At 35.2% G+C, this 72,089-nt stretch overlaps 1 protein-coding gene across 1 annotated transcript; it reads right to left on the reverse strand.

Moving 5' to 3' along the window:
- Positions 1-20,818: 20,818 nt before the first annotated feature.
- On the reverse strand, positions 20,819-58,165 carry LOC120625386 (uncharacterized protein DDB_G0281497-like). Its single transcript, XM_039892426.1, has 6 exons — positions 56,566-58,165; positions 41,909-41,976; positions 29,473-29,631; positions 28,577-28,741; positions 22,276-22,377; positions 20,819-21,614 (listed from the first exon to the last, which is right to left on the reverse strand). Exons 1-6 carry the CDS (start codon positions 58,163-58,165, stop codon positions 21,429-21,431), a joined length of 2,280 nt encoding a protein of 759 aa, XP_039748360.1. The 3' UTR covers positions 20,819-21,428.
- Between the last annotated feature and the right edge of the window lie 13,924 nt (positions 58,166-72,089).

Raw genomic sequence — 72,089 nt, forward strand, 5'->3', positions numbered from 1 at the left:
GCACGTGTACATTGCGTCGCGATCGTAAAATTGTTTCGTCTTAAAACTAGTTTACTGTAAGATTATTTTTCGTTATTGTATGCGAGGTAAGGAAATTGTTGGGTTTAAATTTGATATTGTTGTAAATTATATTTTATTATGAGCGATACATGACAATTGTGATTTTGACGATGTTAAAATTTGGTTTTAACTATAACTCGAAACTAACTAACTATATTTTGACAAATAGTCAAGATATTTTTTTAATTAAATAGTAACAATACTTTCGTTGGTATGCATTCTATCACTGGTATATTGTAACGGAAGCGCCACGAAAAATGCTTTAATTTTATTAACTGGAGTATATATTAATCATTTTATCTAAGCTGTAATGGAATTCGGTCATTTTAATTGTTTATAATATGATGCACAATATATTTATGTTTTAATTAAACTTTGAAGAATTATTTTATTTTGTGATATTTTAATGTAATACACATATTACACACATGAAATATCACTAAATAAAATTAGATTTTATTTATATCAAAAGTTTATATTTATCTATAGTTCATTTCTTGATGTAAAAGGATGTGAAAGGATACAAGAAGATTAAGGGGTACTAAAAAATTTAAGAAATATACGATTTAAAGAATAAATATTTATATGTATACATTACAATGTTTGTCAAACCTAACTCATTAATAATAACTGTGTTCGCGTGAAGAGGTATTTGAAGTACTTTTGATACCATAGTAGTCTGTGAACCCATTTAACGTATTGAATGTAAACCGCTGATGTTTTGGTTGTCACCGCGTATTTTTATGACTTAGGAAAAAGTTTTTTATTATTATTATTGATATCGTAATATTATTAACCTCCCTTAACCTTCTTTGCACCCCCTTTTCAACTACATTGTTAAGTGTTGTTATTCTTATTTTTTTTTTTACTAAAACGCAATGAAAACCTTGTTGCATATAAAGAAAGGTAGCTAGTAAGAAGAAATGGACTATAGATGAATAACGTTGCGAGAAAGGAGAGTGATTATATTTTACAAAAAAAAACTTGTATTTATCCATGAACATATTTTTAATTGAATACATTTTATTTTTTATATGCTCTAAGATCTTATGTTGCAATTTATATGTACTTTCCACCTTATAATGAAAATTCACTCGAATAACTTATTATTATGTTATACTTTTATTTTAATTTGTTAAATAATTCTTTAAAATAAAATGAAATAAATTATGTAAACTATTCATATGCACTTAATTTTAAATTATTACTTTTTAAAATTGTATGTTGATTTAGTTTCGTTTGCAATGGATTTTTTTCTTGAAATGAGAATAAAATAAATTTTACTTTGTTAGTATTATGTATGTGAAAGTGTCTCTTTGTTTGTTTGTTACCTACCACGCTCTTGCCGATACGTTTTGTGATGCCATGAAGCCATAAGCTATTTTTATCCCGAAAAATATCTTAATATATAGATATATATAACAGTAAGATCTGAAAAAACCATAAAGTCAATACAATTTTCGTATGTAGATATGGCTAGATCCATTTCGATGATTTTCGGTATAATGGTAGACGAAAGAACTAGAAGACGTATTATAATACGTTTTATCTTGGTATAATGTCTCAAGATATTTAAAGATGAATATAAAAAATGCGTATGACCTTGCATGTAAGTTTACATTCTGTACATTTCAATATGACTATGTGGCGCGATATATATGCAATGTGCGGTTACCGGTATTGCGGCTGGCCGCAAGGTTAATCGCAGGCAAATAGTTTAAAACTTATTAGGACTGCGGTTCCGCTACTTGCAAACCGCTCCAGTTGCTTGGAAGTTGCGGATAATCGCACGGTTTTACATAATGCGTTCAGATGCGTGCGAATGCGTGCTGCTTGTTTTAATCAGATGTGCGTTTGCTATTGCGGCTTAGCTGATTGCAGAAGTTGCAATCACAAACGCAATATATGATGCGTTGTGCGCAACCGTATGTAGCGTCACTTGCGGCTACCTGAATAAAAAAATGCGTTTTCCGCATTACGCGCGGAAAAAAACGCAGCTGGTATTCAATAAAGACATTTTTTTAAAACAAATAAAACTATGTAGTAATATGGAGATATGAATTCATTCCAATACTCGTATTTTTTATTGGTTACTGTTGAAAATTGTATTTTTATACATTTATTTTAGTGATATAAAATACTTGCCATTATTTTTTATTAATATTTTACTATTATTATATAAGTTTTTAAGGAAAGGGACTTTGATTTTTTTTTTATGTGTTCCGAGATGGTATTTATCATTATTTGGTATTCGTGCTTTTAATGTGGTTTCTGTTTCGTATTAAGTTACCTAACTCTACGTGCTGTAAAGTACCGTCGTTATGATCGTAGCTGAAGCCTCCTACGAGAGAAGATTGGGAATTATAAATTCTCAAATTGGCCCTCAAACCTGGGACCTCCGTAGACTCATAAAACTGTACCACCACCATTGTGCCAGGGTGGTCAGTCAGTATATATATCCGAATTATTTACATATTCATAATATAGACCTCTCACAGGCACTAAATAAATTTTCATACACAATTATGTGTTACCACTTCTGTGAGGCGACGGTGATACCTACATTCTTGAACTTAAAATAAAAGCTAGGAGGTTTTCAAACCCTGGTCTCAGAGGTCGGGACAAACTTAGCCGGGGTTTTTTTTGTTATCGTCATCTAACAGTCAGTTAATATTTAGCTATGGAGTTAGAGGTCTCAACAAAGACTGTCAGTCCATAAGTATTACACTACGTAGATGGTCATAAAAACAACAAAGCAGTCATTACAACTATTTTCTATTATACTAGACAATATGCGAGCGAGCCGGGGATATAAAGAATTGTAACGACGGTATTGTGTCACATGTTTGCTCTAAAGGTGGGATTCTTCCTGTCCTCTTAATAAAAGCACTACTTCTAGACCTTTCAATATAGATTTGTATGCAATCTGTGACTAATTTTTTTTTAATTGAAGCTGTAATTTGCCGCGTTATCAAAATCAGGGTACCAAGTGTGAAATTCCCTTCCTATGTTTAGCACACGAAAGAGTGCCTTCTACTGGCATTTCTGTTCCCAATATATATATATTTTTATCGCACTACAAGTAAGCCCTTGACTGCAATCTCACTTGGTGGTGAGTGATGATGCAGTCTAAGATGGTAGCGGGTTAACCTGTTAGGGACCTGCACCGGAACACAGACCAGACCAGAGAAAATTCGGAAATGTTAAATTCCCAAATTGCCCCTGCCCGGAATCGGACCCGGGACCTCCTACTTAAATTCACAGCGCTCACCGTTGCGCAAGGGAGGTCGTAAAATTGCCAGTCCTACCATATAAATCGTAGTAGTAGTTAACTTTTGCGCGATCGAATATGTAAACGTGGGTAGAAAATCTCACACTGAGGACTCAGGTGAGAATTAAACAAAAGTTGCGAGAGTGAAACAAAATGTTTTTATTATGACTATTTTATTTAATTGAAAGTGTTATTTATTTGAAATGTAGTTTTTATTCTTAATATTTGGCGTCTTCTTATATATATAATTATACATTTTTTTTATTCTTTCCCGTAGGGAAAAGGCAAAGATGAATTACCATAGAGCCACCTCTTTAGTGTTTATTATTCATATTTTATTTGATTATAAATGGGCATAAAGCCACGTCTTTAGTTGACGTCTTGTTATGTTTAACTCGGTCCAATTTACGAAAAAAAAAAAACCTTTGTGATTAACGTCAATGAAGTATAACTTCATAAGACGTTAATCACGTGAGTTGGGTTTCATGTTTTTAAGAGAATAAATAATTAATTTGTTTTATTAAAGAATTTTTTTTTTTTTATATATTAATTTATCTCGAACGATAGCACAATAATTCAGAATTAATTAATAATTAATGTGACGAAAATTAACTTTCATTGTAGTATATAATAGCTATAGATTTTAGACAGTATGTGCGGCACAAAAGCTGAGGGTACACTTGGCCGCTTCAAACCGTATAAATATGTCGAAACTAATTTGACAGAAAGCACGTTTGTTGCAAGCAGGATTTTTGTTTTCATAAACATAAGGTAAATCTGTCAATTTGTATGGATAGCAGCCAACTGGTAAATTTTGGGTGATTAGCGGTGTATATTGGATAGTAACCGATAAATATATTGTTATTTTTCTAACCGGTTAATCAAATTACGGAATAATGTTCAATTTGAAAAATAGATTTGTGCCGCTTTAAAAAAAAAAAGAAGAACGAAATCGACTAAGAAACGGTTTGTAAGCTTCATTTAACTGGTTACAATAACAGAACCGAAACTCTAACTTCTATGATGGGCTGATGTACAAGTAATCCCAACTGAAGTCGCAACATGGCGGGTTGTGCGGGTAAAAATTTTTGTACATACGCCTCGTTATCAGAATGGACTTCTTGTTTTGTGGTTGGTACTAGGTATTTCTGGAAAACTTACACTCAAAGCTAAGCATTCGGATTGGATTTACCTTTCTGTTGTGGCCGCAGCAGTTATTAATTTGGAACAAGCAATATTGTATCTTACTGTTGTGCTATTAAGGTCACTTGTAGTTTGTGTCGCACACGCGTTAGTTGTAAATTTTTCATCTGCACCTGTAAAAATCCTTATACACGAGGTCATAAAGGTTATATATTAAAAAATAATAATTGTAGCACGAGTGCGTAGTAAATAATGTTTAATAAGTAATTTGTACACAAATAATAAGCTTTTATAAGAAAAAAAAAGTGTTGATAGTTTTTTGGGAAGTTGTTTTTTCTCACGGTTAAATGTTAAGGGTTATTTTTATGTGTATTGTGCCATAATCGAGGTCTAGAGGCCGTTTAGTTGCGCAACTGTTGCGCCACTTTGTGAGCAACTTTTAGTTGACGTTTTTGATATACTAAATATTATCCTAGCGGGCCTCCTAGATTTGTTTTGTTTCTTGCTTCATAGTTCATGTAACAAAACAGTAAAATTGTAACAGCAAATCAATTGTTGAATTATAAAAAAAAAAATGCACCACCATTCATAAACTATACTGCCCCAAGTCAAAATGTATGTGACATATTTGCGGGACGCATGTAAATGTACGTGTTTACAGGAAATAAATATACTCATAGGTGTATATGAACTGAAGCAAGAAACAAACGCTTTAAGAATTTTGATATCACATTTTTATTTATTGACTATCTACTTGAATCGTAGTAAGCTCAGAGTAAAGATTAAGCTAAAGAGCATAATACGTTTAATTGATTATAAATAAGTATTGCCACGTTCAAATATTAAAATATATTTAGCTAACGATTTCAATTAAGTAGTGTAACACTGGTAAACACATATAACTCATATTCGGCTCGGTGTACAACCGAAATGACCAAACTAAACAAAATTGGCAGGTGTTAGCATTACAAAATGTTGGCGGCCGATTAGTGCAGTGGAAAATGTTTGTGTGATGCACATGAATGTTTTTCAGTGTCTGGGTGATTATATGTTTATTATAAGTATTATTTAGGTAATGTTTCTTGCAGAAAATGACAACATTATGTAGTAATATTTTTAAATCCGATTACTTGTCTTACCCATGATTACCGTTTGCACCCGTGATTACTGGTAATTTATTGCTCAACGCCGTATGTTTACTCTGAGGTAGTGAGGTTGTTTTGTAGCAAAAAGACGCTTATTTTACGTGTTAGCGGATACGTGGATGCATGTTATATTACTTAAACATTAAGGGAATAAAATTATTTAAATTTGATTTTGTATTATTTTATTTGATCACTATCCTTGAAGATGATGGGGTGGGGTTCCAAGCATCTCTCCGGAGTTTTGCGTTTTAAATTTAAGCAATTTAATGTCACTTGCTTTGTCGGTAAAGGGAAACATCGTCAGGAAACCTGCATGGAATTCTCCGTAATGTTCTCAAATGCCTGTGAAGTCTACCAATTGGCATTTAGCCGGCATTTGGCCAGCGTGTTGGACTAAGGTCCAACCTTTTCTTATAGGACTTATGTGTGGTATGAGGTGGGTTATGGGAGTTTGGCACAGCATATCTCATTCCAATTTCAAGACCAAGAATATTAATGGGAATAATTGAGGAATCAATCAGATGGTCAACGTGATGCTAAGTGGAAAGCCATCTCCTATACCAGAGCAACACTTCACAGAAGATCGACGGAACACGTCCTATAAAGTGTCGCCCTGTGTCCACCAACTTGTGGCATAGGTGTTTAGCCTCATGGGCCTGCAATTACTTCGGATTTTCGCGATGTGTAGAGCTGGTAACTTTGACTTTGCAAAGTCATAAATATCTTTATTCAAGTAGGCGGTGGCACTTTTGATGCGTACATAAGAATTACACGGTAGTGAGATGATGGCGATAACCTGTTTCGTTAACTTAAAACAAGCTACGAGGGTGCCAAACGCGTCCTGGTCTAAGAAGAAGCCCACAACAAACTTAGCCGGGTTTTTTTTGTTATCACCATCTCACAATGTCATTTAAAATGATTAGAAGAGCAACCTGGTTAGAGCAATAATTTACACCGAAGCTTTTTTATCGATTACGTAGTCCTTTATACTATAATAGGACTTTTCTATAAGCTTACGTTTGTACTACAAACTTTGAACTTTTAAGAGACATCTGCAAGATATAAATGGGTAGTCTGGGTCTGGGTCTGGATGCTAATGTGCAATTTCCTTTTAACGAATTATGAATTTTATGTAACCTAGTATATTGTACTGTAAGTTTATTCTTACTTCTAATGTTTAAATGATTGCACTCACATTTTTTCTTAAATTTAGAAATGTTTTTATGAACGTACATAAAGTTTTCAAACATGTACTGACTATACACTGTCATTATATTAAAATCTTTAAATAATTGATCTCTCAATGAATCTCTCGGACCCATTTTGTAGACCGAACGAACAGCCCTTTTCTGCAGCAGGAAAATAGTGCTAATATCAGCAGCATTACTCCAAAGTACAATCTTTACAATAAAAAGTTTTATTAAAATAAATTTAGATTTGACAGTTATGGTGCAAAATCGACGAAATCTTTCATCCTCTATGCCGAAGGAACCCTGTTTTTTTTTCGGGATAAAAATTAGCTCAATATGTACCCGGAGTGTAAGCTATAAGAATACCAAATTACAATTAAATTTGCTCAGCATTTTCTGCGAGATGGGCAGACGGACATAGATATACAAAAATGAAATAATCTTTTTGGTTATAGTGTTTGGGTTGGTATGGATATTAAAGCTTGACTTGACCCCCCTTGCGCATTGGTAGTAGTATAAGTGGGAGACCTCGGATATGATACCCGGTTAAGTACGATGCCACGTTTGACTGCCATACCTACTTCTAACAGGGTAGCCCGCTACCTTCTTAAGGTGCACTCACACCAAACGAACACAGAGCAAGAGATAGAAAAGAGCATTTTTTGTTGATCTTTGAAGCTCCAGGAGACGAGCTTTCGTTTACACGAAAATAACAACGATCAAGAATAACAACCAAGTACTAGAATTCCTGGGCAAATGCAAACGCTCAGCCGAACGAATCCTCATTGCTAGAACGCTTTAAAGACACCGCTCCGGGGTGCGAGCACATAAGAGCAAGCAAAAACGATCTAGGCAACTGTTTGCACGCTTTTATCCTGCTTACATCAAGCAAGCGAGCATTCTTAGAATATCCCATAGAATCTTGCGAACGTAGACAGAATAAAGCTTTACGTCTATTTAAACAAAAGGAATTTATAATAGAGTTGAGATAGAATGAGCATTCGTTCGTTTGATGTAAATCGGCCTTTAGACTGCATCGTTACTTGCTATACTTTGAAACCGTACTGTCACTAGAAGCTGCTCTCTCAATACCATGTCAATCGTATTTAAGTTTCACGCTATCGGGAAAATCTCGCAGTTGTCACTTTTAAGCCTAGCTGTGTTATTTTATTTATTTCTGTATCTCGTTTAAATTGAGTGTTATATATTGATATAAGTACCTATCTATGTTATATATTTACATATTTTTATAGATATACTTATAAATTTTATTGTATATGATTTTTAGTAGATTATATTAATTATGGGTAATGTTATATAATTTTTTTTATATCTTATTTTTTATAGTTATCATAATATTATAGTTATATATTATATTTATATATTTTTGTAATGTTTTTTTCTCATTTATTGCACCACCTACCTCTTTTCTATGTTTTTTCCTTTTGCGTCATTGGTTGCCTGGAAGAAATCGCTATGTAGTGATAAGGCCACCACACTGTATTCTCTTGCTCTATGTGTAAATCTCTGTAACTACTTTTTTCTTTGCTATACTAAGATGAGTTCTCCTTCGCATATAACAGTAAGGTCAATCCGTCGCAGTGACGTCACAGCCTGTCCTGTAACGCCGCACAATTTCCCTCGCGAAATGAAATTCGCATCTCATAATGAGCTCTAGACTTTAACTGGCATTGTTCGCCTCCGTATAGAAGTACTGGATGAGACAGTTTGTGAATTTGTTTTAGTATGGGCTTATGTAATATATTTGGGTTTTAATAATCTTAGTTATTATAAACGTTATATAGTTTTGGCAGTCTACATTTAATTTTTGCCTTCACCATCATCAATATCCTTTACATTTACGGTTCACTGCTTGAATAAAGGCCTATCTGAACGGCAGGGTTTGCTCATAATTACCACGCTGGGTAGACGAGTAGGTAGATGTTAGTACCAAGTACTGGTAGTACGAGGATCAGAACCTTTGTATTGGCACGACACATCATAGACTTAAAACTGTTCATCAATTATTCACATCAACCCATTACAGGCCCCCAACATTGCACGGGTTTTCCAGATTGAGAAGGGGTTAAGGCCGTCAACCAACGCGCTGGCCCAGAGCGGATTGTTGGACTACACACACCTTTGAGAACATTATGTAAGACTCTCAGGCATGCAAGTTTCCTCCACCGTTAAAGCAAGTGATAATATTTAAATTACTTAAAACGCACATAACAAAGAAAAATTAGAGGTGCGAGGTGCTGGGATTCAAACTCGGCCCCCCGAAAGTGAAGTCGAGCTCATACACAATGCACTATCACCGCTTTAAAACTATTAATAATTATGTAATAATTAAGCAAGTATTAGATTTCAAGTTACACCGCATATGAGTGTACACAATTATTCATTGTAAAGTCAACATCGCCTGAGGATGTTCCGGTTTCGGAGCGAATCGTGCGTAGAGGGTACATTGCCGAGGATGTGTTTGGTGTTGAGTATACGGATTGAAGTAATTATAAATTACACCCTACAGATTCTCCTGCTGTTCGCGGAGTAGGTATAGCAAATTAAGCTTAATTTTCATAATATATTCTGTTCTATTCTATACCTACCTTAGATCAATTGTATTATTTATGAAAGTTTTGTATACTTTTTTTAAAGTACTTATTCAAAATAATTTTTCTTACTTATCGAAAGATTGAAACAATCCTCTTAATAGTTTATACGGTGAAGTATGATTCTAAATTATTAAAGATAAAAAGACAATAACTCAACTCTTTTTTTTATTTATTGTATATACTGGTTTTTTTTTCTATTTCTATGGTAGGTTACCTAAATTATCACTCATTGCTGAATCTTGAACTTATGTTCGAAAATTTTCAAATGGGTGTACTGTAATTATTAAATGGTTCCACATTCAAAAAGCCACATCCAGTATAACTGATTGGCTGTAAATTCAAAAGCGTAGGATACACAGCGCCGGAAATGACAGGTTGATGGCTGACTTCGCTGCTTCCTTTCTGGCGGGACCGATCTGCTGAGATGGAACGGAACGGTCTCGGGAAATGCGTTTTTTCTAGACTAGACTATAACTATCTTAAATCTTGTTACGATAGTTGTCTAGAAAACTTAGCGAATTACTCATGTAAAATTAACCATCTTTAAAGAATACGTACTAATCAGGTATATACTTACTTTACAGAATTGCAACGTTGCTGCTTAGCGGCAGAAATATGCATCGTGATAGTACTTCCCCGGACAATCTCTGTCACTAAAAGCTCTAAAACTACTAAAACTTACCCACCAAATACATAACAAATTAGAAATTAGGCAGCCGATTTTAGGCGCAGTAGGCAGCGACCCTGCTTTCTGAGTCCAAGGCCGTTGGTTCGATTCCCACAGCTGGGAAATGTTATTGTGATGAACATGAATGTTTTACAGTGTCTGGATGTTTATCTGTATATTATAAGTATTTATGTATATTATATTCATAAAAATATTCATCGGCTATCTTAGTACCCATAACACAAGCTACGCTTACTTTGGGGCTAGATGGCGATGTGTGTATTGTCGTAGTATAATTATTTATTATTTACTAGCTTCCCTCCGCGACTTCGTCTGCGTGGACTTCAGATTTGGCTCTAAAGCTTTGCTTGTTAACAATTTTTAATCTTACCACGGGACTGTTTGAGAGATCCATATATATAGGTAGCATGCATACCAAATTTCAATGTTGTCTGCCCGAGGCTTAGCTTGTAAACAGTTTTCAACGTCAATTGCTATATGCATGCCAAATTTCATCCAAATCCGTTCAGCTGTTTTTGCGTAATGTTACCGGTTGCTCCCCTTGGCTGACACCTACGCTACGCAAAAACATGTTGTGACGTCACTACAAGATTCATTAATATATAATTGCTTTAATAGTTCTATTTTGCTTTATATCATTCGTAATATTACTTGTGTAATTATTTAATGTTTTCCAAATATAATAATAACAATATATTTTGTGAAATAACTTACCGGAAACTAATATCGTAAAATATTATTATTGGTTCGTTTTGTTGTCAACATTGTAAACGGTACCTGAGCCGTATAAAAGTAGAAGCATTACCTTCTCAAGCATTCATTCTGTATCAAGTAGTTGTAGGGGGAAACTCTGCTCGATTATATTTCAAATGTAAAAAGTGAAAAATATAATTATTCCAAGTCCTATCCCCACGTTCTCCAACAGTAATTTAGTAACAAACATCCACACTATCACATTTATCATATTAGTAGGATTATATTTGTCTATTTCATTTTTGCATATTTAATTATTTTAATATTATTAAATAGGTACGATGTCAGGGAAGTGTTCGTTATCTTTTCAATTTAATTCTATTAAAGTAGGTACGCCGCAAGAGTAACGTAGTATTTTCCCGAGTGTAAAGGCTTTGGTTTCGAGGATAAAACTCCTGTTTCATGGCACGCCGTTATTTCTTATGTGCCATTGTCTTGTTGGACGGTGTTATTCAACACGCACCTAATAATTATGGTATGAAGCAGTCTCGTAATACTTAACTAGTTGTACGCTACTATAACTTATCTCATGTATCTTCTATATAAAACTTACTAGCAGTGGTTTGAAAGGTCAAGCCAATTAATCCAATTATACCTTTGTGTGTTCGTAATTATTAATATTAATATTATTTATCGTTGTATTACTCGAAGCGGTTATAGCGCATTGGGTAGGAAGTCGACTTCACTTTCGGGGGGCCGAGTTCGAATCCCAGCGCACCTCTAACTTTTCTTAGTTACGGTAATTAAAATATAACTTGCTTCAACTATGACGGAAAACATCGTGTGGAAACCTGCATGCCTGAGAGTTCTCTATAATGATATCAAAGGCGATGATGGTGATTGATGGACTCCACACAGTCCATCAATCCGCGCTCAACGTGGTGGAATACGGCCTTAACCAATTCTCATTGTGGGAGGAGACCCGTGCCCTGTAGTGGGCTGGCAATGGGTTGATTTGATGATGATGATGATGATGTATTGATACGTGAAGCAAAAACTAAGTACCTACCCCCTTTTACGAAAATCGCGCGGACGGAGCATGATATTCTCCACTTATAGTTTATACACAGAAGGAGTGCAGAATGCTAATATTTTTTTTTTATTATGCATAATAAAAAAAGATTTAAAACACTACCAGGTCTTTGACACACACACGTATATAAACTCTTTATTAATAATTCTTTCCTTGCATTTTAATTTGTTTGAAATAAGCAAAAATCTGTGATAATAGATGTGTTGATGAGATGTTCAAACTTATTATTAAAATTAATTATGGTCGAAGTATGACAAGTGAAGTATGAAGATTTTGCCCGCGAATATGTCCGCATTTGTTTCGGTTATTTTAAAATCTCTGTTCTGAATTTTGAAGTCAGTTTTTAACTGTCCGGTTTCTCGGCATGAAAATATGTGACTCTAGCACGCAAGCTATCTCCATGCAAAACTTTTCGAAGATCGAATTAGCTACATGCATCCCAGGGGAATTGTATCTGGGATAAAGTACTCATTCACACATTTAAAAAGATGTGTAAATTTTTTTTATTTCACTACACGTTTTTAACTGGTGGTAAGTAATTGCAGTCGAAGATGGTAGCGAAAAATAGCGTAAAATTAATGAAATTTTATTATATTCAGCCGACTATTTTGATTATTTTGATTTTGTTTATTTTGATCTTTTTTTTTTAGTTATTACATAAATGAATTTGTTTAAATTAAGATTTGCATGTCATATATTATGACTTAACATGTATACCTACAATGTTTTATGCAAATAAAAGAATTTGAATTTGAAACATACCCCTGACTTCTGCGCTGCATCCTACCGGAATATTTTCAACGGCAGGGTGTTTATTTATTTAGTCGCATTTTCTAAGAATAAGCGGTTTAAATTATTGATTAAATATACAAATTAATAAGTTACAAGACAATGTCCAGATTCTCCATGTACCAGTCCCAGCAGATAGAGCAGGTAGGACGGTAAGAGACGACCCCGGCCAAGTACTCCCACCAGAACTGCAGGGAGCTCCTGATTTTTAGCTCTTATTTATAAGACCACAAATGTTTCAGACTATCAGTCACTCAGTACTCTTGGTATAAGATTTGTACGCTCGCAATCGTGGAGTCCTTTTCAAGTTTCGAAACACTGTGACTTTAAAGCAATATGGACTTTCATACATTGTTTTAGAGTCGCAAATTCTGTAACCCTGTTTTTTATTTATCTAACAATATTTACATCCATGCTTTCTGTAACAGTGTGGACGAATTTGAGCTTTAAAAAAAGGAACCAAAACTCAATTTTAATGTGACGAAGTATCGATAGACGAAACCAACCATCTTTCAGGAGGGTACAAAATGTCATTAAGAGAACTGATTGACTGACAGTGTAAAACAGGTGTCCGAGAGTAAGAGCAGAAAAGCAACGTAAGCAATATACCTACCTACTGCGAATATTTGTCTGGTTGGATGGAGGCTTTGGCCGTATCTGGTTACCACTCTACAAATAAAGACGTGCTGCAAAGCAATTTAGCGTTCCGGTAAGATGACGCGTCGAAACCGTTCGGGGTTATGGATTTACTATAACGATCATGCCCTCTAGCAGGTTAGCCCGTTACCATCTTAGACTGCATCATTACTAATCACCAGGATGAGATAGCAGATAAGGGCTAACTTGTAGTAAAAAAAGTAATAAACAGTTTTGTCTCGCTATTACATAAAGCCGCGCAGTAAAATGTTATCTCGTTTATCGGCCGGCATCGGGTTCTCTTACATTCAGTAACACAATCCAGATAGCGTAATTTTTACACTTCAGATTTCTTTATAATATTAAGATATAAGTTCCTATTATTATATTAGACAATAGATCTCGGCGCGTATACCTTCTCGTGTACCTTCTTTTCGTGTCTATATCAAGTCCCCAACTTATGTTATAAATGCCAAAGTTGCTGCGTAAAAGAAAGGCAAATAGAAGCACATAGTCAAAATATATATTTGTATTATTTTGTATGATATTTATTATATTTTATGTTTCGGGATAAAAAAGTATCGAAATCTTTGAGTGTCTGGTGGGAGGCTGTAGCAGTGGCTATTTACCATCTTAGCGATGATAGCCCAGTGGTAGGACTTCGACTTCACTTTCGGAGGGGCAGATGTCGAATCCTAGCACGAACTTCTTGCTTTTGGAAGTTATGTGCGTTTTAAGCAATCAATTCAAATTCAAAATTTCTTTATTCATGCAGGCCTATCACTGGCACTCATGAAGAGTTCATACATATATTTTTACATAATTGTAAGGGGATGGTAATAACTTCGTTCGAACATACAGAAGCCTCATTCAGCCATTATTGTATGCAGTGCATTGTGTCCAAAAACAGTGTAAACGTCACGCGCACGTCTCACTTCACATCCGCATAATGTTGCTGGTTCACAAGCTTTTCCCATTTTCTCATTTTATGGTAAACTTTTAGAACCTAATGTTCTAAAAATTTAGAACAGAACTACTGTACTAAGTTGAATGGTTTTTGATGCTTCAATATTACTCATGTACTTACACGGTTTCTGCATGTTCCTAATTCTGTGAGAGCCGGTAATTTTTGGAGAGTTGATATGATTTTATACAAAGACGTACCGCCAAGCGATTTAGCACTTCGATACATATTCGATACGTAGAAACCGCGGGTATTTTTAATATTGTAAAACTGTCATACTTTCAACATTAAAGTCTGTTACCATCTTAGACTGTATCATCACTTACCATCGGGTGAGATTGCAGTCAAGGGCTAACTTGTAGTGGATAACAAAAAAAAAGTTATAAATTTGTGGGATAGTCAACAGTTTTAACTAGATAGTCACGGAGTATCTCTACGTGATCAAATAAGAAAAGAGGAGATCCGCAGAAGAGCAAGATTCATGCCATAGTTCAGAGAACCGATGGACGTTGGCGCCCCAAGGCGCTGGAATGGAATGTGCGACACAACACCGGTAAAGGCAGCGTTGGTCGGCCCCTAACGAGCGGGACAGACAACATCAGCGAGTTGCTGGGAGCCACTGGAAACAAGCGGCCTAGGAACGTGGAATTTTGAAGACCTACGTTCAGCAGTGGACGTCAATCGGCTGCAGTGATGAAGATGAGTAATCAGTCAGACCTGTGTCACTGTCCCTGAAATATGACGTTCTACGAGACCGACAAAGTCGCATCACGGGGTTAGTTTTTAACATTTGGAAACCAAACCCTAAATACCCTTTAATTAAAAAAACCTGAAAAAGCAATGGAATATGTAATGGAGGCCAACAAAGCATGTTTCAAAACAGAAAAGAAGGAACCTTGTCGAAATTAAAGTCGCATAACGCGTGTAAGAATAGGGTTCCCAAAAAAATTATTTATCATTATACCTACATCTTTTGGCGCGTTAGGGAAAATTAATGAGAGTAAATTTTTAAGATGCGCGCGCACACCGTCACTAAAAACCGACACCCTGAAGTTAGCTATGAACATTTTAGTTTTTCAAAAAAGGTTTGGCAGTGTACACTTTCAATTGTCAAAGTCTGCGGGCTCATTCCGGTGATTTAATTGATTCAAGACAAAAATCTCAAATTTTAATGTTAAGTGTAACTTGGTTTTCCGACAATGAGATAACTAGATAATGCGTTATAATAAAACTTTCAATGTATTAAATACCTTTTTTCCATTGTCAATGTCGTTTTTTCTACAAACGTGGAATAAGGTAAATGATAAAATGTTCAAGCTGTTTTATCGATTACGTACTTCTTTATACTATAATAGGTATAAGCTAATAAGCTTACGTTTAATACAAACTTTTTAAGAGACATCTTCAAGATGTCAATGTATAAACACAAACAAGATAATATTGTCTCCAATGTTCATTGCAATAAAGAAATATACCCACCCAAATCCAACCCAAAACATGTAAACGAGAAAGAATCATTAAAACCACGTGAATTTTAATTATGTTGTTCTACCCACGACGTCTTCCACGCAAAATTTCTGTAAGCGCAACGTGGTAAAATTCCAAAGAAAACACCTGTACAAACAGATATACCAAAATTATTTAAGCATGTTTTGGTTATACCTTCGTTCAAGTTATGAATGTATAAATAAATGCTTTTATCTTATACAACAGAACAGAATTATAACAGAAAAAAAGAATACATCTAGCAAGTTTAATACAGGGAACTTGGTGGCCTTATCGCTAAGTACATAGCGATATCTTCCGGCGATACGAAAACCACGCTGGCCAAGTGCGGCTAGTACCTAGCCGCTAGGTGGACTTTACACACCTTTGAGAGCATGATGGAGAACTCTCATGCATGCAGGTTTTCCAAAAGTAAGAGGTGCTAAGATACTTACGCATCGCCTGAATCAATACCTAATGATTTAGTGCTGTGTATAGAAAAATAAAATGTGTGCGTGTAACCTTTCCGCGCGAAAAACTTTTATTATTATTTATTGATAAAAGAGTAAAATGTTCCTGGACTCCGTCATTTCATTTAATATTCACTATTTAATGTTATATTCTATTTAAAATTCATTAATATCACTTTCGCGTTTTATAAATATTTTCATTTGTTTAAATAGAATAATTAAGAGTAGAAAATCGAAGGTTAGATTAGCACATGCCAATATAACCTTGTCATTGAATATTATAGAATGTCGCATAGTCAGAATATTTATTAATAATTTATTTATTACAAAAGTAATAAATAAACAAGTATATTTAAAGATTTTCAAAGAACATTTTAAAACTTTGCAATTAACAATTGATACGTTTGAAAATATCTGAAATAAGTAATCCTAATAGATTATGATATTTGCCACTAGCTGGCGTATAAGTCAAGAAGCGTGGAGTATATGACATATACTTACGGGCTACGGCGTTACTATTTTTAAATAGAGGAAACTACACAGACGTATGATGTAGGCATTACTTCCGTCAGAAAAAAAATCTGCCTGAAAAACCTAGTCGCGCCTAAAGAAGTTTTACTTCAAAAACGTTTCACCAACTAGGTGATAACTATTGGTTAGTGCTAATTTTATGTGTAACATAATAATTACAGCCATTATTATTTTAGACTTTTATATTGTCATATTATGTTGTGGACGGTACTGAGTCACACTGTGACGTCATTGTGGCTTGAAGCTCCTGCTGTTAGATAATTTAACCGGATCTTTGATGAATGAATATGAATTGAATTTGAGCGTGGCTTACACTGACATCTCGTAAGTATGAACACTTGAAGGACACTGTCACTTCTTTTTTTATCTAATTAATATTTAAGCTCAGTTTAAAATTTTTGAATTTTCTCTGGTCTGATTGCGGGGGGGTTTATAACGATGCGTGGGAGGTACTACGGTCGTGGCCGTTTACCACTCTGCCGACTTAGACGTGCCACCAAGCGATGTAGCGTTTCGTTACGATGTCGCGTAGACACCAATTCAGGATGTGGCTTATATCTGCGATACCCCTAAGAGACTCTAGATTATTGACCAGGGTAGACATAAAGCTTGTAAATTGCATAAAATGGAAAAATCCTCTTCCTATTCGAGTTACATGAAATGTTAAAGGTAGGCAGTGCGTTTGTGCATATATGAAAGGCACGCCACTGCTAAGAGCATAGCCCGCTACCATCTTAGACTGCTTCATCACTAACCATCAGGTGAGATTACAGTAAAGGGACCACTTATAGTAGTAAAAAACAATCAGTAGGTATATTGTTAGTTCCAGAGACATTCGTATGTCACAAGTGGCGCTTCAAATTTGGACAGAATTTAATCTGTCAATTGTATGTGGACAGGGAGTACAGTGTGTTGATAATAGAGATCAGTAGCGGCATGACTAAAAAAGCGCAACACATCAGTTTAATATTTTATTTACGATTAATAATAATAACTTTAAATCAGTTTATATACAATCAGTATTTACAATATTAAAACACAACGATAACATCAACGTTCAATACAATTTTATAATAACACTTAAAATATTAAAGAACACAAAAACAACACGATGTCACATCATATTATAAAAGATAAGAAAAAGATTACACTTGTACATTACATAATATTTATTTATTTATTTATACAATATTACATAGATAAACTTTTTATTGCGCACAATTAAGTTAAGAAACCCTTCGTAGAAGAAAAATGGAATGATGTGGGGTAAATAAAATAAATTATATACATATACGTACCTACTAATGGATTTTCGAGAGTATGAGTATCGTACAGGAAGACTTAAAAGGTACCCATTATTCAAAAACTTCATTTTTTCCAAAATACAAGTACAAGTAGGTAAATATTTTACATTTAAAATATTTTTTCAAAATATAAATAGCAGGTACATTTGCATGAAATGAAAAGAAGCTCTTACTATTTAAACCTGCATAATACTTGAAAGTTGTCCAATTCGGAAGAGCAAAATAAATTTGCAAAATTATTACACATAAATTAACTATAATGTTGGTGACAGGTGAAGATTATAATAAATATAATGGTAATATTTGAGTAAGGCAAACCGCACAAATGAACAAGAATTATATTAATGATATAGATTAATGAATGACGACGATAATGCTTTTATGAAGGTAGAAAGCACGAAAAATAAGAAGATGATGAGAACAAGAAAACAGGTGAAGATGATAACATATAAAAAGATAAATACTTTTCTGAAATACACAAAAATGAATATAACTCACATCTTAAAATACATATCAATATATTTTACTTACATTACATAAAAAAATCAGAAGATGCAAATGATGAATAGAAGAGAACAGGGGAAGTTATTAAAAAAAATACTTACATACTTAATAATAAATAATACACATTAGTATAATAATACATAAGCTTAATGGTGTATGAAAAAAAATGTTCCAAGAGGTATAATAATTAAAAATATGAAATTAATTTATACGCAAAGGCATCTGTAGTTAAGTAACGAGATGGAAATATATTTTGTAAACACAATATCTGATCTCGCATATTTATATAGGTTTTCAAAACATTTCTTATATAAGACGTCAAAATAAAAGGTAATCAGTCCCGAATCGTTGACTCGTCTAGATTTCTCCCCTTTCCACGAAAACGAAAAATGGCTTCCCTTATCAGGCATCGATCAAATTTTGTGGCCAACCGCATAGACTAAGAGCACAAAAGCTAATTTGGGTTATGAATTATACAATATTTTAAAACTGGCATTGGCAATTAGATGTTCAGGATTGTCATATATTTTTAACCGTATTATTGTTTTATGTATAAGAACACAAAATCCTTCTGTGGTCAAATATAGGTTCTGCTTAAATCAAGTCTTGATTGGAATCCGTATTATTACGTAAATAGAAATAAAAATATTAAGAATCGATTTAAAACGCCTAAATATATACGTATTTAGCCTGATTGAGCTGAATTTAAGCATGTGTGACGTAAATGATGGTGATTGAATATCAGGGTACAGAAATGTGAGCCAATAATAATATTTTTCTATTTTTGTATTGCAAACAAGTTATAATTATCTTCTTAGGCTCTTATACTAGGAAGTTTTTCATGGTTTCACTCAACCCATAAAAAGGAACAAATCCGAAAGTAATATTCAAAATAAAAAACGAGGAAAAGAAATGAAATTAGACCGATTGTATACAGTGTTGAAACCTTGTAAAATACTGGGAAAAAGGTGTTATCATATTAATTGAAAAAAATCCTTCAAAGGCTGGAATTTGATGAAATTAGAATTTAATGTGTAAAAAAATTAATGAACATTTGATGTGGTTAAATATATAGGTGATGTGTGAAATATATAGGTGTGTGAGATTTCACATATTATACACTAATAAATAAATGAATTAAATAAGTATATAATTAAATGAAGGCATGCAAGAAGCAAATGAATAAAAAATAATAAATATAAAGTAATTATAGTTAACATGAATGAATGAATGATATAAAAATATTGACTAAAATATATATATGTACTAAATTAAATACATTTAATGGATTATGAGAATAAATGTAAAATGATAAATGAATGAATGAAAAATTTAATATAAACAATGTAAATACTCAATCAAATAAAAAGATATCGGTAGTAAGTGTAATATAAAATAATCAGAAATGTTTTAACGAAGAAAAAGAATCTGAGCCTATATATAAGTAATTATTGAAGTGTCCACAATATGAGACAGTAGATTTCAACCTATAAATCGAAATCTACTCTATTGTTCGCACTATAAACTATTGTATCTGTTTTTAGTGTTATTGTTGGAATTATAATAAATATATATTTTAGCTTATACAGTTTAGATATATATAGTTTAAAAGACAGTATTATTAATAAAATTATAGGTAAATATTAGGGCAATTATTAAATGGCGTGAAGATATAAAGTCTATAAAATATAAAAAGTCTAGATTTATCTATGCTTAATTTAAAAAAAAAAGTTTTAAGAATATATAAATAAATATGACCCGTGATGATCCTAATGAATTCAAAACACTTAAAATTATTCAAACAATTAATTCCTAGTAACAAAAATTCTATAGGTCCAACAGGTTCTATGGGTTGTCCTTAAAATTCTAATTTACATGTAAATTTAATATCACCAATTGAATAGATAAAAAGCATTTTCATAATGCATAAATATTGGTTTAAATGAATTCATAGAAAATATAAAAAAAAACCAAGACAGAACTGTTTGCTTATAGTCTGGAAATTAGACTTTAGGTCTGATTTGGCTGTACACGACTCCCGTAAATAATTGACAATATTATGATCTTGCCAATTTTTTTAGATGGCTTCATAGCTCTTCTCCGTTAGAAACTAAGATTACCTACCTACCTTAATGGAAGGCTTAATCGGTTATTTCGTCTTTTCGGTTTATCGGTTTTATCGTTTTTTTTACTGATATACACTCTGCAGTGCTGTTGATAACAACAGACAACAAATAGTTACTTCTCATCTCCAATTCTTGTACGTATTTCCGCGACGTTTTAAATCACATGTTGAATATGGAGACGACTTAGGAACGTGGCAGTACACATATGTCAGTAAATAAAATTATCTATATTTTTTAGGGCAAGTCAAAACTCTGGCGTCAAACCTGCCTCCTGCTCCGCGTTTTATAGGCTAGCGTAGGCAGGAGATAAAAATGATATCATTATTATTTGGACATTTTAATACGTGCGCCAATGCTCGGAGAGTTTTTTGTAAAATATTGCATGCTGAAGAGGGAATTTGCCTTGTTCTTATTATTTATCCATCCAATCATCTATATTCTGTATCTGTATTTCAACCACCCGAATTCACAATATAGAATTTGAATTTGAATACTGTGACAAAAGATAAAATTTCGTCCTTTCTCGAGAGAAAAAAAAATCTGCTCATGCTAGCCACGCGGCGTCCGATCAATCACTAGACGCGCCTTTTGAGGAAGAGTTCTGATTGGTCGCAAACTTGAACGCCCTTTAGGATGCAGGTTGACGCAACATTTTGGCCTTCGCTTTAGTGGGTATTAAAACTTGCAATTTTTTTAAAGTGTCCAATTTCAACTCATAAAACTAGCCGTAGTACATGGGCCCATGCATGTAGCCGGCCGTCCGCCGGTCGATGGGCACCAGGTTGTGGGTCTTGGCGGGCGTGCCGTGGTGGTACACCCACTTGCGACCTCCCTTCTTGCCTGCATTCTCGTGGTGATTGTCACCGTGCTCGCCGTGAGAGTCGTGCCCGTCGGCGGACTTGTGACCCTGAGAAACAAAATATTATTTTGAAACAATGACAACGGTAGGACACGGAATTAAGGACAAATAAAAACCGTGTACACGGTTAATATTGTTGCGTTAAAAACTACTCCACTTAAGTAGTGTTTCTCGAACAGGCGGTTGTAATAGTAGATGAATGAAGGTACTGTATGTTTCTAATTCTGAGCGGTAGGTAGAATCTGGCTAAGCTTGTTGTGGGCTCTTCTAAGACCAGGGCGCGTTTGAAACCCTCTTGGATTTAGTTTTAAGTTAACGAATGTTATCACCATCACCAATATTAGTGTAACATGTTAAATGTATGAACGCTTCATAAGTGCCTATAATAAGGTGTACATGAATAAAATATTTTTGAATCACACACAATCTGTCAATCGTTGACAACCACTTCGAAACTTCGATCCGTTGTGGTTGTTTAAGACTATAGGGCTAAGAAGGGCTAGAGGAATAAAATAAAATAAAAGTTTCTGAAAAAAAAATGCGAATACTTACATGTCAGAACACCTTAATTTTTAAACCCCGACGCAAAAACGGAGTTCTATAAGTTTGACGTGGTTGTGTGTATGTGTTTGTTTGTATGTGGCATCGTAGCTCCCGAACGAAAGAACCGATTTTGATTTTGTCTTTTGGAAATCTTTTAATATGTTACCTTGGCGTGATGACCATGCCCGCCCTTAGCGAAGTCTCCCTTTTCTCCTTTGGAGTGCCCACCGTGACTGGAGTGGTGCTGACCTTTCTTGAAGTGGCCTCCCTGTAAGAAAATAATACAGTGTTAACGCACAAATGTTGCTAACTGTCGTACTCACATTGGTTATATTGAATTACAATGTGGGATGGTGATAGCAAAAATAGCACCTGGCTAAGTTGTGTGGGTTTTTCTTATGAACATATAAATATGAATGCAGTTATCGCTATCATCTCACTACACTGTATAACTTTTTCATGTAACGTACATGTCGAATAATGTTATTGCTATTGTGTAGTAAAAAACCAAAATACAAAAATGCTGACGACAGAGAAAGTAACTGAAAAAAGTATTCGCCTCTTGCTCGTGTCTTTTTCGTATTGTTTCTGTTCTTTTTTAACAGACAAAGTGGAAACAAAAGTGGTTAAAATTTTTACATTAAATAAATAAATATAAATAAATAAATATACTACGACAATACACACATCGCCATCTAGCCCCAAAGTAAGCGTAGCTTGTGTTATGGGTACTAAGATGACTGATGAATATTTTTATGAATTATATATACATAAATACTTAGAAAATACATATAAACACCCAGACACTGAAAAACACTTAACGCTCATCACACAAACATTTTCCAGTTGTGGGAATCGAACCCACGGCCTTGGACTCAGAAAGTAGGGTCGCTGCCCACTGCGCCAGTCGGCCGTCAACATTATTACAATTGCCATTATCGTAAACAGATTGATGAGGATATCATTAAAAATAATTTTATGGCAGTAAATTGGCAGCCTGTACTAGAGCCTATATATATATATAAACGCCATAATTTGCTTACATTATTTTTTACTATGTTTTTGATGAGTGTCAATAAAATTGGTGTATGAAATACCATCCTAATAGGTCCTTATTAATATATGAATGGTTTCCTCAGGAGAGCAAGCTACAGGGCAAAGCTAAATGAAAATGAAAGGCGAAATATGTACCAAATTTATGGATATAACTTGTTAAATGCCATTCTTACATAAAAGCATCTTCCCCGTTTTTCCTTCGTAGGTGGAACTCTAAGATGTGTAAAGATTAGGTATATTTTCTTGAAATATAATTTTTTTACCACTATATGCTCTTTTGGAACGTCAAGCATGTCTGCTTTTAGTCGCCCGTTAGGTGAGCAGACTCTACCGAGATGAAGCCAATAATAAAACAACGTTTTTGTAAACCAATGTGGTGTCAGAGAAAGCATAATTACATTTTATAGCGATAAATAGGGGTCTATTAATCGATACTACAGTTAAAATTCAAAATTAAATTTTAAATCTATTTTTATTATACAATTTGACTATAACTCTATATCTATTAATAGTGAAATTGTTACTTCGATGAGAATCACCAGGGAAATTCATTAAAACTATTAACGAGATGAAACTATGAGAAAAATAATAAATATTCAGAGAGTCTCGCAAAAGAAACTTGCAGTACGACTAAAGGATAATTTAATTAAACTTTCCTCGGAGATAAGCTGAGAAAATATTTTATGACACTCGTTTGCAGCGTTCTGCTAATAAATAACTAATTTGCATTTTTCTTTACAAGAGGGTATTTTAAAACATTTTATTTGATTTCAATAGAATTATACAGTACACTGATTTCTAGACTAAACTGAGTTGGCATGTCTGTCAGGGTATCGAGAGATATAAAAATTACATGGCGATCGCTAATACGACACTGAAATAATTAACTGAGTAGCATTAAATTTATTTCAGTCATAAGTTTAGTTAATGTTACCGAATAAAATTAACTGAACTAGTGATAATAATAATAAATATACAATGAAGTGGGAAATAATTAACCTGAACCGATAAAAAATTTAATTAGTTTTAAATAATCGAATTAAAAATTAACGAGGGTGGATATAAATACTCAGTGGACGATTTTTAAATTAAGAGAGCGACTATAAAATCCGAAGCGCTTTAGATAGTGTTCCAAAAAAGAGTCGGTGTCCCGAAAAAAACACAGGGATTGTGTATCCCTGTATAAAAAGTTTCTACAATATTTAAGTTCCAGTATATATACGTGTACCTTTAAGATAATTACTTTTGCTAGTGAAATTGGTGAATTATTTTATATGATAAACCGCACGTGTTTCGCGATGTACTAATTCACATTTGCAGGGACAAATACAGTTTCTATTGACTCGAGTCAATCGAGTAGATACACTAGCAGGTAAACTAAGTTCGGCTGCCTACGCCGTCAGGAAAATTAGACAGATTACTGACGTAGAAACAGCAAGACTTGTTTACTTTGCGTACTTTCATAGTGTGATGTCTTACGGGATCTTATTATGGGGCAAAGCTTATGCTGATATTGAAACTATATTCATATTGCAGAAAAGAGCTGTACGGTCAATATATAAACTTAAATCACGTGAATCCCTCCGTGAAAATTTTAAAGAAAAAAGTATCCTTACGGTAGCCTCACAATATATTTATAACAATATAGTATTTGTAAGACAACATATTAGTCTTTATAAACAAAAAGTGGATATAAACAGTCGACTTACAAGAAATGGTCATAAATTAGTGACATCGGCATATCGTCTGCGAAAGGTGCAGAAGTCATTTGTGGGACTGAGTATACGCTTTTATAATATGATTCCTAAGGTAATTTTGGACCTACCAATGCATAAGTTTAAAGAATGTGTTAAAACACATTTATTACAGCGAGGTTATTATACAATTGATGAATTTCTTAATGACAAGGTTGCTTGGAAGCATCCGGCTCCGCTTTCATCTCTCACAAGATAGAAAAATGTAAAAAATGTAGAGAAATGTAAAATGTAAATTGTTAATGTTGGAAAAGAGCAACTGCTGAGTTTCTTGCCGGCTTCTTCTCGGTAGAATCTGCCTTCCGAACCGGTGGTAGAGTCACTACACACAGACAGACTTGACGATTCAAAAGTGCTTATATTAGGCCTACTTTAAATAAATGAATTTTGAATTTTGGAATTATGAGTGCTTGAAATAATTCAATCCAATATATTTGTTTCCATATAAAAAATTAGCGATTCCATTTGCTAAAACATTGTTATGATTATAAAATAAAAACTAGTCATGATTACAAGATAAATAGTATAAAGGACCATATATCGATAAAAAAGCTTGGGTGTGAATTATTGCTTTAACCAAGTTGCTCTTCTATTGATTTTAAATGACAATGAGAGATGGTGATAACAAATTTTGTCTGGTGGGAGGCTGTGGCCTGCCTAGTTACCACCCTAGCGACAAAGACGTGCCGCTAAGCGATTTAGTGTTCCTTTGCGATGTCACGTGGAAACCGATTAGGGGTATGACTACCATACTCCCTAAAAGGTTAGCCCGCTACCATCTTAGACTGCATCATCACTTACCACCAGGTGAGATTGCAGTTAAGGGCTTACTTCAAGCTGAATAAAAAAAAAAAAAGAACACCCGGCTTAGTTTGTTGTGGGTTTCTTCTTAGACCAGTACGCGTTTGGAACCCTCGTAGCATTAGTTTTATGTTTACAAATATGGTGATTTCTCATGTTATGTAAGCATCAAAAGGGGCCTACTTGAATAAAGGTATTTTTGGCTTTTATTTTACTTTTATGGATTATTCACGTTAGCTGCAGTTATGAACAGTAACCTATGTCCATCTCTAGGATGCAAGCTCTATCCCCGCACCAAATGTCAACAAAAACCGTTCAGCGGTTGAGGGAAAAAAAACAAATACACTTCTTTGGGAATTATAAACATGGTGCCACGATATTACGTGCCATAACCATTAACGCCCACTGCCAACAAATGAACGGTGAGTGGGTGGGGAAACATTCTTTGCTCTAGATATTGTGTAGAGTTATACCGTATTTACCGATTTTATAATTTAATTACCCTGTTTTTGTTACAAAAAGACCATGTTGTTTCGCTGTAGTCTTGTAAGTATTACATGCATATGGCCAATTAGCGATCAAAGGGACGGAATCAAGCAGGAGTGATCACAGTATTTCTAGTAGATAGAATTAAATAAGTAGAGTTTGAATACTATCTATACATTTTTCCACAGACAGTTTCGACGCGACTTGATTGATGAACCTTATTTGAATTGTGGTTCACTTCGAACCAAATTTCATGATTCATTAATTTCAAATAGGCTTATTCGTAAGCACAGTAAAACAATGGTTAAACGGTTGATTCTTCGGAAGAAGGAACAAGAAACGCAGCAGTAACTTTTTACAACGTCAGCATTTGTTTCTGAAGCATCTAAGGAATATATCTGAAAGTGTGTGTATGGCAAGATGCTGGAAATTTGAATTCTAGTGAATAAATTGGGAAATTCGTATTCAATTGCACCATTTTCAAGATTTGTTAAGTAAAAACTAATAGACAAATTAAATTTTGGAAGGCAAGAAATGTTTCCAAATCGCAAATAACATCTCGTAGTCTATTGAAACTTGTTGTTGAAGTAACGTGAGCAAATTTAGCTTTTTCTAAAAAGGCGCTAATAAAGTAAACAGTTGAACAGGTTCAATTTAAATTAATCTGAGACCTTGAATTTATTTTGGAAAGTCTTGTTGAGAATAGTTGTTTTATTTTATTTCTATGGACTAAAAATTAAATTATAAAAAGTTGTTTCTCATTTTTTTTAACGGTTACAGAAAATTTCGTCTTAAGATAATTTTAAATCTTAAGTACTCAAAAAACAGAGCAATCAATGTCTAGACATTTTGTAATTGTATTTTGATCCGACATTAGTATTATTGCGAGATTATAACCACGAATCGATTGAAAAAGTGCCACTCGAATGTTTCTAGGTCTTACAGTTGATGGTATCGCAAAGAAATGAAACGATTGTAAATGAACAAACTTTCTATGGACACAAATCGTTCGTGCGTTACGATAATTTAGTAGAGACATTTTGACTAAGACATTTTGACGTCATAAAAAGTAATAAAACTGTGATAGTAAAACCAAAAAAACGTTATGACTCCTAATTAATTTGAAATCCGGCTTCTAATAGAAGATTTCTTATTACTTTCTGAACGAAGCCCTATTCTTACAGTTGAATTCACAGGTACAGCGTTAATCCAATGCGTCTAAGGTACATCCAAATCCCCACAGTAACATATACTTAAATAAATTGTTACTTTTACCTTCGGGACTAAGCTTTTAGAAAATTTACGGATACTATCCAACCCTTTTGCGTTGTAATATACACTTTGTGCACCTGAGTTTTTACGGTACAATTTTATCGATAATAGTCTACCCATACTTTGAAATTGTAATAAATACTTTTGGTCGAAAATTGTAACGTTGGAGTTTTATTGCTATAATCCGAAACGATTTTCTTAAAAGCAATGTTAGTATTTCTGAATTATAAAAATTTGAAAGTAAAGATTTTTAAGCAAATATATAGCTGACTTCATTTCGATATAAAAATGAAAAAATAACTAATGAATTGTGTTACTATTTCGAGCGTTTGACATTCTTAAGACGAACAAAAAAATACGCTGCATTATTTTTTATCTCAAGAAATCTGCTTTAGTCACTTCTGCTGCCCATTCATTCTTTTTGTTTAGATATCTGAAAATTTATCCTTAATTCGCCAATATGAATGGACTCACTCAGCACTCATTTATATTACTTTTTCAATTCTTAGTCCTCCGAATTTTTGTCTCTCTATGTATCGGTTTTATGAATAGTACTAGTTGCAACGCAACCATTATTTTTTAGAACTACGCTCACTCACCTATCATATTTTGTATGTAGCTTTAAAAAATACTTACCTACTCATAATTCCGAGCGCTGAACGATGAATACCGGTGTACGGATTTACCGGATTGGGTTTTTGTTACGCCATAATATATTTAGTATTATTATGTTTACTTAAAAATGTATATTTTTCATTGAATAATAATTAAATCACATTAAATATTCTCCGTAAGTTACTCACCTTCGCATTAAATTATATCGCAGGTTTCTTCATCGAATTGCGATTGCGAACTCAATGCATTGGTCTATGAATATTATTCATATTTCTGCATTTCTTTCTTTCATATTTATTGTACCGTGTAGTTTTCATTCTGATCGATTTGTGCTAAGCAACTAACTTAATAACTCATCCTTAAGTTGACTTATTCAAAGTTCATTTTGAATTCAGCTTCATTCTCTCGCATGAGATTTTTATTAATTATTTTTCATTTGCTTTCTTGATTCACATTCACTTACCTGTATGGATAAGTACTTACCGAGGAATGTTCCTTCTTACTGCCATGACCTCCGTCGAATTCTTCCTCGTCGGAATCTCCTTCTTCTTCAAAGAATTCCACCTTCTTCTCGTATTCTTCTTTCTTGTGGATGTCGTGACTGCCCTTTGTGCTGTGTCCTTTTGAATGTTTTCCGGATTCTTCGTACTGTTGATTAGAAATGAGTATATGGCAATATAAAAGAAGCGGTGATTATAGGTTCAGCGTCGCTTTCGGGAGGACTGAGTTTGATTCCCAGCATGCACCTCTGACTTATAGACTACGACTTATGGACTACGTTTTTAATTTAACCAATGAATACTCTCTTAAACGCAATCACTCTCTTTAACGTTGAAGGAAAAAACTCTTTGTCGTGAGGAAACCATACCTTAGCATTTTCTTTTAAGTTCTCGAAGGTGTGTGAAGTTTGCAAATCCGCAATTGGCTTTCGTGGCAGAATACGGCTTGAACCCTTCACAATCTGAGAGGAGACCCGTGCTCTGCAGTGGGCCGGTAAAGGGTAAATAGGTTTCTTAAATAGCAAGACGCGTTTACATCAAAAACTAAATCGTCATTTATTAACGACATAAATTGTAGAAACTGTATATGACGTGTAAATTAATTCATTAAAACCTATGGTTGCCCTGTAATACTATAGAAATCCATCATCATTCCCAGCCTATGATTCCACATCAAAAGGTCTATTTAAATAAATAGAGTTATAAGATAGACGTAGTTGGCACCTCACTGCTGAGGCACCTCACTGTGCTCTTATCTTAGAAGAATCATCTAAACCCATCCAATTAAAATCTAGAAATTTCGAAGAGCTTAAAACCCCTTGCTACTCCTGTGGGTTGAATAGCTATTCATGGTTCTTCATACACAAATTGTATACAGACCTTCGCGTGTTTCTTCCCATGCTCCTCATGGTGGTGGGAGCCGTAGTGGTTATCTTCATCGTGGTGGCTCTTGTCTATCCCACCGTGGTCGTTGTACTTATCTAAGTGATTTTCCTTGTCGTGGTGACCCTTGTTGGACTTTGTATCTTTGTGGATGCCCTGGAAAGGTAAAATGTTTAAGTAAATAACACTCCAAAAAATCACAGGGAGCGCTGCACACAATTAGCACAAGACCGTTGTGTGAGGGATTCTCCGCAAAAGACATTTGTGGAGTTCCAGCAACACAAGTAACTAACAAATTTGAATATTTTGGACACAGCACGAACTCCTCTTATGATACAAATGGTAGGCAGATAGAGGGATGACTGGCTTCAAAAAAATATTATGGTTAATATTAATATAGAAGAAAATTAATGGTATGCCAATGATCTATGAAAAGCATCAAATCATTATTTAGAGCAAAAGTATCTAAAGTTAAAATTTTCAATAAAGGAGACGGTACGCGAAGAAGACCCAGCGGTTGAGAACAAGAAGAAGTCTTGCACATACAAATAGAAAGCTAGGTTAACAATACAAACGATAGTAAAAGATATATACGCAAAGACATCGCTTAAAGCGATCTCCCCCAGACAACCTTTGGTTGAAGAAACATATTACATGAAACGGGGTAGCGAAATACCTAAATTTGCTAAGCTTGCTTTTTAAATTTGCTAGTATAATATTACATATATATATATACTAATATTACATATAAACTTTTTTTTTATATTGAGATGACGAAATACTATTATTTTTATAAAACTAATGATTGATTGCGATCTGATTGTACTCAACAGCGACCAAGACGCTGTAGACGTCTATACCTACGTTTATTTTAGGTTATTGTAAGTGCCATATATTCCTGTATCTGTAATATATTGTTGCCATAAATAAAGAATATCTTACTTTCAAACATGGAAATATAGGAGTGGAGTAATTGTTATATGAATCATCCTTTTTGGTATATACAGTACGCTCTAGCTTTTAGGTAATTGCAGCTAAATTCCACACAACTGCGCTATGCAATTATCGAATGGCATATTTTATCGTTACTAAATTCAAAATTCAACATTTAAAATTAATTTGTTTCAAGAAGTACTAGTTTATGAGCACATTTGAAAAGACATGTTAGTCTGTTTATGGTAACATTACCACCGACTCTACCAAGACGAAACTGACAAAGGTGTCATTCTTTATTAAACAAGTAATTGTTGTTAACTTCGTCCACGTTTTTTGTTCTTTTTAAAAGCATCCCGTAGAAACAGTCTATTTAACAGATGTGTAGCAATATTAACTGTGCAATTTTAACTGGAGTCTGTAAATGGATAAGACCCACTTTGGGGTTAGAAGGAGAATGAGTGTACCGGTACCTTAACTCACCACTGCGTCAGGAAGTCGCAAGAAGTATTTCAATAACTTGTCGTATGCCTTTTGAAATGAATCCATTGTCGATTTTATAAATTAATAATGCATATAAATTTTTTTGGAATTGACAGGATTTGAACCTGCGATTCCTGGCAATCGCTAATCGCTTTGACCACTAAACTACGGCTCTCGAACTGCCGATACCGATGTTAGTATATGCATTTATATCAGTCTTATACCGACTACCTTCCTACTAGATGGCGCTACAGTTATTTTCATATGCATTTTATATTTATAAAATTGATACTTCGTTCAGGTGTCTATATATATATACTATAAAAATTATCAAAATAAGAATCCATTATCGATTCCAATTAATTTAGATAAAGAAATACATATCGATTAATCCTGTATTCTACTCTTTTTTTTTTTTTTTATTTATTTATCAAATAAAGCAATTACAATAAAATGGTTAGTATAAAAACACCGAAAAAACCGCAGAGGTTTGTCCTCGGTGCCTATCTGCAACGATTACCTAAGGTGTTAATTAAAAGAATAAAACCAGCTGTGGGAAAAACATACTGCTACATTGTAGAACGATAGGAACCAAGTAAGACTGTCAATTTTAATTTTTAATAGTAGTAAGTACCAAAATAATATAAACTATACGAGATACAAAAGAGTCAGCCAACTAACTTCGCTAAAAAGTATTCTTTGAGTTTACGCTTAATGTTTCTAATATTTACATTTTGGATCAACGTTGAAGGTAGTTCGTTCATGAATCGCGGAACCAAAAAGGCGGTCGTACGCTCACCGTATGTATTGTTAGCGCGCGTAATGAGCATGCGGTTGGCAGTCATCGTCCGCGTATGTACAGGATGTTCATTTTTCCGGAGTATCTTCTTATTAAAGAACTCATTTTTCAATAAAGTATATTTAAACTGTTCCTGAACAGGTAATGTTTTACAATGATTAAAAAGCCCTAGATCATTACCGTCGTATTTAGATTTATTGGAATGTGAGACAATAGCTTTTAAAATTCTTAACTGTAAGCTATATATGTTATTGAGATAAGTTTTATAAGTACGACCGTAGCTACTGAGACCATATTGTACGTAAGTAAGAGCGAACGAGTTATATAGCATTAATTTGATTTTAAATGGAATCCATCGATTTAAAATAGTTATATTTGCGAGAAATTGCCTCAGTTTATTACATACGTAGTCTATGTGGAAACTCCAGTTGAATTTGCAGTCAATAGTAAGACCAAGATAGGTATATCGGTCGACTAGCTCAATCGAAGGGCACTTACATGAATTATAATTTACACTGTGTAGACAAGCATGATCGTGAGCTATAATATTTTTAAAGGGAATGAATTTTAGATATGGTGATCTAATATGAATCAGTTTGGTTTTTTTCACATTAAGAACTAAGCCCGCATCGTGACACCACATGGTCAGGGTGTTAAAATCCATCTGCAATGCTTCACAGATCTTGTCAGGGTCCCGACCAGCAAAAATGATGCAAGTATCGTCCGCGAATTGGACTCTTTTTCATCCTTGGACACCACTCTACCTTAAACAACGCTTTAATTTCCTTGGCCCGTGTCCGTCTCAAGGATCTCAGCGATCGGCTAGGGGGAATATTCTCAGAGTTATAAAAATGAAATGTAAATCTCAAAGTTACTCGGAATCGTTCTCTATAAAAGCTGTGGAATGAACTTCCTGACGATATTCGTCGCTTTACATCCCTAGCTATTAGTGATAAGGTCGCCTTTTGCCACAATTTTTTTTACGTATATTTTTAATTTATCCTATACTACGCAATAAAGATGTTTAAATAAATAAATAAAATAAATCGATGTACATTGATATGTTTTTGAAATAAATATATTTTTTCCAGGTACTAGAATGTAAGCATTCAATCCAACACAATGAATACAGGTAGATATTATTAAAGTTTGAAGTTCAAAGGGGACTCGGATCGGAGTTGGGATTGAGCGGTACGCATTGTTGGGCGTGTTAATTAGTGTTGGAGGCAGGTAGGCGCACTGCCGCCTACAATAATTGACTTGCGAACTTTCACGACTCGCCCCTACTACAGACCGCGACATAGAACAAACGCAAAGTTCCTCGGAATCAGTTAGGCCCGCTTTCATTTCATATTTCAAAATCAATACTTATAATAAAACTGTAACTGGAAGATTTCTGTACATTTAAATTTTTTCTGAAAATTTTAACCGGGGGTTGCTATATAATCGATACTAAGTCCAAAACAGATTTATATTTAATTTTTGTCTGTCTGTCTGTCCGGGTATCACGTGAAAACTACTGAACGGATTTATATAAAATGCGGCATAGTGGTAGCTGATATTCAACATATAGGATACTCTTAATCCCGATAAACTATAACTTTCCTACGGGAAATGGGATGCAATTTTTTATCGATTTTACTTTATAGCTCCGTTAAATTGAAACCGATTTGAATAATTCTTTTTTTATTTAAAAGTGTATACTATCAAGCATGTATTGTCTAATTTTAATGAACTTTTGTCAGAGATAAAGGACATAACTCTTCACATATAACAGCAAGACGCAAGGCATGTGGGATAACGATCGAATGCATGCGTATCATCGTACTAATATTATAAATGCGAAAGTATGTGAGGATCGATGTATGGATGAATATAGTTTGGAAATAAAACTGGACCTGGTAGATGGCGCTGCAATTAGTCTCTAGGTTTTTTAAAGATATTTAAACTTGTAATGTTGTAACTGATTTGGTGCAAACAAAGTTGTGCGGGTCAGCTAGTTTCAAAATAAATTAATATTTTTTCTGTAGTATCTTTATTTATATTATTCTACTGCTTTTACTAAGCATTTTCTTTAGTTAGCCCTTTTCTGCTTTCTCAACTGGTTGTAACCGAAGATGCAGTCTAAGATGGTAACGGGCGAACCTGTTTAACAGTTATATCAAATCCATACCCCTAATCGGTTTTTACGCAACGTCGTACCGGAACACTGAATCGCTTTTCGGCACATCTTTGTCACCAGAGTAGATAAACTAAGGAAATATAAATAACCAAATCGTTCCTACTGGGGCTCGAACCAATTTGAGGTCGTAATAAAAAAGATTAGAAATGAGTTGTAGAGGTGACTCTACAACTAACTTACACGGTGACTCTACATTCTACATTTTTATATGGCAGCCACTATTCATATATTTTTGGTCAAGTGCGGCCGGTGTAAAATTATGCTCTATTTTATTAAAACTAAACATGATACAAGTGTTGAGTGCACTCTTCCACATTAACGAATAGCTCAAACCCGCGACTTTAACCGTATATTATTTCGGTATTGATAATAAATCTGTGTTATTTTTAAGTGGTTTTTAAAAAAAGATTATAAAACTGAAATAAAATTACAAACCTGTTATTTACCTACTTGAAAATATATAGACTTTAACCAAGGTTAAAAGTTCCACAGATTTGGTGTCATAATAAGAAAGGTTTAGGCGAAAAAGTTCTAACGAAATACAGCAATTTTTTGTTTTGTTGGCACTTCTAGAATTTTAGAAATGGATGATGTTCAATAGAATTTAATGCTTTCTCCTCCTTGTGCGCCCCAAAACACCTCGTTAGTCGTTACACTCAGGATTCTTGATGCAACCCTTGCATCAAGAAATAAGGTTAGGAAACTTTCGATCGCGTCTACAATGGCAATCACAAATTACCGTTCCGTATTTAAAGCTACTTTTCCTTTTAACTTGAGTTACTTAAGATCAAACATGAGCCCATAGTAGGGGCACAAGGGTAGCCTATCACCAGCTAAGTTAAATTCGTATAAATTGAAATGCAATCAAGGTATTAAATATTTATATTGTTCAAATATTAAAACGGTAATAGCCCAGTGGGTAGGTCGTCTCGGCTTCACTTTCGGAGTCCCCAGTTCGAATCCCATTTTTAGTAATTAAATAATCAAAATATCACTTTATGCAACGGCCAAGGAAAACATCATGAGGAAACCTGCATGCCTGAGAGTTCTCTCTGAGCACTACAAGATGACTGTCTGTCAGTCTTAGATGGTAGCGGCTTAAACTGTTATGGGAATTGTAGTTATATCATACCAATACCGCTAATCGTTTCGCGACATCGTAACTGAACGCTAAATTTCTTAGCTGCACGTCCTCGCCAGTATTTGGTCTACGCGTAATATGTATTAAAATAACACTATTGTCTCGGTGATCTGTTTTAGGTACATTGATATCATCGTTCTCAGAGTGTTTAAGTTTTCATCTAAAACAATAGACAACGTTAACTCATCGAGTATTATGTTTACTAAAACATTCATTTTATAAACCCATTGCAAGCCCACTACAGGGCACGAGTCTCCTTCCACAATGAGAAGAGTAAGTCCATCACGATGGCCAAAAGCGGATTGGTGGAATTCACACGCCTTTGAGAACATTTTGGAGAATTTCAGGCATGAAAGAAAGTTATATTTAGCTTAAAAGGCACTTAACTTACAAAAGTTAGAGGTGCGTGGCGGAGTTCGAACTCGGTCCAATCGAACGTGAAGCCGAGGTCTTCTAACCACTAGTTATTCGCAGGACTCCACCATCATGGACCCGGATGAACAAATAAGTAACAGAGTTTGAATTTAAAAGGTGCGCAGAACTAGATGCTGGGCGTAATGAGTTAAAGGCCAGTCCGTCACCGGCCATATATTACAATGTTATTGGTGGAGTACTGACGTGCTGTCAATGTGATCGCACGTTTAAACCAGAAATAATAAAATAAAATTCAAAAATCCAGAATTATAGAATAAAAAAAAAAAACATTTTATTTCTGGTCGGGGACGCATATACTAAATTTAACACGAAATAAATGTAATAGACAGATTTTAAAAATAAATAAATAAAGAAAACAAAAAAAAAAACAGTAATCAAAATTAAATCTAGAATTAAAAATTAGAATAATTAAATTTGAATTAAAAAATAAATTAAATTTCAATAGTATAATCAATCATTTATATTATTTCGTGTTTGGCATCTGGTGCACTTTTCGCCAATGTTTAATAAATACGCTGTCAGGGGATGCCTGAGCGACGACTCTAAGGAGCTTATTATTGGAATTTACAACGATTTCCCAGAAACTCGCAATTCTAAATTTGCGAATTGCTAGATGCGAGCTCCGCTCAGCTTCTGAATTATGAATTGATAATTCAGAAATCATAAATTCCCAAATTTCTCCCACCGGGTATCGAACCCGGGACCTATACAAAACGGAGGTCTTAAATGTGGGAGGACGGTAAGGCAGATCACCACTTCCCCATGGAGTTCTTATTCGCACATGTTCCGTTTTTTTATTCAATTACAAATCTTATGTTTCTGGAATTTCATCATAGCCCTGGGGCATACCGTGAAGCTCCTGACATCCCCTTTCCCTGCGACGGATTAATGTGAATTCAAGGCACATAGTTATGCTAATTCAGTTGTACAAATCTAAATATATTGCCACCGGAAACTTTACGTGAATTCAAGTCACAGAAATAATAAGTCATATTTTAGCTAACGCTGCGGTCGAAGTTTGAGCTCCCGTATTGGATCTGGAGCAGGAGAATCTGTATGGTGTAGTTTATAATTTCTTTAATCCGTAAACTCCACACCAAACAGATCCTCGGCAATGTACCCTCTACGCACGTTTCGAAACCGGAGCATCCTCAGGAGATGTTGACTTTACAATGAATAATTGTAAAGGATGGATGCACCGTGGATAAATTACACCATACGGATTCTCCTGCTGCTCGCGGAGTATAGCAAATTAAGCTTAATTTTCATAATATTTGAGTTCCTGAGCAAAGGAAATCTCCTCATTAGAAAAATGGCTTTAAAGCATTGACCGCTATATCAATAGACACTTTTGTCCACTGGTGGACTAAAGGCCGCTCGCAACGGCAGGGTTTGCCCACACGCTGGGAAGACAGGTTGGTGAGCGCAGTAAGTAGGTAAATAGTAGTAATACAAAGGATGCTTTTTTTATTCCACTTAACGTTAACCCTATACTGCAATCTTAGATAGTAGTAAGTGATGTGGATGGTAACGGGCTAACCTGTGAGGGAGTTATAATAAAGCCAATATCTAACCATGCTTTGCCCAGGCCAAGACTTGTTGGTTGAACAAGAAAATTCCTACATTAACCAGGCAGTTCCTTTTTATATATTTAGATAAATAGTGTTTTTTTATTACATGAATAATACATTTTGACTTTGGGTTCGTTTTTATTTGTAGGCACAGAATTTAGAATATACAGAACATTCACACAGATTCAGCCATTGTATTGTAGTGCAAGCAGTGCATTGTATCCAAAAACAGTAAAAACGTTCCGCGCATGTCTCACTTCACACTCGCGGAATGTTGCTAGCTCACAAACTTCTTCCTATTTTCCCATTTTATAGTAAACGTGAAATAATTACTGTCAAATGCTAAATTGTATGAAGTGCCTAATCGCCTTGATTTAAGTGTTATTTCTTTATGTTCTTTATTTACGTGACTGTAACAATATTAATATTAGAAGCAAAAAAAACTCGTTGTGCAATTTACTAGGCTACATAAAATTGCTAATACATTCAACGACAGTTGTATATTATTTTATAACAAATTACCGAATTCAATTTTAAGATGTCTCTCAATAAGTTCAAAGTTTTGTATAAAACTTAAGCTTTAAGAAAAATCCTATTAAAATGTTAAGGATTACTTGAACAATAAAAAAGCTTGGGGTGTGAATTGCTCCAACTTCATAGCTTAATATTAAGTTACTGTGAGATGGTGATAACAAAAAAATACCCGGCTAAGTTTGTTGTGGGCTCTTCTTAGACCAGGGCGCGTTTGGAACCCTCGTAGCTTTAGGTTTAAGTTGGAAACGAAGTTATCACCATCCCTTACAATTATGTAAACATATATGTATGAACGCTTCATAATTGCCTGTGCTAGGCCTACATGAATAAAGAAATTTTGAATTTGAATTTTTGTTTGTAGGTATAAATACCTCGAAACAATATAGTTAACGTTAATGCAATCTTGAAAAAAGAAAATCTATGGACTCCGGGATGACTCCGCGCATTCATATAGCAATGAAATCAAGGGGGCTATTGAAAACGTTATTTGTTTGCCTCCACGCCAATATTCAAAGCCTCCAATGTATTCTGCATTCAATATCGACCCTCGACGTGATGCCACAAGTATTTTTCCTTTTATATACCTGCAGCTGCCTGTATCTCAGTTGACACCAAATTTAACTAGCCACTGTGGAAATCCAGAGTTTGCATTCTAAAACCTAAGTTGTCAACTGCGTTCATTTCAACACGGTTACAATTACGTATTGTGTAATAATGGCATCAACCTTTTATCAAATTTTCTTAGACAGTCCTATAATGTTCTATGACATATTATATAACACACTGAAGTAATTGTTTTGATATTTTATTTTTAAGCATAAGAGGTGGTTTGGTTTAAATTGCATGCTACGTATGATTTACCGGCATAAAAGGAAAGTCACCCCAAGATTCTAGGGGCGTCGATAAACACGTTTTATGTCACATCAAAGTGGCGCGTGACGATTCTGACATACAGTTAATGTTGTATTTTTATGATTTCGCTATCCAGTTATTTACGTGAATTGTTTTAAAAGAGTAAAGTATGAAATGGCCAGATGAATAATGCGTGGACGGTGAAAACCACTTGTACTTTTACGAAGGTAGGACACCTTTCTAACTCAAAGACAAAAAAACAAAAACGACGCTCTACGGCGCCACCCAAAAAATTATAACTAAAACTCTACTTAGAGAAACGACTATAATTGCAAAGAAGTAGGTATACGTTATATTTATATGCCTTATGATATTTCTTCCAAATGGTAGCATATATGCAGCGTGGTGCGTCAATGCATTTTTAGATCATAGACTTTAATCACTAGTGAGTAATGAAAACTGGGACCGATCGCGAATTATCTAATTCCGAGCCGGTACCTACTGAGAATTCTGTTACGGAAAAATCCAATACTCAGAAATTTTTGGCTTAACCAGGGATTCGAATCCAAGACCCCGTGATCCGTAGTGAAACATGCTAACCACTAGACCAACTAGGTATTTCTCAATCCGACTCTTAAAAATTCACGTAACAAAAAGTGCCGTAATATAACAATTACTAAAGTACGCAATTCAATTTGACATAACCACTTTGTATTGAGTTTTGTCATAATAATATCATCATTATTATAATAATGAGTTGAATGTTCATAAAGTCACAAGAGTATTTATTACTTGCTCGTTTGGCGTGACGAAAAGTTCTCGGAAAGTTATCAACATTTTAAACAAACTTCATTATTTGGTTACAGACGTCATCAACAATATCACGTTTTATACACGCCCCTCATCTTGTTGCACAAAGCTCTTTATTTGTACTTCATTATATAAATAGCTGACGTCCGTGACTTCGTCTACTTTCTATACGATATAATATTTTTATTATTATTTTAGTTCATAAAAACGCAACAGTTCGTCAGTAATTAACTTTCCGTGGTCAAACTTTACTACCATCGCTTAAAGCTACTTTAAAATCACAGATTAATTTATGGAATACCTTGTCATCCCTGAAATAACTATTTAAATTCTGAAACATTTAGAGCATTAAAAGAATACTGTCCGTTAAAAATGTTAATCTATAATTTCAATAATGGACAACAAAATGGCGTGATTCACTCGGCACTGATGCCATGATGACCTTAAAGATTTGACAGATTAATCTATAACAACCGTCAGATGTCTCGTTTACTAGCTTAAAATTGATACCTGTCTCTTGTAAAACACGTATATATTTATTAATGCAATTATAATATATGACATCAATATTGTCAATTATTGCAATTTGACGGCACAGAATGTATTTTATAGTAGTGGAGCCCACGATACGATAGCGGGAATATACACTTTTTAGGATGTAATTAACTCACCCTACCTTAATCTGACGCGCTCGAGAATTTCTGATGGTCAATTTTTTTTACTAATCTGATCCTGTATCCTTCACGGGCGGCCTTATGTTTTGTGGAGGTACTTAACCGGGTACAAGGTGTCCCCCTGTATATTAATCTGCCGCGCTTAAGTAAATCCCGAAATCCCCGCTTGGGCTCCCCTACCATTATGAGTTTTTGCGATTTCAATCCGACCGACCTCAGTCAATGAATCAAAATTCAAATTCAAAAGTTCTAAATTCATTTATTTCAAGTAGGCCCAGTTTATAAGCACTTTTGAAACGTCAAGTCAGTCTGTTTGTAGTGACTCTACCACCGGTTCAGAAAGCAGATTCCACGGCAAGAAACTCTCAGCAGATTGCAATCTCGATGACGTTCTTTCTGACGAACTTTATTGACGTCGTCACACGTGTAAACAGTGGACTTTACGCTAGAAATAAAAAATATAAAGAAGAATAGTAGCATTTGGTTGCCTGGAAGAGATCGCTTATATGAATAAGGTCACCAGAGGGTATTTCTACCTTAACGCTCTATTGGATTTGTATTTTTCTGCTTTTTTTCTGTGGTGTATAAAAAGTGTATTCAATCATTCATTCAATAGCACCGTTACAAAATTACGTACATTCATCCTATAATTTATCTCAGTTGCGATTAATGGTAAATGCGATAAATGATTTATCCTTAACCGTGGCAGAACGAGCCATGGTTAAGGATAAAAAATATATATGTGTTTTATTTTATATTTATTGTTCATATATTGTATGTAGTTATTTTATCATTTTTGTACCACCTGCAGTCTGTTCTACTTTTTCTTAATTCTAAGGTTGCCCGGCAGATGTTGCTGTTGAGCGATAAAGCTGCCTTTGGTATTCTATTATTCTACGTCTTTCTTTATGTTTCTTTTTTTGTGTCTTATATAAATTCTGATGTGTTGTACAAATAAAGTGTTATATAATAATAACAAGCGAACGTATCATTTGACGCTAAATTTAACGTTATTGTTTTATTAACCCACTTCAAAGAATTCAGTATCTACCAGAGCATAAAAACAGTAACACATTCATACTGGTGCATCTTTAAACCGTATAATATCGGACATTCACAGTAAAGGGTGATACCAGACCATTGCGTGAACGAGCCGTGCGCCGCGCCGCACCGTACGAGATACCAACGAAACTCGGATCCAAAACAACATGACCATTTAATGTTAAGTAGTTTATGCTACACCATGTGGTGTCAGTGATTCGATGCTCGACCTTACCCAGCGCGTATAATACAACTTGACGATTCATATAAAATGTTCGTGAACTTTATGCTCCGTGTTTCGTCCATATCACGTACTAGCGTAAATCAACCTTTAATTTGAATGTCCGATAGTACAGGATTTTATTAATACGCATTGATGTATGTCTACACAACTGTTTGTTTGTACTTTAGTAGTCTTCTAGGTGGGACCCTAATAATAAAATAACCCCTAAAAGTTCCAACGGTAATTCACACAGGTTCTGCTTCAACTATTAAGCCTATACTATGACGGCCGACTGGCGCAGTGGGCAGCGAACCTGCTTTCTGAGTCCAAGGCCGTGGGTTCGATTCCCACAACTGGAAAATGTTTGTGTGATGAGCATTAAGTGTTTTTCAGTGTCTGGGTGTTTATGTTTATGTATTGTCTAAGTATTTATGTATATATAATTCATAAAAATATTCATCAGTCATCTTAGTACCCATAACACAAGCTACGCTTACTTTGGGGCTAGATGGCGATGTGTGTATTGTCGTAGTATATTTATTTATTTATTAAAAGAAAAAAAAAAAAAAAAGCCTTACAATACGATTCGTATCGTGACGCTTCAACAAGTATGTCAGACGTCGGGATTCATATATCTTGTAGAAAGCCTAGTGTGCAAACTCTAGACTTACGTGACGTTTGCTTCGATACATTATGTATTGGCCCGATAAGCTTCTGCGACACGTAAGTCAGTGGCATAGCATTGTCAGTCTTACCTCGTATGCCTTTTTGCCGTGCTCGTCGTGAATTTCGTCGTGCTCGGATTTGTGGTGTTTGCCATTTCCTGGAAAACATACAAAAGTTTAAATATTAAACTCTAAACCAAACACAAAAAACGATCGATCAATCAATCAAAAATACTTCATTGCACAGAACAACACAGAAATAAATAATATAGAAATATGTAACAAGTTATTTAAATTTGTGTAACAAAGGCGGCTTTATCACTTCTAGTGATTACGGCCAAGGTGCTTGGTAGTACTACTTCGTAGTACCTTGGTGATCAACATCGGAATTTGGCCTCTATGAGCTCTATCTTTATATCCTCAAAGAGCTAATGAACGTCGGTTCTGGTGGTCAACAATATAGTATTTGTAAGACAAAACATTACTCTTTATAAACGAAAATAGGATATAAACAACCGCCTAACACGAAATGGACATATGTTAGTGACACCTGCATATCGTTTGCGAAAGGTGCAAGTACATAAGAATTACACGGTAGTGAGATGATGGCGATAACCACATTCGTAAACTTAAAACTAAAGCTACGAGGGTTCCAAACGCGTCCTGGTCTAAGAAGAAGCCCACAACAAACTTAGCCGGGTGTTTTTTTTTTTTGTTATCACCATCTCACAATGTCATTTTAAATTATTACAAGAGCAACCTGGTTAGAGCAATAATTTACACCCAAGCTTTTTCGTCGTTTACGTAGTCCTTTATACTATAATAGGACTTTTCTATAAGCTTACGTTTAATACAAACTTTGAACTTTTTAAGAGACATCTCCAAGATGTCAATTGGTAGTTTATTGTAGAATTGTATGCAATTTCCTTTAAACGAATTATGAATTTTATGTAACCTAGTATATTGCACTGTAAGTTTATTCTTACTTCTAATGTTTAAATTATTGCAGTCACATTTTTTCTTAAATTTAGAAATGTTTTTATGAACGTACATTAAATTTTCAAATATGTCATTTGTGGGATTGAGTATATGCTTTTATAATCTGTATATCTATCCAATGCATAAGTTTAAACAATGTGTTAACATATTTAATAAATCGTGGTTAAATATTAAAATGTAAAATGTAAATTGTTGATGTTGGAAAAGAGCATCTGCTGAGTTTCTTGCCGGCTTCTTCTTGGTAGAATCTGCCTTCCGAACCGGTGGGAGAGTCAGTACAAATAGTCGTTTCAAAAGTGCTTATATTAAATAAATTAATTTTGAATTAAATTTTTTTTTATGTTTTCCTTCACTGTTGAAGCAAGTAATATTTTAATTGAACGCACATAACTAAGAAATGTTAGAGGTGCGTGCCGGGATGCGAACTCGCTCCCCCGAAAGTGAAGTCGAAGGCCTACCCACCGCTTCCCTTGAATAGTAGTAAAATATTCCAACCAATAAACAAACGAGACAGATGCGGTTAAATAGAGTTGTTATAGTCACTTACGTTTACTAGTTTATAAAACTACTGCATATTAATTGCGTCAATATAAACACAATCCAGATGCGCGATGGTTTATTAGACGGCAATCCATCAGCAAAATTGAACTTCCACAAACATAAAAATGTCGTCCGACCGGCCAATCTCGACTGATTCATTTAATCAATTTACTTTTCCGAAGATATCACCTTCTGAATATTTATTCGGATGCGACTGATGCGAGTGAACTGCATTTCTCAGTTTATTAGATGCTGCACAGTTAGGCATGAGCGGGAGATAAAAATTAAATCCCCCGACAAGGGATAAAATTAACGTGTGCTGCGCGGAATAGGCGAAGTTTCCGTTTTTTTTCGTGGCTTTCTGAGGGCACTTGCTGACAGGATTGATTGTCAGTACGTGTGCCATTGCGTGCATTGCTGCATGGTACATGTGCTTTCCAATCGGGCATGCCAGAAGGGATTTATATTACTACTAGCGGACCCTCGCGACTTCGTCATCGACAAAGACGTGCCGCTAAGCGATTTAGTGTTCCGGTGCGATGTCGCGTAGAAACCTATTAGGGGTATAACTACCGTATTCCCTAGCGGGCTACGCTACCATCTTAGACTGCATCATCACTTACCAGGTGTGATTGCAGTCAAGGGCTAACTTGTAGTGAAAAAAAGTATGTTATTTGAATACTATTTCCACATGTGCGCCAGTGTTCGGAGAGTTGATAAAGCTATGGGAGAGGATACATTTTATCCTTTTTCCGGAGAGAAAAATGTATCCTGCCCATCCTAGCCGTGCAGTTAGTTTAGTTTACTGTTAATAAAGCACCTGTAATGAAAAGGAACTACTGGTAACTACTGGTCACCTAAGAGCCTTTAGTCGTACTTTTCTATTATTTTTAGGGAATAATTCCGCAGGGTGATTACTTATCTCGCGACAGGCTTGCGACAGGCGTAAATCTTGCAACTACTGCCGTCAAACGTAACTTTTCCAGACAGTAAATAAAGTGACGTTTGACAGCAGTGATTGCAATATTTACGCCTGACGTAAGTTTGTCGCGACATACGTAATCCAAAAAAGGGCATAAGTTTTATTTCCAGAAAGAGGTATCTGCGGGATGTCAAAATATTTTTTAATACTCCAAAAAATCGAGTGACAAAATCTAAAGAAACGCGAGCGAAACAGCGAGCAAAAAGTAATAATAATAACTTATTCAATGAATTATCTAATATAATTTTTTAAGATGTTTGAATTATTTATTTTTCCGCTTTCTTTTAATCATCTGATTACCACAGATAATCAGCATTTACGCGGAACGTTCCGGACTATGTAATTAATGCAATGTTTCGAATTCATTTCATATTTTGACGTTGTTCATGTTTTTATTTTTACTTACGTAAATAAATGACAGTGCTCTACTGCCAAAGTGTGGGCTTTTTATTCCACTAAAAGTTAACCCTTGACTGCAATTTCACTGGCTAGTTAGAGATGATGATGCAGTCTAAGATAGTAGCGGGCTAACCTGCTATGGGTATAGCAGTTATATCAATACACCCTTAATCGGCTTCACACGGCACATTTTATATCTTTTTGTGTCTGTCTGTATGTCTATCTGTCTTTTGTGCCCGATCATTTTTTGAAAAAGCGGAATTTATCTCACTTTACTTGCACAGGCGGGTAGAGAATTTCAGGTATTCAGGGATAAGTATAAGCTACTTTTTATTTCATTATTACACCGCTAAAGAAATAGGGGTTGGATTGTAGAAACTGTGCTCTTTTGTGCGATTGCGATAGTTAAATCTGCAAAAAAATAGTTTATAAATCTGTATATATAAAATTCAAAGTTTTTGAAATCCTGACTGACTGATAATCAACGTACAGCCTTAACCGCTGGGGTTAGAAACTTGGAATTTCTAAAACAGGTTTCTGTTGCGATGAAACCGCACAATAAGAAAGGATTTCTTGAAAATCCAACACCAAGTGGGTTAAATAGGGGTGTAAAGTTACGGGCTAACATTTCAGATACTTTTATCCCAAAAATACTATGAGGTTCCTGCGAGATTAGGGACGAAAGATTGAGACGACGTCACACCACAACTTTGTCATATCTTAACCGATTTGAATGATATGTCTCACATACATTCAAATCGGTTTGAATGATATGTCTGTATAAATATATAGACTGACTTATAGAAGCAACCCACTCGCTTAGGACATAGAGTTACTTTATATGTACACACAATCCACATCTAAATATATAAAATACAAAACAACTGAAACATATACTTCAGTTAAGAAAATATTTTATCCTTATCTAGGATCTAAGGGGGTAAAATGTTTTTGGAAGTTTGTATGGATGTCCTATATGTTTTCGAAGTTAGAGACATTTGTATTTAGGCTAGTTATTAAAAATTAATGAGCTAATAAGTCAGGGATGCACGTATAACAAGAAGTTTTAAATGCGAAAACCGGCCCATTTGGAGAAGGCAAAGAGATGGTCTTAAGATGGTAAAATAAGAATAGCAGCATACAAGATTAACAGATTCTTTCAAAGTTCCATCCAACGAACCGTATAGCTATCTACCGTATAAACTATAGAACGAATCTTACGGAAATTGAAATTTTCCTGTAGCTTTCTTTCTGGAAAAGAGCATATGTACCGCAAGAATACTTCTCAAGCTCACGGGAAATCAGAAATTCTACACAAAAGAAATTTCCCTTTTTATGTACAGAGTTTTCAGCGTTATAGTATATAGAGTTATAGAGAGTATGTGTTTCTGTCTGACTGCGACCTGATAACTTATAAATCATGGAACAGATTTTAAGGTTCGGGAAATAGGCGTAGGCAGTCTCAGCGGAGGGCGAAACAAAATTTCGGAACGAAGTCGCGGACAACTGCTAGTAAAAATCATTAATAGCTATAATATATTGCATGACATTTTAATAACTTGTTGTGAAATTAAAACAAAAATAAGATAGAAGAGGTAGGTATACGCGGACGAAGTCGCAGGCGACCGCTTGCTTGTATATTTTTATGCTCCAATTTGATCCCGAATCGATTAGTGAAGGTGTTACTCGAGAGATCGCAAAAAACACACAACACCTGAAACACAATGCAGATTCGTCTCAGAGCAGAAACGCCAGCGGAATTTCTTCACGGCACACAAAAAACATCTGCTGAGAGATATAATTAATTCAATAACCTTCAGATTTAACTGTAATCGAGGCTACGACATCGGGGAGTAATGTCTGTGGAAAGTTTTAGCGACCTGCAGTCAGATGTGATAAAAAAAAACTTTTTAAATTTTTTTTTTTGAAATAAATATTTTCTTCAACATTTTTAAGTCAGTGCCAGGTAAAATCTAGAAATTTTATAGTAGGTGTAGGTTAAGTTGACATACGGCGTCAATTTTATTTATTTTGTTATGTTTTACTTTATATTATTTAATTTTAAGTTGATTACTTTTCCATTTATAATACTTTTATAATTAAGGTGTTATTATAATTTGCATGCTAAAGAATGGCAGATTCAATCACGCAAATAAAGATTTGAAGTTTAATTTTAATACCTTTTTATATTGAAGCAAGGAAAGTACCACTAGCTTTATAGTGGGTAGGTTTGCAATCATATCTCAGTAATAATAGCCGAATGTCAACTGCTCATAACCTTGTAAAAGATATTGCTATTCCTGAAGCCGAGACGTTAATGCTTGAGGAGTTCTCCTGGCACTTTAACTTTTACGCCAAAGAGCGCCATCTAGGGAATAAAGATGGCACTCTTTCGACGTCATACAAATTATAGTTAACGACGCGACCGAATAGATGAAAAATCTCGCAATCATCACACTGCTTCTTATTGTAGCACTAATTGCTTCCGTACTATATACAATAATCGAAACGGAACCAGTGTAATACTTATTGACGGCCGATTGGCACAGTTTGCAGCGACCCTACTTTCTGAGACCAAGGCCGTGTGTCCGATTCCCACTACTGGAAAATGTTTGTGTTGTGTGATGTTTTTCAGTGTCTGGATGTTTATATGTATATTCTAAGTATTTTATTTATAAAAATATTCGTAGTCATCTTAGCACCCATAACACAAGCTACGCTTACTTTGGGGCTAGATGGCGATGTGTGTATTGTCGTAGTATATTTATTATTATTATTATTGTGTAGTTCCGGCGTTCATCCGTGTTCTTAATCATCAGTTTCGCTTGACGAAAGGTGCTTGTCGAGCAAGTGCTCAAGTTACTTTAAAAAATTCTCAAATTACTATAGGTGTCTCTATAATATTTGAAGGGTTCCCCCGATTTCACCAGGAACCCTTTAAAAGATCTTGAACTGATGAAAATAGGACTACACGAAAAGTATACCGTCTCGAACAAAAGAAATTCAAATGGGTTTATAAATGACAGAGTTCTGAGCTAACACACATAAAAAAGTACATCTTCCTCCTTTTTTTAAGTCGATTAAAAAGGTGAAAAGTCAAACAACAAAAAATTTGTTCCGCAAGTACTGATCTTACGAATTTTTGCTTAAAAACCTGGACTTTCGAAATGTAAAGTTAAAAATTTCTACCCAATTAGAAGCTATTGAATCTTTTATTTCATTTTAATATAGGGATTTGTTTACTACGAAAAAAACTTCAATGCAACTCTCAGGCACTTTAAGTAGTTCGTTGGAAAATGTTTGCATTTTAACTTTTTGTAAAATAACTAATCTGAAAAGCTGCAAGTAAGCTTACTGTTTATGAGATGAAAGCGCTATATGAAGCGACGCAAACGCAAGATGGCCGCTAAAGCAGGTTTCAAAGATATTTCATAGCTATTGATTTCCGAGCTTAAAATAATTCGTTAGATTAGTGCCGAGGATTATTTTTGATGCGTCTACTAACATCAATTACGATCACCAACTCTTCTGCCCAGAGTGGTGACCGTGGGCACACAGTTTTTTTTTAACAATTATAAATTAATAGTTTGGTGTATAAGTCAGACCCGTTGGATCGGATCGAAGAAGGACACGACGAAGAAGAAGAAGTATAAGAAAGCATCCTATCCAGTGTAAGCGGCGCGAGGCGGCGGCGGTATAAATTCAATTGGAAACAGGAGCAAAGAAAAAAGAATAGACTTCATTTGAACAGCTGTTTCCAAATTTGAAAATGCGGATTTGAATGCTTTTTTTTATTCTTTTACAAGTTAGTCCTTGATTGCAATGGTAAGTGATGATGCAGTCTAAGATGGTAGCGGGCTAACCTGTATGGGAGTTTGTTTGTTATTTTTTATTACTGGTGTAGTGAACTTCAATTATTACTAATATCGCTTAGAGTTACTGTTTAGAAAAGATTAAAGGATCTGTCGATAGTAAAGTCACGGTGTTTAATGTATCTATACCGGAACTTGGTTTGTGATAATGGCTGACAATGATGATTTTACTTTGTAGTAATTGTTCATTGAAGCGAAACCCGTGCATGGTACACTCGAGATGAGAAACTAACTCACAAAATAGTGAAAAAACCCGAGATGAAGCGGCGGCGGAAGCAATAGTTAAATAATGTACTGAGCATAAAAACATTTTATCCAGAAGCTATGATTAGAGATCCGCAAAAATATAATAATATGTATATTTAAAATTAAAAAAATCCCAAATGTCAATATAGTGTACATTATTCTACTAGCTTGACTAGTAGAATAATGTACACCCTTTAATTTTATACTCATATTGAAGGAAATTCCAACAATAAATCTTCGCCAAATTATAATGGAACCACCTCTGAGTTGAGGTAATGTATCAAACAAAAAAGGATCATCAAAATGACTGATCTATCAACCCACAGCTCTAAGAACTTGACGGATCGGGCTGAAATTTTGCACACACATAGTTATTACAACGTAGGCATACGCTTAGAAAGGATTTTTGAGAATTTCAACCCTAAGAGAATTAAATGGGGGATGAAAGTTTGCATAAAATCCTTCATTTATCAATTTATTTTTCTAATTACATCCATGAAACTTTGATTTTAGATTTTCGATTAAAAGCAAAGAAATACGTGTTTAGCAAATTTTAGAAATTCCACCCTAAAGACATCAAATAGGTGATCAAAATGTATATGAAAGTTTCTGATTTTGTGAGTAATTTTATAAGTAATGTCAATAAAACTTGGTATATCCATATAGGTAAAGGTGACTTACAGACTGACTGATCTATCAACGCATAGCTCTAGCCATTCCTTTAATTCTGAACGATTTTCTGTTTGAATTCCATCGAGTAGTTCCCCACCATAAACGCATAGTTTCTAAGGGTATGGATAATTATGTTGGAAAAATATTTGTTACTTTTATTTTGAACAATAAATTTAAAAAAAAAAAAAAAAAGGAGTACAGTTTTCCCTCAAAGTATGTTTTGCAATGATTATAAACAAGTCTCAAGGACAGACTTTAGAAATTGCGGGAATAGACTTGAAAGAAAATGCTTTTCACGTGGGCAGTTTTACGTAGCTTGCTCACTCGTAAGCGCACCCACTAGCTTGGTAGTTTTGGCGCCTACTGATAGATCAGCAAAGAATATTGTCTATAAGTTTTATAGTTCATATTTTTCTATCATCAGCAAGCCATTTTTTTAAACCTTTAAAGTGCCTTTGTATTTAAGATTTACCTAATCAATAATTGAACTTAGCGTGAGTGAAGCCGCCTGCAAAAGCTAGTATGCTTATAATTTTCGGAGAACTTGAGTGACAAATATTCAAAAATCACAATAAGTACTCGTATATAAGACAAATTTTAACTAGACTCTAGAATCTCCCACTTGACTAAAGTTGCCCAAAATCGCCACGCCTGGGCAGACGGGTTGATGGTCACAGTAGGTGGAAGTATAGATAATGTATAATCCCTAATTCGCCTCGTACAACACCCGTACCTGGAGACATCTGTATTCTATACATCAGTTATATCACTACACAATATGATTTAACTATAACTCTTAAATTTATGTCTAATTTTTGTTTTGCAAACTTCGAAGATAACGCTGGGAATGAGGAAGCTGATAAAAAATCTTAAAGCTACCGAAAAAAGAACATATAACCAACTATATTCCTCTGTTCTTGAGCTGTTTTTAACGCCTTTGGTTGCCTGGAAGAGATCGCTATGTAGCGATAAGGCCGCCAAATTGTATACCTTTTGTTAAATTTTTACTTTTAATTTGTTATGTTTATGTGGTACAATAAAAGTGTATTCATTCATATATTATAGTATTTGCCAACTAAACCCTTTCATAATATGATTTTTACTTGACTGAGTAAACAAACTTCAAAATTTCGATACACATTTGCAATAGAGTTGAACAATATTGGTAACTGTTCCAAATTTCAAGTAGATAGTAATTATTGTAGTTAAAGTTATTGAAATAGGAAGTTGTGACAATGGGCACAATAGAAGTAAATTTTTTGCATTTTGGTAACAGATTTCTAGCAATGCAATGAGTATACAGTTCATTTTTAGCGTTTTGGTAACAAAATTCTAACAAATCAATGAGTATAAAGGTGTTTAATAATTTATTTACTAACCGACTTCAAAAATTAACAAATATTTTTTGCTTTTCAGTTCCTGGGCGTATGTTGAAGTCGGTTGTTTTGTATGTGTGTATACTCCAATAATTATTAAACTTATGGGAAGGCCATTTTTTGGGTTGAGCGTAAGTTTTTTGTTCATTACGTTAAATAATCGGAGTTATTATATTATGTATTTACTAATGATATATTTGTTATATCCAGGTATTTAAGACGCAATTTAAATACGATACTGAGAAGTGACGGCCGACTGGCGCAGTGGGCAGCGACCCTGCTTTCTGAGTCCAAGGCCGTGGGTTCGATTCCCACAACTGGAAAATGTTTGTGTGATGAGCATTAAGTGTTTATCAGTGTCTGGGTGTTTATATGTATTTTCTAAGTATTTATGTATACATAATTCATAAAAATATTCATCAGTCATCTTAGTACCCATAACACAAGCTACGCTTACTTTGGGGCTAGGTGGCGATGTGTGTATTGTCGTAGTATATTTATTTATTTATTTAGAAGTGAATAGAATACGATATTAAATAACCCATTATGGCAATTAATGATTGATTGTACGTTATTAACCATGAGGTGAGATCGCAATCGAATCTAACTTGTCATCGAATAAAATAAAAATGTGCACTCAACCATAGCGGCGACCAAACAAACCGCCAATTTTCTATTATCAAATCACGTAATAAGTATTACCTAACTGTTACTTGCTGTCTTCACAGATCAATCAAAGTTATTTCAATACATTTGTTTTATTGTAGTCTTGAAGCGTGGAATGTTTTGAATAATGTTTGTTGAATATTATTGTAATCTATATAATAAGAAGGCTTAAAGCAATTTAGCTAGAGAGAGAGAGCTATGCTGGGAGTATATCTACGTGATCCAATTCAAAGTGTAGAGATCCGTAGAAGAACCTCAGTTAACGAACCTCAGTTTTTTAAAAGGGCTGTACTATTAATAAATTAAATAACGCGAATACCTCCGTGGGAAATTTAAAGAAAAAGAAGGTACCTACACTTACTGTAGCTTCACAATATATTTTTAACAATATAGTATTTGTTTGACATAATATTTGTGTTTATAAACAAAAGAGGGCATAAACAATAAATGTACAAAAAATGGCCATTAATTAGTGTCATTTGCATATCGTCTGCAAAAGGTACAGAAGTTATTTGTGGGATTGAGTATACGCTTTCATAATAAGATTTCTAATGTTATTTTGGACCTACCAATGCATAAGTTTAAAGAATATGTTAAAACACATTTTTAACAGCGAGGTTAGTATACAATTGATGAAGATTAAGGTTTCCTGGAAGCTACCGGCTCCGTTTTCATCTCACGTGATAGAAAAATGAATGTTAAAATTCTTACCTGCTTCTATTTAAGAATCTGCATTCCGAACTTGTGGTAGAATCACAACAAACATACTGGGTTAATGTTTCAAGAGTATTTATAGAGTTAGCCTTCTTGAAATAAATGAATTTTGGATTTGAATTTCAACCTAGCTCAACGAATCGTGGAACTGACTTGGCAATGGGTTACATAGCTCGGAGAATTAATGCTGGTTGGGTCCCAAATTGCTGTAATGGTTACCATTAGTAGGTAGAGTAGGTGGATAGATGCCAAACGGAACAGAGGGAGAGGCTGGACGCAAACGGCTTATGACTGTGGAATATTGACTTGCTTACAAAATATCTTTACTCTTTAGCAGTAGATATCAATTGATTATTTAATAATATGAAAGGCAGTCATTTAGATAAAGATATAGAAGATAACTTAAGAAGTTAAGTAATCTATAGGCAGCAAGAGTTATTTTATTAAATCAGCTATTCCTGGATAAATATTACCCTACATAAAAGGTGCATGCTATATGTGTGCAAATTACATCCAGTTTAGTTAAAGGTTGAGCTGAACACAGGTAATAAAAAAACGAACAGACATATGTATTTATAATATGAGTATGGATTACATTAACCGATTTCTTGTTACTTGCACAGATTGTAAAAATCTGCGACTGCGATTCCTAGCTTTCAATTTTCTAGAGCCAATCGAACGAATATTTAACTGAAAAACTATTTTTATGTTTCCTCTTAAGGCACGGACTCCTCTGGCACGTGAGTTCACACTTGGCTTGGTTGTATTTAAATAGTTTCCTCTTTCTAAAAGACGTTTCTATTGGCTTAAGCGTATCTACTTTCTTCCAGGAGCATTTAAGACTCTCTCATTTTAATGTTTTCATATTACAAAATACCTTTATGAAAAACTAGTTGTCCCCCCGCGGTTTCATCCGCATTAACTATGGCCATGATCAGATTCCATTTTAAGCAACATTGCAATTTGCAGTTTCTGATGCATTCTAGGTTTAGTCATTCCGAGCGCAGAACCGTGCCCTGTGGTGGGCCGGCAATGAGTTGAAGATTATGACGATGATTTAGCAAACACATTAGGTTCGCACTCAACATATTACTGAAGGATTGTTAAATGTAAACCTGGCGAAACCAAGTTGAGTAAACGCACGAGCTCGAGACCATTTCACTCGAGGTGTGACAACTTGTGATATAATTTATCGTTGGCAGTTACCACAGTTGTTATTAATGTGTTTTACCTACACCTGCAGTTTATATAATTTGTTAAAAAGAAGTAAACAGTTAAAATACTCAAACATACTCTTTGTAATGATAATGTAATGTCAACATAAAGAGTATGTTTTTGGTTAAACCAGAATTTTAATAAAACACAATTAAAAACGTATTATTCCCGTTAGACTTAACTATGTAATTTTCTTCAATACTGTATCGTATGAAGCGTGACCATTTAGACATAAATAAGCTCAAATTTTTTTTTTTAACTTTATGTTAATTATGAGAATGTTATGAGATATATAGATTGCGGTACCAATGGAATTTGAACCCTCATCTCTCTGGCTATCTCGGTTTGAGTGCCTTGACCAACTCGCCACGGTTCATTTAACCGTTAGTGACAAATTTCTGATATGCAACTTTTTTCTTCATCTTCATGATTGCAATGACATCTAGTAACCAACGATATTGTTACAAATCCAGTTTCAACGTACCATATTTCAAATGGAGTTTTTTAGTGAGCGATGACACCATGCTTTTTGTACTTTTTTTCTTTATAAGTTAGCCCTTAACTGCAATAGGCCGCGAGCAAGCGATTAAGCGTTCCGGTACGATGCCCCGTAAAATTTAATATGAATTCAAATTCAAATTCCAACTTCATTTATTTCAAGTAGGCCTAGTTTTTAAGCTCTTTTGGAACGTCAAGTCAGTCTGTTTTTAGTGACTCTACCACCGGTTTAGAAGTCAGGTTCTACTGAGAAGAGCCGGCAAGAAACTCAGCAGATTGCTCTTCAACATCATTTTACAGTTGACAATCTTTAAGAATTTCATCAATCGTATACTAACCTCGAAATTTTAAATGTGTTTTAATCCATTACTTAAAGTTATGCATTGGTAAGCGATATATTATGATCTATATGATATATATTAGATAAGGCCGCTAAATTGTACCTTCTACCTTATTGTGCTATTGTATATGTATCTCTGTGAATTTTCTCTGCGGTATACAATAAAAGTGGATTTATTTACTCAATCTTCTAACAAATTCATTCATCACTCAATCATTCTAACATATCAGCCCGCTACCATTCTAGACTGCATCGTCGCTTACCATCAGGTGAGATTCTCTAACTTGTAGTGAAATTAAAAGGGTCCTTAATATCCATACAATAAATACTAGTATAATAAATGCGGATGTCTGTTTGTTTGTTCTTTTTAATGTAACAAACCTTTGTTCGACTCAACCGCTGCACTGTTCTTTATGAAGTTTAGCACTTGCATAGCGGAAATTGACTTAAGGATACTTTGATTTCCCAGAAAACATGGTTCAGGATTTTTTAAACTGAAAAATACGCGTACGAAGTCGGGGACAGCCGGTTTATAGATAAGCTACAATCACGATGTGCAAAAAAAGATATGAATAAATTAATATAGTAAATATAAAAACCTGGATAGCAGTTTCATTTTTGTGCCTTTTGGAGTAGAGACTTTGGGACCGTTTGGTCGGGAGGCAAGAGCACTTTTCAAAGAAATATCGAAAAGGGTTATCGAGTCTACCGGTGATCCTAGAGCGGGCAGTTACCTTGGTCAACGAATTAGTTTGGCCATCCAAAGGGGCAATGCTGCCAGCATCTTAGGAACTGTGCCTCGCTGCGGTGGTTTCGAGGACGTTTAAGATTTTATTTAGTTTTAAATAGTTTATTTTAGGTTATATTTATAAAACAATTATAATTATGAATATATTAAAACAAAACTAACTTTTATTAATTAATGACTACGGCCTTAACCCCTTCTCACTGTGGGAGGAGATCCGTGCTCTGTAGTGGGCCGGAAATGGGTTGTTGTGATGAATAAGCGCGTAAGTTCAACTAAACAAAATGTACCCAAACAGTAATTCGTACCAAAATTCTTCCCAACAGCTTTTTAGGAAATCAGTATTTAGTTCTGCTGTAAAAGTAGAGATATAGAGATATCAATAGAGATATCCACATCATGTCTTTGAGTATGTAAATGGTCATAAATAGAAATGCAATTTTGTATCAAGACCCTCTGCGGCACTTCAAAGATATGGTCAATTAAACAATATTTTCTCGCAGGACGAGTTTTAGTTCTATACTATTATACTCTTATAGGGAAATTATGTATTTTTGTTATAGCAAAGTTAGGTTTTCATCCAGAGATTTAAAATACAGCCTTTTTGTAAATATATGTAGGGTTTAAAACCGTGGAGCATTTTATTTATGATAAGTTAGTTCTTGGTCAAATAGGGGTGGATACGGCAAAGACTCGAATATTTCATAACGTAAATAGTAAGTGAAGGGTCTATGCAAATTGGGAAAGGTTTGAAAGTATCTGATCTCGTGACGGGATGGATAGATAAAATAAATGGAGAAAAACGGAAAGTATTTTCTTTTGCCAATAATATTATATCTCGGTGAAAAACCAATCAATTTTTCATTGTCATCATCATCAAGTAAATGGTGATGGTGGTTTTAGGGCTTCGACCTCGATCCGAGCACCGAGTTCTATCCCCAGCACGCACTTCTAACTTTTAGACGTTATGTGCGTTTTTAATTTAGGCAATTAAAATATCACTTGCTTTAATGTTGAAGGAAAACACCGAAAGAAATCTGCATGTCTGAGAGTTCTCAAAGACGTGTGAATTCTTCCGATCCCCACTTAGTCAGCTTAGTGGATTACGGCCTAAGTCTTTTCATTCTGAGAGCAGACCTGTACCTTGAAATGATGATCATCTTCATAGGATAGGTTGTATCCTGGATTCATTTGAAATAATCTACTAGAAATATCCTATAACAGGACATATTAATGAATTGAAGAATTTAAGAATTGCTTATATAGAAAAACATGTCACTTGTTACTGGTGCAGTTTATGCTATAAGTTGAACTTATATTACGTGTGCAGCGAGCTTTTTATGTTTTTTATATTAGAAATTATGTCATACGCATTCTTTGATTATTGTAACTTGCATGAATTTCAACGTGCTGATATTGCGAATGACGTCATAAGTTTCCTTGATTTTTTTCATGTGCATTAGGCATAAAAATGATAACTAACCTGTCTCTATATCAAAATCTTCATTCTTTTTCTGTTCTTTCTTGTGAGTTTCCGCTTGTATGGAATCCACAGCTAGAGGGGCAGCAATTGCTGTTGGTGCTGACTGAGATGCTGTCACCGCTGTGTTTGATGCAGATGAGTGAGCATCCGATGCTGACGGGGCAGTAATTTCCGCTGGAATAGCTACCACTGTAATATTTTCAGCTGTCGAGTCCGGGCCAGTCACTTCAGAGGACTTTTCCTTCTCCACGCTAGAGAACGCCGTGGAATCTGGCACAGGAGTTGTTTGCTTGTTTTTGAACTTACGCTTGTTCTTCTTTACTTTTGGGAAGAAAAGCGTGGGTTCGTCTTCACTTGAACCACTATTTTCCGGCACCAAAGATATTCTTACATTATCTTCTTCTGGTGTGGATAATTCGGAATATCGCGAAGAAAACTTTTGGGGCTTACGAGTTCTAGTGGCTGCAGGAATTTCAGTTGTTGTAGATGCAGTTGACGTATCTTCATCGTCATTTAAAATATATAATTGAGGGTTTTTGAACACTGAAAGTTTGCCGCTTGCTACAGTTTTATTGTTTTTCTTAGGTTTACGTTTCTCTGGGGTCTTAGGCGAGTTTGTTGTTGTAGTTGTAGTAATGCTACCAGGTTTTAATGGATTCAATTTATATTTGTCCTTAACAACGGGATTCTGGTCTTCGTATTCTTCATATTCATGCGGTAACTTCTTCCACCTTGTACCGTCCTGTGCATATTTATCATTATTTTCTCGTGGTTTGATTCTATCTCTTTCTAGTTCTTCTTTGTATATTTCATCTTCTTTCAACTTTTCAGATATAGTTCGTTGTTCGACCGCATGGCGTTCTTTCAATGCGTCTACACTTTCAAGAAGTTTCTTTTTCTTGGCTTCACTTTGTTTTTGCTCTTTCTCTTTTGCAATGTCCTTCTCTGTTTTTTTTTTCTCAGCACTTTCTTCTTCATAATCAGTTTCAACCTCACTTTTATTCGGTTCTTTTTTACTTTTATTGTCTTCATTGCTTTCCTTAGATTGTTCATCCTTTTCTTCTTTAGATGTGTTTTCGTCTGAGGACTCTTCCTCATTTTGTCGTTTTATTTTCTCTTGAGGCTTTACTTCTTCTTTAGATTTCTTGCTCCGAGCTTTTAAAGCTCTTAATACCGGATCATCTTTAGGCTTTGTAATAATGTTTACAATTCCCTCTATATCTGATATATTTGTGTGATTTATCGGTGTGTTAGGATCTACTGGTTTAGCACCTCTATGTAAGTCAGCCCATTCTTTCTTTTCATAGTAATCCTCGTTGTCACTATCGCCTTGACCTTTGTCATAATAATCGTCTTGCGGTTCAGCAACAGCTTTCAATACGAAATTCTTGGGATGCGCTAGTCTTTTCTTCGGCTTCGATTTAGCTGCAGGAACTAACTCTTCTATTAACTCACCCTTATCGCTTTTGAATGGCACCCAATCCGGATAAATGTTTTTAGTGTTAGTTTCACGTTTTGTCACATTTGGTTTAGCTGCTCCTATGCTCAAAGACTCACAAGTGGACACGATAAAAACAAGAGCCCAGAAAAGTGGCGTCATTTTGATATGAGGAAATGTTCATAGTATCATAACTCGGTGATAAGTTAGTAAACACGCGGCGGGTGGAGGTGAGGACGGCTCGACTGCGCGGTACCAACTGTTTGCGTTGCTTAAACTACTATTATTTATACTGTTTATAAAACGATTCTCTTCGGTCGCGATCGCCGATGGAATAAAGTGGACTGAATAAATAGGGTTGGCAGATCATTCTTCGAAATGTTCTAAACGGTATTCTTTATAATGATATACCAATATATTTTTTTGTATGGTACATAGTAATCCTTAAAAAATATTATAAATGTGAAAGTGTGTCATTTTGGTTGTTTGTTTGCCCTTCTTTAACTCCCGTACTAAGCCACCAATCAATTTGATTTTTGGGATGGATTTAGTTAAAAGGACGGAGAGTAACAGAGCATAATTTTTATCCCTGGAAAAACACGGTTGTCACGGGCATTGTTAACAACCCTTATCAACGGGGACGAAGAACGCGGGCATCAGCTAGTTAAATAAATAAACTCATTTCAGATGCCGCCTAATTTTAGGGATACAATTTTTTTAGTGTGTGTCTTTTCAGTAGGTACCCGTTTAACTCTTACTCTAGTAATACATACATACGTACAATAAGTTTAAAATTATAAGAGACCCGGTCCCTGTAGTTGCCCGGTAATGGGTTGATATGATGATGATACTAAAGAGATTTAATATTCCAAAAATACTTTATATTTGTGTCATATAAAAATCTCTTTATTTTATCAAGAAATCTTCTTATGATAAACAATAAAATTTCACTCAATAATGTATATATATATAAAATAAAATGTGTGAAACATTAAAAAAAATTAATACTAATCAGAAGTCCATCACAATGAGGTATTGGCTGGAAATATTTGTTTAGTGTTTTAAATCATATTATGAAAAAGTTCTTAGTTTTTGTTGTATTTAAAAGTTAAATTAATTTTACCCTAATAACGAACATTAGATTCGGGTAATCGATTGCGGTCAAAGCATCGCGATCCTTGCTTTCTATTTATTTTCAACCGTAGTTTGTGTTTAAAAACTTGTGAAGTAATTAGCCACGTTCTTGCCCGACTGTCTGAGTTACCGGCCTGCGTGCTTATGATCAAGAAATGGCGGGTGACAGCCCTAGCGGAATGTAATCACTAATTTAAAAAGTAATCGACATTTGTTAACAAATTGACATCAAATAAAAAGAGATCATATTAATGAAAATAATGAAATCGGACGATTTGCGTAGCAATTTAATTTATTTTCATGGGATGTAATGGATAATTTGCATTCTTATCTTTTCATCATAAAGTGGATTCTAAAATATTCTCTATTTTAAGTGGACTTACCTCTTTTCAAAGGACTGTCTGTTTGTATACTCAACCACCGGCATAATAAATTCAAATCCAAATTCAAGACTAGGCACTTATGAAGCTTTCATACTTATAATATGTTTATAATAATTTTAGGTGATGGTGATAACTACATTCGTTAACTAAAAAAGCTAGGGGCACAAAATGAAAGCTAGGAAAACCAAATTGCATTTTAAACTGAGACATGTCCACTGCTTGACTTAGATAATATGTGGTGTTTTCTTACTTGTGACGTGTGCGTCTAGCGAATCTTGTCCATCAAAAAATCAAACAATGTTCTGTTCAGACGGGGGTCCACCCCAATACCTTGTCCGGTTAAGGATTCCAACGTCCATTTAGCTTTCAACGGTTAGGTATACTCATTCAGATTTTATGACAGCGAGTTCTAGAACGTAGACCCACTGCGCTGCTCTATTGCGGATTAGTGGGCTTTAATGATAATTATCACAATATAGTTAGTCTTTATAATTGGCCCACATAACCGCCGTACTGCCAAGGGTACCAATAAAACTTTTCCACAACGCTAAATTAAAAAAAAATCTTCATAATCGGGATCGATGGCTTAATGAGAGTGACTCGGCCAACTTCCTTTTATTTTATTTATTTATTAACTCATCACACATAATATACATCTAGGTCTTAAAAATTCTGGGCTGATATTGAAAATTTTACCAAACAAAACTCAATACCTGCTAATAACTTTACCTTAGTTGAGCATGCTGATCACTTGACTAACATCAGTCATTTTGCCTAATGTTATCACGTTCGAGATATTCCGAGAATAGCTCTTTTAACCGCTTGCTGATGACACAGAGCTTTATCTAGCGACTATGTTTACCTATGAGCCAATATACCTTAACTCGCACTGTTCAAAGGCTTTGGTCTAAAATCCCCTCACACACAAGACCACGGGGGACCGAGTTCGAATTCCAGCTAAAAACTTTTACCTCTAACTTTTCTAAGTTATCTGCATTTTAAGTAATTAAAATATATCTGCTTCAACAGTGAAGGAAGACATATCGTGAGAAAACCTGCATGCCTGGGAGATCTACATAATGTTCTCAATGCAGTAGTGAGTCCACCAATACGGAATGGGCCAGCGTGGTGGACTACGGCCTTAACCCCTTCTCATTGTGGGAGGAGACCCGTGCTCTATAGAGGCTCTGTAATGGGTTGATGTGATGACTGGACCGTGTGCTTTATATCGATGACATCCCTTTTTTTCGGTAAAAACACCAGCACTATTCGTAAAAAGCATCAGAAACTCTAGAACTCAGCTGCACGCTAGGAGAACTCCCTTTTATTTGTGATCTGCTCGCAAATGCTCTGCTAACTTCACTAACATGAAATATCTGAACCTGAATCACTATTAACAAAAACTTTACAGGTACAATGACTTATGACGGGGTCTCTCGAACTACCAGTCAGATTAAAAACGTATTTTTTGCATTCCATAGCCCAGTTGTTGATTAAAGCTATCGGCTGTTTAATATTGCGCTTCGACTCTTGGGACAAACAAAATAATAACACTGGCAGGCAACGCGACGCGGTGGGTCGGGTTATATTGTTGAGATATAAGTCTGCTGGGAAACTTATCAGAAAATATATATAGTAACGAAAAATTTACTAGGAGAAGAGCTCATCGGGGGAAGTACTACCGTCTTGCTTATTTCTGCGTATAGCACCGTTGCTCGTTCTTAGGAGCGTGCTTGCCAGTGTTATTACACCGGGCAACAAAATGTTAGACGTTTGCCTTGCCCACTTGCGAAGTTGCTATCTTTATAAATTCAAATTCAAAAATTCTTTATTCATGTAGGCCTATCACAGGCATTTATGAAGCGTTATACATATATGTGAACATAATTGTAAGGGGATGGTGATAACTTCGTTCGCAGACTTAAATCTAAAGCTACGAGCTAAACTCGTCCTGGTCTAAGAAAAGCGCACCACAAACTTAGCCAGGTTTTTATTTTGTTATCACCATCTCACAGTAAATTTATATTAAGCTATGAAGTTAGAGTAATTTAAACCCGAGTTTTTTTATCGTTTAAGTAATCCTTAATAGGATTTTTCTGTATGTTTACGTTTTGTATAAACTTTGAACTTATTGGTATGTTATGGCTTTGCACTTAGTATGCTGCAGCTGAATCGTCTGTTTGGTCACTAATCACTATATACAAAAACAAAACAATCACTTCATTATTTTTTAAACGCATGCGTCATACGCAATATCAAGAGGCAAACGCAGTCACCAATTATTCAATAACTAATTGTGTTCTATAATCTCCGGTCAATATAACCCTATTACATTTCGATTAGCGTTACTTCACCAATGAAATTACTTTGTATAACAGACCGCCCGCTACTTCCGGTTAATTTTAACTATTGTCAAATGTTAGTATACAATTGGTTAATAATATACCGCCAAAGTGCGAGTTAGATATATGTATGTTAGGTTCCGTACGATAGAAATATAGTTTAAAATGGGTATTCAGTCAGACGGCAATATAAAATAATAATTAAATTTGGTTGGAATCACTGAAATATTTCTTTGCAATGAAATGGCTTTTGGTTTATGGTTGGTTTTGGCTGTAGCCCAGTCCGGATTGGTGAACAGAGTAACAGAAATGTAAAGGATCTAGAATACATTTATTTGTGTATAATCTACTAACACTGGATAAATTATGTCATTTGACGGCCGATTGGCGCAGTGGGCAGCGACCCTGCTTTCTGAGTCCAAGGCCGTGGGTTCGATTCCCACAACTGAAAAATGTTTGTTTGATTAACATGGCAGTTTTTCAGTGTATGTATTTATGGATATCATTCATTAAAAAATATTCATCAGTCAACTTAGTACCCATAACACAAGCTACGCTTACTTTAGGGCTAGATGGCGATTTGTGTATTGTCGTAGTATGTTTATTTATTTATTTATCCTGTGTTAGTAGATTATACGCGAATATATTGTCTGTCATTTATCCAGTTCTAGTAGATTATACACAAATATATTGTCTGTCATTTATCCAGTGTTCATTATACACAGATAAATAGAGTGTAGATCCTTTACATTTCGGAGATAACGCACTGCCGATCTGATGGATCTTCAACTGCAGGAGTTCTTAAATGATAACGAAGGTAAGCATTTTCCAAATACATCCCCAAGGGGATGGAAGCTTTTATTTATATAAACGTCTGGCAACTGTGTTTATTTTAGAATTTTAGTTTTGCAATCCTTAGCGCTAAGGCTTTTCTCAGAAATGGTATTTATAAGACATTATATAAGATCTAGTCAAAAACTATGTAGTATATAAATCCAATTTAATATATATCCAACTATAAAAAGGAGAAATAGTAAAAGTTTGTGAGCTGGCAACATTCCGCAGGTGTGAAGTAAGACGTGCGCGGAGCGTTTTCACTGTTTTTGGACACAATGCACTGCATGCAATAGTGGCTGAATGAGGGTTCTGTATGTTCTTAGTTCTATAGATCTAAGTTTGTGAGGACAAACGTTATAAAACCCACTACTATTAATTTAGCATTTTAGCAAGGAACCTTAATAACTACTATTCAGAGCATGTTACGTAAAATAAATAGTTACTTACCTACTTTGTGATAATACTTAAGTAAGAGTCTCATTATTTTGTTGACCTTACAAGCAAAATATCCTATTTACGGATTAAAGTGATTACCCAATGATTACCCCAATGGTTCAATGGTTAAGATGTCTGACTGCGGATCACGAGTTCATTATTTAAAAGTCAAAGACATATTAATTGAAATAGACACAGACGTGCCGCTAAGCGATTTAGTGTTCCGGTGCGATGTCGAATAGAAACCTATTAGGGATCTTACTAACATACTCCCGAACTGGTTAGCCTCTCCTCATCTTAGACTGCATCATCACCTACCACCAGGAGAGATAGCAGTCAACTTTTAGTAGAACAAAAGGGACTTTTGATGCATATATATAGAATTTGTAAAGCGATAGCCTAGTGGGTAAAGCTTCGGCTTGCCTTTCGTGGGCACTAAGTTCAAGCCCCGTCACTCACCACTGATCTTTCGGAGCTATGGGCGTTTTTAATTTAAAGCAATCTAAATATTAATTAATTTTATAAATTTAAAATGCATATAAAAAATTTCGGAACCGACAGGATTTGAACCTGCGACTCTCGGGCAATCGCGGCCTGAGCGCTTTCACCAATTAAGCTACGGCTCTCATACCGTCGAAGCTGAAATTAGTATATGCCTTTCACATCAGTCTTGTAGCGACAGTAGCGTCATCTAGTGGGAAACGTTGCAGTTTCGATCTACTTTTTCAAAGGTCTATATTACAATAAGACACGTTTGAAACAAGAGATGACACATTATATATTTATAATTTTTTTTATTAGTGTTTTAACCTACACTTTTATAAATTAATTAAATTTTATAAAAAAAATTATATGCATTTTAAATTTATAAAATTGAAAATTCCTCCAAGTGTAGGTAAAAACACTAATAAAAAAAAAAATATATAAATATTACTTGTTTTAAACAGTGAAAATCTGCATGCCTGATAATTCTCCATACTGTTCTCAAAGGTGTGTGGAGCCCACAAATCCGCACAGGGCCAGCGTGGCGGACTACGGCCTTAACCTCTTCTCATTGTGGGAGGAGACCAGTCTTCTGTAGTGGGGCAATGGGTTTATGTGATGATAACATAAATTTTTATTAATGCCCCTAATCGGTTTATACGTGACACATTGGTACGCTTAGTAACTTAGGGATACGTTTCAGTGGATAGGGTGGTAACTAGCCATGACTGAAGCCTCCCAACGGAGTAGACCAGTGAATTAATAATAATTGAGTCAAATTTGCCCACGCAGGGATAAGTTTATCCCAGCAAATTTGTTAGAGAGAGGATTTTTTTTTAATTTCTTTACAAGTTAGCCCTTGATTGCAATATCAACTGATGGTAAGTGATGATGCATTCTGAGATGGTAGCGGGCTAATCTGTTAGGGAGTATGCAGTGGCGTGCATAGAGGGTATGCACAGGGTATGCAGATGATATAAATAATGAATAAATCTCTAGTACGAGTTAGGATATACTTAAGGGTAGGCTTTTATAACTCTTGCAATGCCTATCCTGAAGTTTTTTATAACTCGTACTGGTGATTTTCTAAATTATATATCATCTGCATACCCTCTATGCACGCCACTGGGAGTATGGTAGTCATCCTTACGCTTAGCGGCACGTTTTGTCGATAGGGTGGTAACTAGCCAGACCGAACCACAGAAAATTCAGTAATTATAAACTCCCAAATTGTTCGTGAAGGAATTGAACCCGGTACCTCCCACTTAAAACCACAGCGCACACCACTGCGCCAGGAAGGTCGTCGTTATATAGAAATAAATATAGAATACTAGCTGTTGCCCGCGACTTTGTCTGCGTTTGATTTTGTATTTTGATGTGACATTAAATTTAGTTGTAGTTCTACTAAATTAAAGTATTCAGTAGCGCTGCGCCTTAAATGAGTGGTTTCCTGCTGTCCGCTGAGGAGTTCTGTCCTCTATCTCCAACCACTATTTGGGCAAAATTAAACACATATTATAACCTCTATAGTACAAAAATAATTATTTAAATGGGTTATAATTTGTCGGAGTTCATCCCCTCTCCCAAAAGATTAAGGAACCGAGCTTAATGTCGGGATAAAAAATATTCTATATTACTTCTAACACTTCCAAGAATATGTGTACAAAGTTAAATGAGGATCGGTTAAGTAGTTTTTGCGTGAAAGCGTAACAAACAAACTTACATTGTCATTTATAATATTAGTAGGCATAGTATTTACTCGAATTTAACGGTTCAATGCGCTTCATAGGTCAACACTTTATGTTAAAATGAAGTTAGTGTGGATACAGCATTAGATTCAAGTTCCAACGTAATCAAACTTACTGTACACGCGTAACTTTGGGCGCTCGGAGATATTCGCACACACTCGTAGAAAATTATACCATTTGGCCGAAATTCCCTCTTCGTTTCAGTAAACAACTTGTATTGATTATTTAATCAAACTATCAGCAGTTTTGACTTATTATCGCAGTGTGAAATTCAACGTGTGGGTCGCGACCGCCCCTATAGGAGAGCAGTGGCGTGCACTTCACATATTCGTAAAAGCGCTGCCTACACTAATATTTTGATAAAACTCGTATAGTAGGAGGATTTTCCGTTTTATGCCGTCTTAATACTTTATGCACGCTGCGTAGGAGTGTCACGAAGCTTCTATAGGGGAGTTCTCCAATAGAAGCATCATGACTCGCGAGAAGGGGTAAAGCCCGTAGACCACCACGCTGGCCCAGTAAGGATTGGTGAACTCCACACACCTTTGAGAACATTATGTAGAACTCTCAGGCATGCAGGCTTCCTCACGACGTTTCGCTTCACCGTTGAAGCAAGTGATATTTTAACTACTTAAAATGCACATCTATCTATTTCTATCTATATATATAAAAGAGAAAGTGTGTGTGTATGTTCCGTATAGGCTCCGAAACGGCTGGACCGATTTCAATGAAACTTTCAGGGAATCTCCGGATTGACCTGACGAGTAAACCTGTAAAGTTTGGTGACGTTCGGAGCACTTCAATTTTTGAACTGTTAAACTGTCAAATACAGCTTTTATTTACTATGATGATATTCTATTGTTGGGTGTACATGGGTGTAGATAACGATCTTCACCCGCTCGAGAAGAGAATAGAAGAGAATGAATACGGATAGAAATAAATGATTTAATATATTAGGAGACTTAAATTAAAAATTTAATGATGCAAGTTCATTGTTTAAATTAAATAAAGCAAAATCTAGCCCGGTGAAGCGGGCTGGGTACGCTAGTAACTTATAAAAGTTAGAGGTGCATACGTAGATTCGAATTCGGCCGACTGAAAGTGAAGTCGAGCTCCTACCCAATGTGCTATCACCGCTCCTGAAGTTTTGCTATTAAGATATTTTTTCGTCAATAGTGTTGCGCAGAGAATGGTACTTGTGCAGTTACCATCAAATCAGATCTCGGTCAAGCGCAGTATCAAGACTAAAAACACATTTATTTTGCAAACGACAACAACCTTGGAGCATCACAAGCGAGTCCGCCATTTTGTTTTCCACCTTCAGCCATGATGGTGAAACGATGCAAAAAGAAATGAATCAATTAGCACCGAAATTACTTAGGTTTTTAGACTGTCGTGAATTAACATAGTTTTGTTTATGACTTCGATTGGTTTTTCAGTCAGTTAGTATTTCTCCCTATCTGACAGTGCACGCTAATGTGAGGAATAGTCAACATCATTGCTCAGATTCCAAAGTCTTCCTGTCCAAAGGTTTTAATCAATGCTTCCCTAATATGTTCTATCTTTGTTCACTATTTTGATATATCAAAGTGTTTAAAAGTGATTGTTTTTAATGATTTGTAGTGAGATGATTTATTCTTTCTTTCTTTTGCGTTCACGCTACGCTGCGTTTGTATTTGATGCGAAGTTATGATACAGTCTTAAATAGAAGTGCGTTAACCTGGAGGGGTAAGGTAAAAGGTACAGTAATATGGTAAGGTTACATATATATTACAGAAAGATGACGTTGGGTGCCGTGAGGCGAAGGTAGAGCAGAATACAGTGGTCACCATCCCTCCTCTACCCACGGGTGTCGTAAGAGGTGACAAAGGGACTGTAACAGAGAACGTGAGAGTGTGATAACCGTCTATCCCGATGATTTAATTACAAACAAGGTGTTTATCAGTTACGGATTTCAATATGAATGTCCGTTGTCGAAATTCTAAGCAATACCTTCCTACCTACGTTTTCTAAACAACTGTAAACAAGTTAAACGACCAATCGGCCGATTTTGTACGCCTCTTTGTGACGTTATACAGAGTGTTCACAAAATAACCATGTACGATAGAGCTGTTTTTATTCTATGGATACTAAGATTATTATTGAAATCTGCAGTTATTTGTAGTATAAATTAGAGGTGAATATTTAAATGTTATAAAATACTGGATTCTCGTAAAGTTTCACATGAGTATGCAGAGTTTTTGTTTCGGCCCCATGGGCAATAAATAAACAAGCTCACGATTGGAACTTGTTTGATTTTGCCTGTCCATCTCATCGGCGGTCAATCAATGTTGTGTTTACCGGTACGAGGTAGGCATTCCAGCACCTTGGGCCCTCAGCGTCCATCGGTTTTTTTTTTTATTTAGTTCGCAAAACTGACAATCAACTTCTTACTCTAATATAAACTATAGCACTATTTGGCATGTGTATACACATTGTGCCTTCTCGATGCGAACATACACTTCACCTTCGTGACTTGTTGAGTTTATATCGTTAAATCTGGTTCTTCTACAGACCTAAATCTTTCTAAAAAGATACCACGTAAAGATACTTCAAGCTTAGCTCTCCCCATTGCACGTTGGGTAACATTGTGTATTCTTATGAGGCGTATAATTTCCAGGTTTTGGAGCCATAAGTATCAATGGCAACGCACAAAGTCCGTAAGTATTTGTTTACAGTTTTATTTTGGAGCATCCTGTTGCGTAGTGAAATAATGAAGCGTCACGTTATATTGATTAAATTACAATCAGTGTTTAATTGTTACCCATAAAAACGCCTTGAAATCACAAAAAGTGACAGTTCTTACAAGTTAATCATGTCCAAGTATTGGCTAAGATGGTGCCGGAGTATTTGTAACTGAAACTCACTTTAATAATTACTATAAAATTAATGTTTTGGGCATATATAATGGTTATCACACACGTGGCGATCCGTTTCAATAGATCGATCACAGCTACAAGCGGTATGCGCATACACTTAATCACATAATTAATAATATGTAATCAATGAAGCGGTTATAGCACAGTGGGTGGCTTGTCTTCTACTTTCGGGGTAGCCGAGTTCGAATCCCAGCACGCACCTCCAACTTGTCTAAGTTATGTGCGTTTCAAGTAATTAAAATATCACTTGCTTCAAAGGTGAAAGAAAACATCGTGAGAAAACCTGCACGTCTGAGAGTGTTACATATTGTTCTCAAAGGTGTGTGGAGTCCACCACTCCGCACTGGCCAAGCGTGGTGGACTAAGGCCTCTGCCCCTTCTCATTGTGGGAGGAGACCCTTGCCCTGTAGTGGGCCGGTAATGGATTGATATTATGATGATAAAATCAATCCAATCCAAAAAAAGTGTAGTCTAGTTGTCCCCAAGTCCCTAAATTTTGTTTAGTTATAACCTCCTCATTATAAGGTTTTATTGGGTATTAATAATGGCGATTTTCAAGATTTACAGTCTTCACAATACATTCGCTCACTTAGTATTCTAGTTAGATATTATATAGTTAACTAGATAGATATATATATTTCTATATATCTATCTAGTTAACTATATTCTGGTATTCTAAAGGAACTTAAAAATCATTTTTATTAAACGCTAGTATTTTATGTTATTCATCATCATCATCACATCAACCCATTACCGGTCCACTACAGAGCACGGGTCTCCTCCCACAATGAGAATGGGTTAAGGTCCACCATGCTGGCCCAGTGCGGATTGGTGGACTTACACCTTTTTGAACATTTTAGACAACTCCCAGGCATTAAGGTTCCTTCACGATATTTTTCTTCACCGTTGAAGCAAGTGATATTTTAATTACTTTAATCAATTGTTTAAACCAATTGATACATATATATATAATTATACATAATGTTTATAAAAAAAAACTACGTTTGTACAACACTTCGATTAAGCTGCCACGTAGATGAAGGTAGTGTTGGGATCATGTTGTTTGACCTTATTTAAAAAGTATTCTAGTATGAAAGTTTTATTTTGAATATTAGCTAAGCTAGAAATCTGTAAGTGTAGGTCTTCCTTTATTATTCTTCTTCATATTGCATAGAAGCATGCGTTACTTTGCGGAAATCCATAATATATTATGAAAATTAAGCTTAATTTGCTATACTCCGCGAACAGCAGCAGTATCTGTATGGAGTAATTTATAATTACTTCAATACGTATACTCCACACCATTATTCATTGTTAAGTCAATATCTCCTGAGGATGCTCCGGTTTCGGAGCGAAACGTGCGTAGAGGGTACATTGCTTATGATTTGTTTGGTTAGGTTAGGTTAGGAGTATACGGATTGAAGTCATTATAAATTACTCCATACAGATTCTGCTGCTGTTCGCGGAGTAGGTATAGCAAATTAAGCTTAATTTTCATGATAATTCTTCTTCATAAATGAACGCTTTAAAAACGTATAATTTGTCGTTTAGTAAAATTGTAGCCATACTGCGGGCAGCGGAAACACAAAAAATTAACTAAGTCGCAAAACAAACGCCATGATCAACCAAGTGATAGGATATTTACAGTCGAGCTACGTGACCACCGACACCATGGTCACGGTTCACTTCTGTAATCAGTGAGATGTAACATATAGAGTCCGCTGTGGCCATAGCAAGCGTACCTTAACTATTACAGTAAATTTCGAAGCTACTGGCCTGAGGTTTGGGATATTGAGTTGAGGTATATTATTTTTTTTAATCGCCCAAACTTACTTAATGCAAAAAGATAAAAGGTAACTTAGTTACATCAGGTCCATTTTCCATTGACGTTACAGTATTGTGTTTCTCGAAAATTACTCTACGTTTGCAAAAGTACTAATCAAGTCAAAGTCAAATATTTCTTTATACAAATAGGCACATAGATGGCACTTTTGATGCGTTGATTATATACAAAATGTGTACATAGCAGTGAGTAGTGATGGCGATAACTACAATCGTAAACTTAAAACTAAAGCTACGAGGATTCCAAACGCGCCCTGGTCTAAGCAGTCAGCGTACCAAATAAACACGAGAGTTAACATCTCACTGGTTTCGGTAAACCTATTTACTACCATTTCTTATGGTTTTGTTCAATTTTATTTTTCTCTCCACCGACTAACTGTTAAATAATCAAATTGTTTTAATCATTTTTTGTAATTTTATACCGTCTAGATTTTTATGGTAATTGCAATTGAAGGTGCATGCAGATGACCCACCTGATAGTAAATGGCAAACCAGTACTAAACAAAGCAACCTTTGCAGGAACAGTTCTGGGTCCATCAGCCGGAGGCATGGGTTAAAGCTTCATACCATAGTAAATAGTAATGGTAGTAATAACTTACTATGGGCCTCTTAAGAAGGCTCAGAATCACTCAGCGGGCGATGAAAAGAGCTATACATACATAGCTCAGCGAGTTGCAAAGCTGAAGTGGAAATGGGCGGGGCACATAGTTCGGAGAAGATGGACGTTGGGGTTCCAAGGTGTTGGAGTGTTGGTCGGCCCCCAACGAGGTGGACAGACGAAATCAAATATCGCTGGGAGCCGCTGAAAACAAGCGGCCCAGCACCGTGGATTTTGGAACTCTCTACAAAAGATCTATGTCCAGCAGTGGACTTCAATCGGTTGAAGTTATGATGATGACCGTAGTAAATTGGATTTGTTTATGTTCTGAGACGGCTTCATCAAACATTAAATTTAGAAACGGCCTTAACTGCATATCAAAGATATGTTTCGTCACTGCATAGGTACGGTAACATCTTATGGGGGAACTCTGTTTTTAGCAACAAAGTATTTATTAAACAAAAAGGCTGTCTCAGAACAGTATGCGGTCTGCGATCATTAGAGACTTGTAGACCTTTATTTATTGGCAGCGACCCTGCTTTCTGAGTCAAAGGCTGTGGGATCGATTGTGATGAACATATATGTTTTTCAGTGTCTGGTTAATTAGATGTATACTATAAGAAGTTATGTATATTTTTCATAAAAATATTCAACAGTCAACTTAGTACCCATAACACAAGCTACGCTTCCTCCTTAGTCGTTCACTCTTGACAGAGTGGTCGTGGTTGACGATGGTTCTTCATATTGTCTTGCATCGTCATCGTTCAACTCTCGTGGGAATAAATAATGTAGTAGTATCCCGTTGCTTTCTACATCGCGGTACTACAGACATAATGTTCATAGAATTCTGTTAGTGAACCGATTCAGAACATATCGTTCTTGCGCTTTCCCACAGTACCAGTGGCTACCGCTGCCCTCCACCAGGATCCAGGTACTACGCCCCTTAACTTGCCTCCTCCGCTGGTTTGACCGTACCGACAACTATTGTCTCCGCTCTTCTCCATCGTTGAGGTCTTCACCCGTTACCCTGGGCACGGGCTCTGCGTTATACCCCGCAGAACTGGGTCCCTGCTGAACTTCGCCATCCACACACTTCGTCTTACTGAAGTATGAGATGCCCACCCCCGCAACATGGACGCGCCAGACAGGAATAGTTCAAGTGAAGAGTAAAGAAGGTGACTCTACTCCCCCAGGAACCGGGTTAATGGGCGTGTGCTATAACCCCACGCCCAAAGGCTACAAGCTACGCTTACTATGTGTGTATTGTCGTAGTATATTTTTTTATTTTATTCTATGATGTTCTTCCCTACCTTGCCTCTATATTTATGAAACACTTCTACTAGTGAGAAAATATCCCTGTCTATTA

The sequence above is a fragment of the Pararge aegeria genome, chromosome 7 (genome assembly GCF_905163445.1).
Source record: "Pararge aegeria chromosome 7, ilParAegt1.1, whole genome shotgun sequence".
Lineage (NCBI taxonomy): Eukaryota > Metazoa > Arthropoda > Insecta > Lepidoptera > Nymphalidae > Pararge > Pararge aegeria.

Bases quoted from the DNA above. Each gene is read 5' to 3' on its own strand.
- LOC120625386 (XM_039892426.1), bottom strand. From the start codon at position 58,165: ATGACGCCACTTTTCTGGGCTCTTGTTTTTATCGTGTCCACTTGTGAG. The intron at 29,632-41,908 runs GTAAGACTGACA...TTACCTTTCCAG, and splicing joins ACGGCAAAAAGGCATACGAG to GGCATCCACAAAGATACAAA. The intron at 22,378-28,576 runs GTAAGTACTTAT...ATTTTCTTACAG, and splicing joins GTAAGAAGGAACATTCCTCG to GGAGGCCACTTCAAGAAAGG.